The following is a 72,089-nucleotide window of genomic DNA, read 5'->3' on the forward strand; positions in this document are numbered from 1 at the left end:
TGCAAGCTAAAGCTAGAGTCTCTAGGATACCAAAGTCCTAGACTAGGAGTGTATTTAAGGTATCTAAAGATTCTCTTAACGGCTAGTAAATGTGATTCCTTAGGACATGATTGAAATCTAGCACATAAGCAAACACTAAACATAATATCCGGTCTACTTGCAGTTAGATAAAGTAGAGATCCAATCATTGACCTATATAATTTGACATCTACACATTTACCTCCTTCATCTAAGTCAAGCTTTGTTGAAGAGCTCATTGGAGTGTCATGAGATTTCCCATTTTCCAGTCCAAACTTCTTGAGCATATATTTGACGTACTTAGCTTGATTGATGAAGATGCCATCTTTTCTTTGCTTGATTTGGAGTCCCAAGAAAAATGAGAGCTCCCCCATCATGCTCATCTCAAACTCACTTTGCATTAGCTTAGAAAATTCTTGGCAAAGAACATCATTAGTAGAACCAAATATTATATCATCAAGATAAATTTGAACTACTAATAAATCTTTACCTTTATGCTTCAAAAACAATGTAGTGTCAACCTTCCCTTTTGAAAAACCTTTTTCGATTAAAAAAATTGACAATATTTCATACCAAGCTCTAGGAGCTTGCTTTAAACCATAAAGAGCTTTTGTCAATTTTAAAACATGATCCGGAAAATTTGAATCTTCAAAACCTGGAGGTTGTTCCACATACACTTCTTCTTTTATAAAACCATTTAAAAATGCACTTTTAACATCCATTTGATATAATTTAAATTCATTGAAACATGCAAATGCTAATAACATTCTAATTGCTTCCATCCTAGCTATGGGATCGTATGTTTCATTATAGTCTATGCCCTCTTCTTGAGTATACCCTTGAGCAATAAGTCTAGCCTTGTTTCTCACTATATTACCACTCTCATCAAGCTTATTCCTAAATACCCATCTAGTACCTATAGTAGATTTATTACTAGGCCTTTCAACTAATGTTCATACTTTACTTCTCTCAAATGGATTTAACTCTTCTTGCATAGCCATAATCCAATGTTCATCATTTAATGCTTCTTTAATATTCTTAGGCTCTATGCATGAGATAAATGCAACATAATTACAAATATTTCTAAGAGAAGATCGAGTTGTTACCCCTTTTGATGGATCACCTATAATTTCACCATCCTTGACATAGTTGTACTCTCTTGGATAAGATACTTCCCTTTCTTCAATGGTTGGATTCTCAAGAGGATCATGAGTTTCCTCGTTTTTCGTTTCTTCCTTTGATGATGGTTCTCCAACGTCATGTCTAACGTCATTTGTATTTATAACACCTACATCATCATTTACACAAGAATCCTTCCTCGGAAGGGGATTATCATCGAAAACAACATGTATAGACTCTTCTACAACTAAAGTAATTTTATTAAATACACGATAGGCTTTAGAATTTAAGGAATAACCCAGAAAAATTCCTTCATCACTTTTAGCATCAAATTTGCCAAGGTTTTCTTTACCGTTGTTTAAAACAAAACATTTACATCAAAAAGGATGAAAATAACTAATGTTAGGCTTTTTATTTTTGAAAATTTCATATGGAGTTTTCTTTAAAATTGGCCTAATCATTACTCGATTTACAACATAACACGCGGTATTTGTGGCTTCTGTCCAAAAATATTTCGGCAAATTATTTTCACAAAGCATGGTTCTAGCCATTTCTTCTAAAGTTCAATTTTTCCTCTCAACAATTCCATTTTGTTGAGGGGTTCTAGGTGCTGAAAAATTATGGCTAATACTGTTAGAGTTACAAAATTCAGTAAATCCAAGATTTTCAAATTCTGTTCCATGATCACTCCTAACACTAGTTATAGAGTAACATTTTTCATTTTGGATTACTTTTGAAAACGTGATGAATTGTTCTAATGCTTCATCTTTAGTACTTAAAAATAGAACCCAAGTATATCTAGAATAGTCATCTACCAAGACAAATGCATATTGTTTTCCACCCAAGCTAGTAGTTCTAGTTGGCCCAAAAAGATCTAAATGGATCAATTGTAAAACTCTACTAGTTGATACATCATTAATGGATTTAAAAGAAACTCGCTTTTGTTTTCCTTTAGCACAAGCATCACAGATTTTATCATTATCAAATTTAAGCTTAGACAACCCTCTTACTAGGTCTCCTTGAATTAACCGTTGCAAAACACTCATACTAGAATGTCCTAGTCTCCTATGCCATAACCAACTATCATGTTCATCCTTAGCAACTAGGCATAAATTAGTCATATCAAAAGAATCTAAATGAACCATGTATATGTTTCCTATTCTATGACCAACAAACATAATCTGATTAGATGCAATGTCAATGACTTTACAACCATTAATTTCAAATAAGACATTGAATCCTTTATCGCATAATTGACTAATACTCAATAGATTATTCTTTAATCCATTCACATATAAAACATTTTTAATTTGTATGGAAAAGGTATTACCTATTGTACCAATACCTTCAATATGACCTTTTGAATTATCTCCAAAAGTCACTTCTCCTCCATTTTTGGCGTTAAGCTCAATGAACCGGCTTTTGTCTCCGGTCATGTGTCTTGAGCATCAACTATCAAGGTACCATGAATTTGAATTTTTTTCCCGTGCCTTGTAGCAATGCTCCTTTCCCTACAAACATAGATTAATTTTTGATTTTTGGTACCCAAATTCTTTTGGGTCCATATTCATTAGTTTCCAAAATCCTAGTCCTCTTAGGTATCCATTTGTGTAGGATATTTTTATCTTTAGTAGTAATGAGTTCTTTAGGAACCTACATACTTCTAACTATTTTTCCATTAGAGGTTCTTTGGGGACCTCTATGATTGTAGTTTCTAAAACTTTTTCTAACAAAGTTGGATTTTGAATTTCCACCTTTTTCAAAATGTTTTGTTCTAACTTTATCAAAATAAGTTTTAAGATCATCAATTTTCTTTTGATAATCATCATTGATCTTTGAAAGTAAATTTTGAAAATCTAAATTTTTTTTTCAAACTCTTCTAGTTTGATTTGCAAATCTTTGATTTTACTTTCAAGATCGTTGTTGGTTTTGGATATGAGTTTGTTTTCATTTTTCAATTTTAAAACATCATTTTTATATTTTAAAAATAATTTCTCATAATCCGAAGCCAACCCATTATATTTCTCTAATAACTCATCATAGGATAAATCATCAAAATCGGATGAGTTAGAGGTTACCTTAGAATCTTCCCCAAATGCCATCAAGCACAAGTTAGCTACTTCTTGTTCCTCTTCATCAGAACTTTCTTCATCGCTCCATGTAGCCACATGAGCCCTGTGCTTATTATATTTGACATGCCCTGGCCTTTTGCATTCGTAGCAAATGATTGGGTCATTCTCTTTCGGTTCATTTTTGAGGCCTTCATTTCGTTTGAATTTTCTTCCTCGATAAGGTCTCATCATTTTTCTGAATCGTTTGGCAAACAATGCCATTTCCTCATCACCGTCATCGTCATTCGAATCACTCTCATCTTTTGTGGATTTGAGAGTAACTCCAATGTTTTTCTTCTTCTCCTTCTCCTTTGGTGTCTCATCAATCTTGTCGAGGTCCACCTCATCTTCGAGCATCATTTCATGAGTGAGGAGTGACCCAATTAGCTCTTCAAGAGTTAAGGACGTTAAGTCCTTAGACTAGATGATTGCCGTCTTCTTTGATTGCCACGATTTTGGGAGGGAGTAGACTAACTTCCTCATAAGCTTTTCATTTGAAATGATCTCTCCATATGTTTTGAGACCATTGACAATCGTTTAAAATCTATCCATCATAGCTTTGATATCTTCATTTGGTTTCATCCTGAAATTTTCATAGTTATGCGTTAGAATACTAATTTTAGATTTCTTTACCTCATCGATACCTTCATGAGTGACTTTAAGTTTGTCCCATATTTCTTTGGCGTTTGTACACGATGAAACTCTCCCGTATTCATCTGGTCCAAGAGCACAAAAAATGATATGGATGGCTTTGGAGTTGAGCTGAAACATTCTTGTCTCTCATTCACTCCACAACCTTGGATGAGTGAGAGGTTTGATGTATCCTTCTTCTACATCATTCCATGCTCCCATGTCACTTGCTTGAATGAAGTACATCATTCTATTCTTCCAATAGGCATAGTTAGCTCCATTGAAGAAAGGAGGCTTGTTGACAGGCATCGAATCGAGACTGGAGTCGAAGTTTGAAGCGGAGGCCATTGATGACTTTGATTATCGATATAACTCTTCCCAAATCGACTCAAGAGGCGATTAAACCTTCAAATGAGTTAGGATTTGATACCAATTGTTGAGTTAATCGATTGACTGAATCGGCCAAGAGGGGGGTGAATTGGCAATAAAAATTTTGGTGGAAGCTTTTGCAGAAAATTGAAAGAAATTGCACAGCGATTTAGAGTGGTTCAACTTTATCAACCAAAGTCTACGTCCACTACCTTAGCTATCCACACTAAGGATTTTCCAACAAATTCACTAATTTGTTCTTTCTTTTGAGGCCAAAGAGATAACCTTACAACTCCCTCAAGAATATACCCCAATTCTTGAGAACACTTTTTTTCTCAAAGATAAATACAAATTTGCAAACTTACAAGAAAAACCTCAAAAGGCAAATATGTTTGCACAATTCTAGAACAAAGAAAGAACACTCAAGAATAAATACAATTGAGCACAATAAGTGTTCTTGAAAGCAAAATGAATATTGAATGAAAACTAGGCTTGAAATGCTCAAACTTGAGGTTTGATGCTTTCTCTTTGATTCTCTCTTGATTCTAATTGCTTGATGTTTCTTGTTATTGATCAATGGCTTCTAAGCTTGCTTAAATACACCTTGAATCACTGAACGTTGGGGATGATTAGAGAAAATAATATAGCCGTTTTAGTGTGAAAACAATTAATAAAACAGTTTAGAGCGTAGGGGGAATCGATACCCCCTATGGGGAATCGGTTCCCTAAGTGTAAAATTTAAATATTTCGACCGTTATACAAGGGGGTGGGGATCGATACCCCCTGGGGGGGGAATCGATTCCCTCCGAGCATTCTGGATTTCTCGGAGCCAAACTATTCAGGGGGGAATCGGTACCCCCTTGGGGGGGAATCAGTTCCCTCTAAGCAATCTAGAATTTTTGGCTTTGAAATAGTTTGAAATACTTTGTAAAATTATTTTGAAATTGTTTTAGTTTAAAACTTAATTTTACACTTTGAGTAAGGATTAAAAATGATCTTTGAAAGATTTGGAGTAATGTTTTGATATTCGAATAATTCTATCGAATATACTTAGAAAAATTATTTGGAAAATCTTAAAATTCATTTAACTTAATTTGTTATATCGAAATATCAAAATGTTTTCAACAATAAATAATGTGAAATGACAAAAATTGGTCATAATGCAACTAATATGTAAATGATGCAAAAATAAACATTAAGCTCAAAATGAAAGTTAAAAACAAACCAAATATATAAGCATGTAAGTTCAAATATCCAATTATCCATCAAATTCAAACATCCAAAATAAAACAATCCATGAACATCAAAATGTTTCACAATTCAAAGTTTTGAGTTCGGGATGATAAATCCATTGGCCCGTTTCCTTATCCTTTTTCCATCTTGCTTTCTTCAAGAAAGTAAGATTGATTTGGTTTTGAAGAGGGATAGGAATATCAGAAGAGACCCTGAGACTGAGTTTGATAAAAAATTTACTAAGGAGACAACCATAAACCAAGGTTTCTATATTCTTGGAAGGAATAATGTTTATAGAAACTCACTAAAGATGATTTGTGGTAGATTAATCTTCTTTTTATGTTGGATACAGTATATCCACCATATATCTATGTTCCTAAGGGAAGAGTACCTACCTCCAGATGGTCTAAACCACCAAGAGATCATATAATGAAGGAATATATCACGATAAGTTCTTATGGTACTCTCACTATCCTTAGACTTATAGGGTGAATCCACAGTCTCTTTTTCATTAAACCTGAGTTATCTAGTCCAAAATGGGTAGCGATTTGGAATAGAAAAATGTGGATTAATTGATGATAAACCAAAGGTTTGAGTTTAAAGAGTTTATCAAACTTCTAGGATTTAAGAGTAGGAAGATATTGGAAGTCCATATCTTCTATAGCTTGAATCGAAGGGATATGTTCTTCCCGGATTTTGTATGACTCAAAACAAGTATGGTACCTATGATATAGATTTTGTCTACGACCAGGTACTTGAAACAAGAGTTCAGAATTGTCATATTTGGGTTATTTGGATTGGGTGGAGGAATAAGAGGTCGGTTTTGACTTGAGCGACTAGACAATGTCTTAGGTCGTTTAGGATTTGACATGGTTTAAGAATCGGAATAGAATATGTAACCTGCAAATTTAAACACATGTATGCAATATAATCAAACCCAAAACTCAAATGAGTCCTCAATATTTCAAGGTTCTCTAAACCGAATCCTAAAGGGCAATATTTTGAAAAACTATTTGGAAAATAATGTTTGAAAATCATAATACACATAGTTTTTATGAAAACAACATTTATAAAAACAACATAATTAAATCAAAAACATCAATTAAAACAACAATTCTCGATTTTTTTTATTTTGAAATTAAAAGAAAAATTGAGTGTTTTTTTACAAAATTGGTTGTAAAATCATCATATAACCAATGCCCGATGTAATGTTCATCTTAGAACTAATCAAAACTAGTCCTAAGTTCAAAAATCAATGAAATAGAGGATTTTGAAATATTACCTTGAAAATTTGGATTTTATGAGAATGTGATGTTGTTTGCAAGGATTAGAAGTTGAAGAAAGATCTAATTCCGACTTGTATTTGAAGCTTTTGGCAAAAATGGAGATTTAGAGAGAAAGAGAGGATGAACGATGTTTAAGAAAGAATAGAGGTTTTGAGAGAATATGTTTTCTGGTCGTGATATATCCAGAACCCGTGGGGGGAATCAGTTCCCCTTCAATAGGGGAATCAGTTCCCTCATGAGGGTATCGATTCCCTATGCACCAAAATGCTAAAATCCGATTTTAGACACACAAAATGCTAATTAACTTTCTCTATTGGTATTGGCAACTCATATATTAAAAATTAATCATGTTCAAACAATCAAATTAATCTTTAAACTATATTTGAACATAAAGTTAATTTTCATCAAGAATCATAAACTCCCTCTAAGCATTTTTCGTCTTAAAAGTGCTAAAATTATTTTAAACACTAAGTGAAGATAGGTTGGTCAAACCTAATTCTCTCCTAAGTGTCCAAAATCTTTCCTTGTCTAAAGGTTTTGTAAAGATATCCGCTAATTGGTGCAAAGTATCAAAAATTCTAGAACAACATCTTCCTTAGTGACATGGTCTCTAATGAAGTGATGTCTTATTTCAATGTGCTTAGTTATAGAGTGCTGGATTGGAGTTTTAGTGAGACAAATAGCACTAGTGTTGTCACACTTGATAGGAATGGTACCTACTTCAATTCCATAATCAAAAAGTTGTTGTTTCATCCATAAAACTTGTGAACAACAACTACCAGCTGAAATGTATTCGGCTTCAGTGGTAGATAATGCAACAAAATTTTGTTTCTTTGAAAACCAAGAAATCAACATATTTCCAAGGAATTGGCAAGTACCGGAGGTGCTTTTCTTATCTAATTTGCATCCTCCATAATCCGCATCAGAAAAGGCATGCAAGCTAAAGCTAGAGTCTCTAGGATACCAAAGTCCTAAACTATGAGTGTCCTTAAGGTATCTAAAGATTCTCTTAACAGCTAGTAAATGTGATTCCTTAGGGCATGATTGAAATCTAGCACATAAGCAAACACTAAACATAATGTCAGGTCTACTTGCAGTTAGATAAAGTAAAGATCCAATCATTGACCTATATAATTTAACATCCACACATTTACCTTCTTCATCCATGTCAAGCTTTGTAGAATAGCTCATTGAAGTGTCATGAGGTTTCCCATTTTCCAGTCTAAACTTCTTGAGCATATCTTTGACATACTTAGCTTGATTGATGAAGATGCCATCTTTTCTTTGCTTGATTTGGAGTCCCAAGAAAAATAAGAGCTCCCCTATCATGCTCATTTCGAATTCGCTTTGCATTAGCTTAGAAAATTCTTGGCAAAGAACATCATTAGTAGAACCAAATATTATATCATCAACATAAATTTGAACTACTAATAAATCTTTACCTTTATGCTTTAAAAACAATCTAGTGTCAACCTTCCCTTTTGAAAAACCTTTTCTATTAAAAAATTTGTCAGTCTTTCATACCAAGCTCTAGGAGCTTGTTTTAAACCATAAAGTGCTTTTGTCAATTTAAGAACATGATCCGGAAATTTTGAATCTTCAAAACCTGGAGGTTGTTCCACATACACTTCTTCTTTTATAAAACCATTTAAAAATGCACTTTTAACATCCATTTGATATAGTTTAAATTCATGAAAACATGCAAATGCTAATAACATTCTAATTGCTTCCATCCTAGCTACGGGAGCATATGTTTCATTATAGTCTATGCCCTCTTCTTGAGTATACCCTTGAGCAACAAGTCTAGCCTTGTTTCTCACTATATTACCACTCTCATCAAGCTTATTCCTAAATACCCATCTAGTACCTACAGTAGATTTATTACTAGGCCTTTCAACTAATTCCATACTTTACTTCTCTCAAATTGATTTAATTCTTCTTGCATAGCCATAATCCAATGTTCATCTTTTAATGCTTCTTTAATATTCTTAGGTTCTATGCATGAAATAAATGCAACATAATTACAAATATTTCTAAGAGAAGATCGAGTTGTTACCCCTTTGGATGGATCACCTATAATCTCACCATCTTTGACATAGTTGTACTCTCTTGGATAAGATCTTCCCTTTCTTCAATGGTTGGATTCTCAAGAGGATCATGAGTTACCTAATCTTTTGTTTCTTCCTTTGATGATGGTTCTTCAACGTCATGTCTAACTTTATTTGTATTTATAATACCTACATCATCATTCACACAAGAATCCTTCCTCGGAAGGAGATTATCATCGAAAAATACATGTATAGACTCTTCTACAACTAAAGTTCTTTTATTAAATACTCGATAAGCTTTAGAATTTAAGGAATAACCCAAAAAACATCCTTAATCACTTTTAGCATCAAATTTGCCAAGGTTTTCTTTACCGTTGTTCAAAACAAAACATTTACATCCAAAAGGATGAAAATAGCTAATGTTAGGCTTTTTATTTTTGAAAATTTCATATAGAGTTTTCTTTAAAATTGGACTAATCATTACTCGATTTACAACATAACAAGCGGTATTTGTGGCTTCCGCCCAAAAATATTTTGGCAAATTATTTTCACAAAGCATGGTTCTAGCCATTTCTTCTAAAGTTCGATTTTTCCTCTCAACAACTCCATTTTGTTGAGGGGTTCTAGGTGCTGAAAAATTATGACTAATACCATTAGAATTACAAAACTCAATAAATCCAAGATTTTCAAATTCAGTGCCATGATCACTCCTAACACTAGTTATAGAGTAACCTTTTTTATTTTGGATTATTTTTGAAAATGTGATGAAATGTTCTAATGCTTCATCTTTAGTGCTTAAAAATAGAACCCAAGTATATCTAGAATAGTCATCTACCAAGACAAATGCATATTGTTTTCCACCCAAGCTAGTAGTCCTAGTTGGCCCAAAAAGATCTATATGGATCAATTGTAATACTCTACTAGTTGATACACCATTAATGGATTTAAAAGAAACTCGCTTTTGTTTTCCTTTAGCACAAGCATCACAGATTTTATCATTATCAAATTTAAGCTTAGGCAACCCTCGAACTAAATCACCTTGAATTAGCCGTTGCAAAACACTCATACTAGCATGTCCTCGTCTCCTATGCCATAACAAATCATCATGCTCATCCCTAGCAACTAGGCACAAAATAGTCATATTAATAAAATCTAAATGCATCATGTATATATATATCCCTATTTTATGACCAACAAGCATAATCGAAAATAGATGCAATGTCAATCAATTTTGCAATCATTTAAAATAAAACATTGTATCTTTTATCACATTTATTTTTCAAAAGATTATGCTTTTAACCCATTCACATATAAAACATTATGCAATGTTGATTATAGAGATTAAGAGCACATGCACAAAGTTTTTGAAAATGTTATGCATTAAAACTTTATAATATTTAAACAAAAATCTATGCATAAACATTAAGAAAAATTTCAGGTCAAAATTTTGCAAAACCAAAGTTCTTGAAAAATCAATATCAATTGTTAAAGAGATATCAATTACTTTTTAAAAACAATTTTGACAAAAAATTAATATGATGAACTAGAGTTTATAAAACATTACCAAAAATTACCATGTTCATCATACAATATTTTTCAACATACATGAGATAAAACACAATTCAACATTTTAAAACCTCATGCATGCATAAACTAAATGAGCAACCAAATAATAAAAAAATTAAGTTTAGAGGTTACCCATTCCCTTTTTATGTGTGTCTAGAGCATCTTGAATATCATCTTCTTTATCACCATTGCTCTCACACACCTACAAGAGACATTTAAGTAGATTTTGGTATCCAAATTGCTTTGGATCCTTGAACGTTAGTTTCAATGCCTCTTGTTCCTTTTGGAACCCATACTTGTGTAATTTTAAATCGTTTTCCTTTCTTTAAAGGACAAGTATGGTCCTTATGACCATGATAATGACAATGTGAACATATTGTCATTATTGAACTAGATGAATTATTTAGAATGATCTCTTTTTCTCTTGTTAAACATTCAAGCTTATCTTTCAAATTGAAATTTTCTTTTTCAATACTTTCAAATTTCATTTTTGAGAGTTCTAAATCCTTCTTCAATATTTCATTTTGATTTTCAAAATCCATTTTCATTTCTAGAAGAAGTTTGTTTAATTTGAATTTTTGAGAGTTCTAAATCCTTCTTCAAGATTTCATTTTGATTTTCAAAATCCATTTTCATTTCTAGAAGAAGTTTGTTTAATTTGAAAATTTCTTTTTCAAAGTTTTCAGATTTTATTTTTGAAAGCTCTAATTCTTTTCTCAACATTTCATTTTGATTTTCTAAGTCTGTTTTAGCTTTCAAAAGAATATCATTTTTAGCAATAAATTTAGAAATCAATTTATTGTATTTGGAGTTCATGGTCTCAAACTCCGAAAATAATTTATCATAAGCATCTTGTAACTCATTAAAAGATTTTGAATTTGATATATTTGAGTTAGAAGATACCTTTGGCTCTGTGAGAGCTAATAGAGACATCACTCTTATTGGTTCTTCTTCTTCCTTGTCTCTATAGATCTCCTCAAGCTTATCCCATATTTCCTTGGCACTTGAACAAGAAGAAACTCCTTTATATACATTAGGATCAATTGCACAACACAACATGTGCATAGCCTTTGAGTTTTGTTGAGCTTCCTTCCGTTCTTAAACACTCCACTTCTTTGCCTTCTTAGTAGGAGAGGAATATCATTTCTTGATTATCATCCAAGCTTCCATATCAAATGCTTTGATGAATATCATCATAAAACTCTTCCAATGACGATAATTTGTTCCATTAAAGTGTGGAGGCATGTCAATAGGTCTGGATTCTTCCATGGAGAATGAACCGGAAGTAAACGCCATCTTTATCGATTTAACTCTTCCCGGATCGACTCAAGAGGCGATTAAACCTTCAAATGAGTGAGGCTCTGATACCAATTGTTGAGTTAATCGATTGACTGAATCGGCCAAGAGGGGGGGTGAATTGACAATAAAAATTTTGGTGGAAGCTTTTGCAGGAAATTGAAAGAAATTGCACAGCGATTTAGAGTGGTTCGACTTTATCACCCAAAGTCTACGTCCACTACCTTAGCTATCCACACTAAGGATTTTCCAACAAATTCACTAATTTGTTCTTTCTTTTGAGGCCAAAGAGATAACCTTACAACTCCCTCAAGAATATACCCCAATTCTTGAGAACACTCTTTTCTCAAAGAGAAATACAAATTTGCAAACTTACAAGAAAAATCTCACAAGGCAAATATGTTTGCACAATTCTAGAACAAAGAAAGAACACTCAAGAATAAATACAATTGAGCACAATAAGTGTTATTGAAAGAAAAATGAATATTGAATGAAAAATAGGCTTGAAATGCTCAAACTTGAGGTTTGATGCTTTCTCTTTGATTCTCTCTTGATTCTAGTTGCTTGATGTTTCTTGTTATTGATCAATGACTTCTAAGCTTGCTTAAATACACTTTGAATCACTTCTGAACGTTGGGGATCATTAATGAAGTTTTTGGAGCTGTTTAAGTGTGAAAACAATTAATATTTCTGCTTGGAGCGTGGGGGGAATCGGTACCCCTAATGGGGAATCGGTTCCCTAAGTGTAAAATTCAAATATTTTGACTGTTGAACAGTGGGGGGAATCGGTACCCTCTGGGGGGAATCAATTCCCTTCGAGCATACTGGAATTCTCGGAGCCAAACCATTCAGGGGGGAATCGGTACCCCCTTAGGGGGGAATCGGTTCCGGGGAATCGATTCCCTCTGGAAAAACTGTAATTTTTGGCTTTGAAACGGTTCGAAATACTTTGTAAAATTGTTTTGAAATTATTTTAAGATTAAAACTTAATTTTACACTTGAGTAAGGATTAAAAATGACTTTTAAAAGATTTGGAGTAATATTTTGATATTCGAATAATTATATCGAATATACTTAGAAAACCTTATTGGAAAATCTTAAAATTCATTTATCTTAATTTGTTATAACGAAATATCAAAATGTTTTCAACAGATACTACTATGATCTGATGGTCGATATTTTAGAAAATATCAATACTTTTAGAGTAAGTATGAATACATTATTATTATGAATACATTATTATTAACTTTTAGAGTATTCGTACTTTTAGAGTAAGTATTCATACTTTCAAATTTTTTTAAAAAATTATTTCAAACGGTTAAGTTGTATATATTTTACCGTTTACATTACTGTCGAAATAGTATCCATACTTTTAGAGTAAGTATAGATACATTATTATTAACCTTTACAGTGTCCATACTTTTATAGTAAGTATTCATACTTTCGAATTTTAAAAAAATATTTCAAACAATTAAGTTGTATATATTTTACCATTTACATTATTATTAACCTTTAAACAAACAAGTAGCTAGTTTAACGTAATAGGTAACACTTATTTAACGTAATAGGTAGTGCTTATTTAACATAATAGGTAGCGCCTATTTTATTTTACCGATTACATTATTAATAACCTTTAAACAAACCGGTAGATATTTTAACGTAATAGATAGCGCCTTTTTATTTTGCCGTTTACATTATTAATAACCTTCAAACAAATCGGTAGATAGTTTGATATAATAGGTAACACTTATTTAACGTAATAGGTAGCACCTATTTAACATAATAGGCAACGTTTATTTTATTTTATTGTTTACATTATTAGTAACCTTTAAACAAACCAGTAGGTATTTGAATATAATAAGTAGCACCTATTTTATTTTACTGTTTACATTATTAGTAACCTTCAAACAAACCAGTATGTAATTTAACATAATAGGTAGCGTTTATTTAACGTAATATGTAATACCTATTTAACATAATAGGTAGCGCCTATTTTATTTTACCGTTTACATTATTAGTAACCTTTAAACAAACCGGTAGGTATTTTAACGTAATGGGTAGCACCTATTTTATTTTACCGTTTACATTATTAGTATCCTTCAAACAAACCGGTAGGTAGTTTAACATAATAGGTGGCGTTTATTTAACGTAATAGGTAGCGTCTATTTAACATAATAGGTAACACCTATTTTATTTTACCGTTTACATTATTAGTAACCTTTAAACAAACTGGTATGTATTTTAACGTAATAGGTAGCACCTCTTTTATTTTACCATTTACATTATTAGTAACCTTCAAACAAAATAGTAGATAGTTTAACATAATAGGTAGCGCCTATTTTATTTTAACCGATTAGGTTTTAAATAAAAGTATCAATACATACAATATATGCATGAATACTTTTTCAGGACAATAGTTGAACATAGCTTACAGTCGAAACAATATTCATATTTTTAGAGTAAGTATGAATACAGAAGCTATGCAATTTATGTTTCAAAATTTTTAATAGTTCTTCATGTTTTTCACATACAATATTAATTTAATAATTTCAGTTACACAAAAAAATGATTTGATTATTTAGATTTTTATAAAATATTATTTATAATTTAAATTTAACATTTTTAACTAAATATAATAATAAATATGTAATATATATGTTTATTATTTTTAATTTAATAATAATATATACCGTAACATAAAAATAATTCATTAGATGCTTATAATTATTAAATTAATTCTTAAAACTCACTCAAAAGGTAACCCTAAATTAATGTTTTCCACATTAAAGTAAGTATATTTACTTATATATGTATTAATACCTAGCGATAACCAAAGTTTATTAGTTCCAAATTTTTTTAATAGTTCTTCATGTTTTCCACCTACAACATTATAAGTCTGTCAACATTTCCGGTAGCATTTTACCAAATTTATTAATTATCTTATTAAATTTTCGATCACGGCGTTTATTAACCATATATTAATCTACCTCTCACGTGACAAATCCCATTTGCACTGCCAGTTAGATATTTTAAAAAGTCCAGCTAGATAGATGGACCCCCCATCCTCTTCCTCCCTCGCCGGAACCATCATTTCTTAAATTCATCGAATTCAGTTGCCTTTTGTCAATTTTTGTATCCAATCTAACCGATTCAATTTATAATATAATTATTAGTATCTAATTTATTAATTATAAATTAAATATTATAAAAATTTAATATTATATAAACTCATTTAATAAGATTTAAATTTGTGATCTTATTTTTAAAATATATAATATCTCATCTAAGTAAACCAATTAATTATTGATATAATTATATTTTTACCATCTAAAATTTTATAAATTCACTTCTCTAATATTAATTTTTACATCCATTCTTATTTCTATATATATATATATAATATATCAAATCACCATAATTTCTCAAGAAATTTTACTATTGAATTCATAAATTTTATGTTATAATAATTTCAATACTAAAAAAACTAAGTTTGGCACGATACAGATGAGCTTAAGATTTGGCTTTTCAGCAAAACAAAAGTTTATATGACATCAAGTATTATCAACCTTTTTCTTCCTAAAAAGGGGTGAATGAGGCCAAGGACCCTCCAAATGCAGTTAATAAGTCAGCTGCAAAGGCATGTCTACCAAGTTATCTTGTTCCAATGCTTAACTTTTCTTCAAAAGTAAACCGTATATGACCCCAAGGACCCTCCAAATACAGGGGAAAACTTATTAAAAAGTTGAATATATCAGCGTCCAACATACGCCCATATCCGACACTTGCATCTGAAACTTAATAACATAGCCAACAAGCACTGAAACCATCACAACATGCAGAGAGACAAAAAGCCCCTAAACAAGGTTTCTTCTACTACTTCGCAACCAACCGGAGCATAGAAACATTTAATATAATGAAGCACATCACATTCACATCACATAGAATATGAACATACCCAGTCATCATAGAAGAAACCAACAATTTTGAGAGAGGTTCCCATAGTGCCTCGATGAAGACTTGAAACCTATCAGAAGGAAACCTAACATGCCCGATATAGTCCTTTTCATGGCATCCACGGTTGTAGGGGATACATCTTCTTGGATAAGGCTAACATCCAATGGTTCTATCTCATGTATCAGATTGGTACGGACAGATTTCTGAAAGAAAAATTGCTAAAGCTCAATTACTCAAATTTTAAATCATAAGCCTAAAATGATCAAACTCGATCCAAATCCCGCAATCCATAAAAAACAGTAACTCACCAGAATTGAAACTTGTTTTAGGAAAGGCTTACCTTAGGAGTGGGATTGGAACCCAGCCCATCGTGGAAAGGAGAGGGATCGGGATTAGAGGGAGAGAAAGCGAGGAGAGGAGTTATGCGGGATTTTGTAAGGTTGGTATGGGAGAAAGAGCGGAAAGGAGAGATGGAAAGAGAGGGAGGGAAGAGGTTGGGGTTTGGAACAATGGGACGTGTTTGGGAAGAAAAGAAAGGGGGAAGGGAAAAAGAGGAAAGAGGGGCGGCCACATAGATTAAGATTTCGCCACCGCGGCTCTTCCTATCTTTCGCTCTTTCTCCGCCAATTGGGATACTTTTCTTTGTTCCTTTCCATCCGGCAGCCACCAGTTATTTAGAAACGGAAAATAGGTGGGGATCAAGGTAACGTAACACCGTGTCAAGCTTACTTTAGACATGACGTGGCTTATTTCTCACGTTTCTCTTTTTCCCCTTTAACATAATAAAAAAATATTTTCCTCTTACAATTTGTGGGATTCATTCAATTTTTTTTATTAATAAAATTCGTTGTCATGTTAAAGTTTTTTTAAATTCAAATATACCTAAAATAATTATGAAAAAACTTATCGATATAATACTCCTTCACAATTGATTTTTAGTATAATTTTCATTCAACAAAAAAAAATTTAAAAAAAATTAATGTATATATGAAGATTTGACGAGAAGAAAACAAGAACTATATAACACATTAAATTATAAAACACTTCTTCAACATATAAACACATGAATCACAATTGAATGGCTACATAGAACAATTCATTACTTAAAATTCTAAAATACATTATATCAATTTAAATTTGACATATTAACAAGAATTATGAACCAGATTAACAATTTAGACTAACTAGTAAGATTGTAAAAGTAAATGAAGTAGACTATATAAATGTCAAATTTGAGCAAGCTGTAAATTGAATAAATATTCTAGTGAAACCTGTAAGAAAAATCTTTAATAGCAAGTCGCAGTCGCAGTCGAAGATCGACACAAGTGACAACAATATTTCCGGTGAAATCTTCCTTCGATAGTTACTGCTTCCATTGATTTCTATCAGCACGATCTCATTGCTTCAAAGCACTTCACCACAATCATTAGGTTAATCATAGCTTTGTTGATGACAATTGTTACCATGTATAGAATAAGAAAGAAGAGATTTGAGGAACTATGAGAAGAAATGAATTGATTCCATGCTAAAGGTAGCTGAATTATTCTAGTGTTACTACCATTTCAAAACTGACTTGAAATTGGTATTGCGTCGTAAAGAGAAACTAACAAAATTCAACATAAACATGGGTATTTGCTTCACTTTAGCCCCTGTATTCATTTCCCCTTCTGATGACCGAGAATCTCACAACTTTGATTTATCCAGATAAAACTTTTACAGTAATTTGCCTATTACTTATACATCAAAAAGAAATCAAGCAGTGGATTCATCGCCCACCGTCCCACCCAGAGAAGAATCAACTAGAAAAATTGAAACCAATAATAGAGAATTCCTACCCAATGTAATGACCAATTACAGTGCAGAGATGAAACCTAAAACAGGTGATCCCCTCAAGGCTTAGCATTGAGCCAAACATCAAAAAAAAAAAAAAGGATTCTGAATTCTTCTGTCTAATCATCATCCTCGGAGTCTGCATTTCAATAAAAAAACACATCAAAATAAATAAAAACAACTCTATGTTAATTAGAGAGGAAGTGTTTTAATGGCTAATTCGGAACAAATGCCTCAAGAGTTGGCAAATTAGACAAGCAGAATTTGGAAACTTTTAATTTTGTAATTCAAAGAGATTTATTTCGGTTACTTACTTTAAAAGCCTAAACATTTCAAGTCAAGCTGGCAACATGGGTTACAAAGTCAAGCAGCAGGTCTTCTTCCTATTAAGTCAAGTCAAACTATTGTAATTTATCATCTTTTTAGTGGAACTTAGATGATGTCACCAGACGCAATTCGAATGCTGCTCTTTTATATTGTAACAAATAATTAGTATTTATCTAAGGTGCTTTAATACCATCTTGCTATCAAGAATTTTCAAAATTCCAATGCTTTCATGTTTCTGACCTCTTTTCTTCTACGACTTATTTTTCAGGGAGATAGAGAAGTTTTAACAGTTCCTTGTAACAAATAACAACAGAAAAGAGAAGTTTTACAATTTCCAAAGAACAAAATGATAAAGGTTCAGACAATCTCCAAACACCCAAATATCACAGAGCGAGAGACAAAATGATTCCCCCCCCCCCTCCATTAGTGTTATTTGGTGGTGGGGGATAGAAAAAGACTTACCAGATCTAATGTCTTCTCCAACTTTTCCTCTATTTTTCAATTGTCTCGTGATCATTGAGCAAATGAGAAACCACCAGTAGACATGGAACACAAGTAGCATCAGCAACATGGTATTGAAAACATAGTACAGGGATGTGGGATATGACTTTGAAAGATCTAAAAACTCCCGAACATCATAGCTGAGAGAGATAAACCACAGGAGTGGATACATGATCAACCAATGTGCAGTAATGTAGCAAAATCAAATTATTAACTATAAAGACCAAACCTTGAGCTTTTAATGACCCAAAATGGAAATAGTATCAAACGTAGCAGGAGCCAAGAAATGGCAAATAATCCAAAGCACACACTTGCTCCAAGCTCCCACTCGGAATACTTGAAAACTTTAGCCCCTTCCAAAAACACATCACTTGCATCATGTAGGGCAAGGATAATTGAACCAATGCGGAAAAAGCTGCAAAAAAGGTAAACTATAATCATCTTCCAACTTGGATATCCACAAGTAAATATAATTGATAAAATTAACTCGTACCAGGAAAACTTTAAAATACTCGATGGCTATGTTCTCCCTCGAAGAACTCTGTTATACTCCTATATTCTGATGTCAACATCTATTCCTAAAGAACTTGCTAGCAATACCTCTCTTTGAATTCAGTCAACAATTAGATAATGACAACTTCCTAACTAGCAACAGTAAACAATTCTGATGTCAGCATCTATTTCTAAACAACTGACTAGAAATACCTCTCTTTGACTTCAGTCAACAATTAGATGATGACAACTTCATAACTAACACCAGTAAATAAAATGCAGAGAGGAGAGGATATGACATCATCAAAGCAATGAAGAACACAAACTGCAGAATGAAAAACAGTTGCATTTTCACCAGAGTTGATGAAAAAGTTGAAATGTTGCACAATATTTAAAAAATTGGCATAAACTTTCTTCTTATATGAAATAGCAAAGCTTCCAGGTTGTCTTTTGTAAAAACTACTAATTATCCAAAAGATGGCAATGCGCCAAAATATTTTATACCATACCAGTCAACAGTGGCATGTAACAATTTGACCATGTGCTACATGAGCTACTGTATGCACCGTATATGCATACATAAAGAGAACATACTTTAGAGTATATGTATCATGCAATTTGGGGATAAAATGAATATTTTCCCTGTTCGTATGTGGTAATGACGGTGCACATCCACAGAAATGGGCAAATTACCTTCCAATGTATGAGTATCCTATCAGCATTACAGTAATTACATGATGAGATATCATCACAGAAAAATCCTTCCTTCGAGTCTCCCAAGCAAGTAGTGCAGCAATGCTATAGATGTAGAACCCACATTGGCACATGTAGAAAAGGCTTAGGGAAAGCCTGAACAAAAAGAAAAAAAAAAGTTAGCTTTCAAAAAGGTTGCCAGAAGGTATAACAAAGCCCAACCCTTCCACGATTCAAGACCCAGCAATTAAAGAAGGAAATTTAAAGAGAAAGAACATGTGTCGGGGCATGTATAAAGAAAGCCACATTTTTCAACTAAAATACTGATAAAGCAGATATTTTCCTTGAAAGTGGAATAACATTCCATGAGAGATTGTTTTCTCTTAAGATGGTGACTAGCATGATACTCCAAAGTCAAGATTGATACATGCAGTTGAAAGAGAAAATGGGATCATTTAGACCCGACACCAATGAGAACTAAATGATCAAGTAGAAGTACAATAAAACAAGTCAAAAGACTTGTCTGCATATAATAAGAACAAGTTTAGTATAGTTTACTTTCTAATAGTGAAGAAAAAAGGTACAAATGAGCTGAACTTTAGACAAGAGTGACCACAACAACAAGAACTCAACAATAACAATCAGATATTGGATGCAAATCTGTTTTCAACTACATCAATACAAGAATTACTAAGCATTCACTGTAGCTTGACAAAGTGGTACACATGAATGAGTATCATCTTTTCTTTACAAACATGTCTGTAATTAATTTCAAAGTAAAGAAAAGGTAAACTTTTGAGAAGTAAAATGCAGACTATAAATGTCTATAAAAATAACTAATGGTTTCAGTTAAGCAAAAGGAAAATAGGACGAAATTTTTTTCCTTTTCCTTTCAGTATACAGAAGTCTTTCCAACCACTAAATACAAGAACAAGAGATGACTTGTCCCATCTCTTAAGGAATAATCAGACAGGAAAAGAGATTTTATATAATGTAATTTTAGAGATCAGATACACAGATCCTTGACATCCAAGATGAACATTAACTTTCTGTCAGTTAATAAAAAAAGACAATTCACCTCATAAAGAGTGCATGTAACTGCATACTTGCCAAATATGAGATTGAAACAATTCGGTATAAGTCTACAAACAAGGTTACTCACTTCAACTCTTGATCTGGCCAGCCCCTGAAATACTCTTTTGTATCTGTGAACCATGGCTCCTTATAGGTTATTTTCAGAACAAATGTTTCAACAGTAGCATAGTATGCCAGCTTCCACAAAGATTCTGAGCATTTCACAACTTTTGCTCTTGTGGCATCATTCATCTTCAAAGGAGCAGATCCATTACACAACATCCAGGTGGCCAACCTCTAAATGCACACAAAGAAAAATTAAAATGTATTAACAAAAGATGAAGTGTTTCATGTACCCACTTTTAAGTGCTTGCACTAGCATGTAATATAGATATGAAATTGGAACAATTAAAGGGAGGATTTGATCGACAGTGTGTTACCACCAATGCCATAAATATGGCAACAGGTTTTCTTAAACTTTAGATAAGTAACATAAGGCATCAACACTCGGCCCCACACATTTCTCGTGATGATGCCTTATGTTACTTCTCTAAAGTTTAAGAAAACCTGTTGCCATTGAGGACAAAAAACAAATTCTCTAAAGTTTTTCATAATCCAATGCATCAAAAACAAACTTAACATCACTTCAATTAACTAACAAGCATATGCTTCTTCCACGATCTTCAACAAACTTTCAAGAGTTGAGGACAAATTCTCTAAATCAAACAATTTAATGAAAAAGTTAATTCTTCCATGTGGACAGCTCCTTGAAGTTCATCTTAGATGTAACCATATTATCCTGTAAACATTCAATTTCCGAGCCTAATTGGTTACTATTAATCATCTCTTATCTTTCTTCACTTTCTTTATTCTTACAATTCTTTCGTTCTTATATATTGTTGCTCTTTCAGATGTGACATCAACTTCTTTAACATATTTAGACGCAGACTCAAGTCAACCCACTATTAATTAAGCTAAACCACTAAAGTTAACTCACTTTCCTGCTATATCAATAAAAAACTTGCTAATCAACCAAAACTGGAAAAGCTTTGTAAGGACACAATGAATCTCAATCGAATTCGATAATTTCGTATAGCTTATAAAAACAAAACGAAATATTATAAAAACTTAAAAAAAAACAATGGAGAACTAAAGAAAAAAAATCAGGAATCCATATCAACTGCCAAAAAGACAAAAAAAAAAAAAAGCAAGACAAATCTTACACGAAAAATGAATTTGTCAAGGAAGAACCTGGCGACAACAAAACCGGGAGCGAAGTGAACCGCCGCAAGGAAGTGAAGCACATCTGGCTTGGCATTGCTTCTCCAAATAGATGACTCCATAGGACACCAGTTTCGAAGAAAAAATAATCAATCAAAAAGGCTCCAAAATCCGTCCAAAAATCAGATTCTCAGTGCAACACTGCATTTCATTGAGCTTCCATTGAATGCTTGGGAGAGATCTGGTTTCTAGCCCTAATTTGTTTTTCTTTCTTCGGCTTTTTTCAGCTAAAGACGTATGAAGAAGGAAAGGGGAAATATCCCCAATACGATTGAGAGAGATCTGGCAAAGATCTCGTGTTCTTTATTTAGCAAACAACAGAATGTTTTTCTTGTGAGGTGCTATTCGCTAACTGGAATTTGATACATTTCGTGTATTCTTTCCGTTTTATGTCAAATTATGATATTAATCCTTTTACTATTCTCTTAGTGTTCAACTTTTATAATACCATGAATTGACATATTTTGAATATAATATTATTACCTTAATTAAAATATTTAATGAAACCAATTATTTGCATTGATGATAATATTATAAAATTGATTTTTAAATTATACTGCTATTTTTAAACCTAAACTATACTACTAAGTTAAAAGAAAAAAAACTATATTTTATAATTAAAAATAAGAGAAGGACCAAAATCAAAATTTGACATTTTTTCACTTCTGCCAATTTCTTTTGTATATTTGGTAGCGCCGCACCCCAGCAGCTGCCAACCAGTTTTCCCACAATGAGATTCCTCCATTTCACTTGGCGTGACACGTGGCATATCAAAGGTTTTGTATAGATTTTATCCGGAAGAAGTTACTAATTATGTTTGATTTTAGTTTTCAACATTTAGTCAATTTTTTAATATTTGACTGGACACTAATTAAAGTGAATTTATTTCTTTAATTAAATTGAAAAATATTATTGCATGACTAGAAAAGTTTTTTCAGGTTCGGTATATATTTTAATATTTAAATTTGATATTAAGGTGAAATTTAATGATTAATTTTTTTAATTTAATTATATATTTAAACTGAAATTTTAATATGGTATTATTTTATTTTTTAAATCTAATTGGTACTTATAACAAATAATTTGTTTGAATTAATTTGAATCAAGAAGTTAAATTTAAGTAATAATTTGAATCCAAAATCAAATTCAAACATAAATTAAATAAAAATAATTTAAATTTATGTATCTAATTGAATAAAAAAAATATCAAATTACACCTTAAAATTAAATTTAGACACCAAAATACTTTATTTTTTATTTTTTTTATTCTATGTTTTGTCCTTACTAATTCGTATCAACCATCATCACACGTTTAATTTTAATGGGTGAATCTCCCGGTAGAGATTTTTTACATACACAAAGACTCGAATTCAAGACTTATTTAGCGATATCAAGCTGTTTACCATTTATACCAACCCAATAGTAGAGTTTGTTTAAATTTTTTAGAGGAAAGTGATTTTTTAATTGATAGAAAATTTATAATAAATTAAAATGATAACTTTGTATGAGTTAAATATTTTTTATTATGTGTCCTTTTATTTTTCTTATTTTAATTTATAAAAGGTTTAATAATAAAACATTTTTTTCATTTTCTTTACTCCAATTTTCTATTATTTTTCTATTTCCTACCAAGAAAAGCAATGGAAATAAAATATAATCTTATTTTTTTTCATATTTATATTTAAATATATATTTTTGAAAGTTTAAATATATATTATTTTGTTTGCCTGGGGAGTTTTTGGTCGGTAGAATAAATATTGAAGTATTGTAAAGTAAGAAAAGTAATTTTGAGTTTGTTTAGTGTCGAAGAAAAGTTAGTGAAAAGGCATAAAGATAACTATTTTTCACCAACTTTATTGAAAGGCTTACTGTGAGAAAAGGTGTCGAAATTTTCATTTAGATGATTAATTTTTTTTGGGTTAATTTAGGATTTTAATGTTTAATTAAAATTTATAATTATGAGTACATATTTATAATGTATATTATTATCATAACATATGACATAAATTAAGTGGTCAATTATGTTATAAAGTCATAAGGTATTAGAAGTGTCATATAAATAAAATTGTAGATATTATTAAAGTTGTATTTATAATTCGATGATAGACAGAATTATAAGTACACACAATAATTTATTCTTAAATCAGCTATATAAAGGGGTTATGATCCCTAAGAAATAGAAAATAACGTATTTAATCTTATACCCGTCAAAGAGTTTATACTTAAGAGAACTATATCTTCTTGGAATATTACAACCAAATAAAGATTCAAGGATTTCAACCTACAATTAATTCAGGTACGCTTTCACATCTAATATTTATTTTATTATTGATGGTTTGACATAATTAGATCCTGGTTAATTTCATATTTATTATGATTTAGTTCTAACAAGTGTTATCATCACCTGTCATGTTCAATAATTGAGAATTGAAATTTTCTTTTATTCTTTTTAGATTTGATGTGTTTCTAAAGTTTGAAGGATTTGATATTTTAAGGTATATTATTTTTAGGGTTTATAAATTTTACGATTAAAAGAAAATTTAGTATAATTATGATAAAATATGGTATTTATAAAGTTGTATATTTTGGATTGCCATTATCAATATATTTAAAACTTTTGTTTATGCATGATTGACGAGCGATAAATTTTTTTTAATTGCTTGGTGCTTATGTGCATTAATTTTAATGCATAATTCAATTAGGTTTGAATTCTTTGTATGTTTTCCTTTTAAAACTGTTTTAATTTCAGTTTCTTTTAATTTCATATGATTTATTTTTATTATTATAGAAATATTATGTTTAAAGAAAAACTATAAAGTTTTCAACCGTTTTGGTTAGTAAGGAAATCCAAAATTTGATAAAATATATTCTCTGTTTATTTTATGATTTGGTCGTAACTTAGTATATGGATTTGAATTATTCATACTACAACAGTTACATCTTTTAGTCACAATCAATTTATATTTTTTATTATTTTCATGAATTTCAAAACCAAAAGTTAGGTTATTATGTTTTGTATTATTATGAATTTAATTTATGGTCTTTGTTTCATATGGTTTTATTTTGTTTCTTCCAATAATATTTTGATGATATGTAATATATTACATCTTTTTTTTTTGTTCTCTTCATCATTTATTTGTGGATTTAAAATCGTCAAATATGGACACCGGAGGAATCAACAATTGGATGTCAAAAGAGGAAAGGTAAACACTCAAAGTTGAGGCAAACATTGTTTTGGTCTAGTAAGATAAATTCATTATTAAAAAATTCTTGTGAAATAGTCAAATATTAAGTTTTTTTTTTAATTTCTAATAACATCATTTAAACAACCTTATTTACTTCGAAAACCATGATGTGATTAGAAATTCCAATATTGATTTTGTACTATTATGGATCATAGAATATATATATATATATATATATATATATATATATATATCACATTGATATATTTAAATTCGATTTGATTAAAGATTTAATTCATTAATATGTATTTTGATTTTGACTAAACGTTTTTTTGTGTCTTTATTAATTTATGAATTTATAATTAAATGCATGTTTAAGGAATTCTTCAGAAACAATCAAAGACTTAAGTTTTTTTAATTTCTTATAGCACTTTTTATGTAACCTTATTATGGGTTGTTTCTGTAACACCCCCAACTCGTATCCGGCCCGGATGCGAGTTGGAGGTGTCACATTGACTTTTCGAAACGTTTACTTTTACAAAATCTTATAAAATTTAAAACTTTTACATGAACCAACAATGTAATAATTTACATAAACTCCATCAAAACGTTTGCAAAATCGATCAGAGCATATATGATTTAAGTTATAATTACATGCCAACATAATTATTACAACAAAAGGACATACTGCTTTAAATCACTTATGATCTGATCACTTTAAAGGAGATGATGTCTTTTTAGACCTTAACTCTGGTCTTCCTGCTTCTTGGTACCTACGTGTAAACCGCTTACACGCTAAGACACAGACTTAGTGAGGCATAAAAGGACATGTAACAATGAATTCATGAAACATGCACTACTATCATTGTATCATAACATTCCAATTTGCATGTATTTACTAAACTATAACATATATAATCATAACATGCACAAATGAAACTTAACTTCTTATAAGAGTTTCAATTCAATTTACCTTTGGATGCCCATGTACATTATTGAGAACAGGAGGTACGTGAGTACACTGAGGTTGTGCACAAATGCTGTCACCATAGCTCGAATAAATTCCCACTAGGGGCACTTAAAATTTGTCCCGAAGGACCACTTTATCCCGAATGACCACTATATCCCGAAGGACCACTATAACCCTCAACTCTTGGCATGCCAATTATACCTACAACTCTCATATTATATAACACGGGCTTAAATATGGATACATTTCACATTTTCATATATCTTTTATCACTTCTCATATAAACACATCATTCACTTCATATGTACACATATGATCACTTTTCTTATTACACATACTTGGATTTTTTTCTCTTATGATTGCATACATTACATATTATATCATATTAAAGTACTTAAGAGTTATGCAAGTACTCATTATAATCATAACATATGCATGTATATGAAAAAGGAAATCATGAAATCAAATATAAGAAATAGATTTATCACAAGTCTTATTTCCACTGAACTATATCTATAGTATGCACTCACCTTAGCCTCACTTGATTCGAATCGATTCTAGAACTTTATCTATTTCTCAATTGTTTATAATTCTTCGATTGTTCCGGAATGGGTTTACGTTCAATATCTACATAATCATACATTTATACATATCAGTATTCCAAATATCATATTCTGATTTTTCATTTCTTAAACTAAAGGAAAGGCAAAATTTCATTTTCTATTTGAAGTAGTATTAGTACCCCTATAGGGTATCGATACTTCCCTAAATGTGGTATCGGTACCATGCCTAGGTATCGATACCCATATTGTATTATGTAATTCTTGTTTCAAAGATGGTATCGATACCGTCCTTATGGTATCGGTACCCTTGGTATCGATACTGTTCTTCAGGTATCGATACCTCATGAATGTCTTCCCTATTTTACTCTTGAAGTATCAGTACCTGATGAAGCAGTACCGATACCCATAACCCATAAATCATTTTTTAAGCCCGAAAATTCTTCCACATCAGCTGAAATTCTTCATGTTTCATTCCCTTTCATACTCTTAACTCACATACACATACTTAAACCCATTTGTACTCATTTATCACATCTTTATCTTAAAAATTCTATCCTCTATATAGAAATCAAGAATCATACTAAATTTCAATATTGTTGAAAACATTTTGATATTTCGATATAAAAAATTAAGTTAAATGAATTTTAAGATTTTCCAAAAGATTTTCTAAGTATATTCGATTTAATTATTCGGATATCAAAATATTACTCCAAATCTTTCAAATGTCATTTTTAATCCTTAATCAAGTTTAAAATTAAGTTTTAATCTTAAAATGATTTCAAAACAATTTTTACAAAGTATTTCGAACCGTTTCAAAGCCAAAAATTCCATATTGTCCAGAGGGAACCGATTCCCCCCTAAGGGGGTACCGATTCCCCATGAATGGTTTGGCTCCGAGAAAAACAGAATGCTCGAAGGGAACCAATTCCCCCCTAAGGGGGTATCGATTCCCCCTGATCAATGGTCGAAATATTTGAATTTTACACTTAGGGAACCGATTCCCTATGAGGGGGTATCGATTCCCCCCACGCTCCAAGCTGTTTTATTAATTGATTTCACACTAAAACGGCTCCATTGACTCCACTAATCATCTCCAACGTTCAGAATCAATTGAAGGAGTATTTAAACAAGCTTAGAAGCCATTGATAAAAAATAAGAAACAACAATCAACAAGAATCAAGAGAGAATCAAAGAGAAAGCATCAAACCTCAAGTTTGAGCATTTTCAAGCCTATTTCATTCAATATTCATTTTTGCTTTCAAGAACACTTATTGTGCTCAATTGTATTATTCTTGAGTGTTCTTTCTTTATTCTAGAATTGTGCAAACATCTTGCCTTGTGAGGATTTTCTTGTAAGTTTGCAAAATTTGTATTGTTCTCTTTGGGAGAGAGTGTTCTCAAGAATTTGAGGTATAATTCTTGAGGGATTTGTAAGGTTACTCTTTGTCCTCAAAAGAAAGACAAATGAGTGAATTTATGGAAAATTCTTAGTGTTGATAGCTAAGGTAGTGGACGTAGACTTTGGTTGAGAAAGTTGAATTACTCTAAATCACTGCGTAATTACTTTCAATTTTCTGCAAAGCTTCCACTGAAATTTTTATTTGCCAATTCACCCCCTCTTGGCCAATTTCATTGATCGATTAACTCAACAATTGGTATCAGAGCCTCACTCATTTGAAGGTTTAATCGCCTCTTGAGTCGATTCGGGAAGAGTTACATCGATTTTCAATTCATCAATGGTCGGTGCTTCAAACTCCGACTTCGGTCTTGATTCATTGCCCGTTAACAAGCCTCATTTCTTCAATAGAGCTAATTATGCTTATTGGAAGAATAAGATGATTTATTTCATTCAAGCAAGTGACATGAGAGAATGGAATATCATAAAAGATAGATACATCAAACTTTCCACTCATCCAAGATTGTGGAGTGAAGGAGAGACAAGAATGTTCCAGCTCAATTCCAAAGCTATCCATATTATATTTTGTGCTCTTGGACCGGATGAATATGGGAGAGTTTCATCTTGCACAATCGCCAAGGAGATATGGGACACACTACAAGTCACTCATGAAGGCACAAATGAGGTAAAAGAATCTAAAATTAGTCTTTTAACTCATAGCTATGAAAATTTCAGGATGAAACTAGATGAAGATGTCAAAGCTATGATAGATAGATTCTCCACGATTATCAATAATCTCAAATCATATGGAGAAATCATTCCAAATGAAAAGCTTGTAAGGAAATTAGTTTACTCTCTTCCAAAAGCTTGGCAATCAAAGAAGACGACGATCATCGATGCTAAGAACTTAAAATCCTTGACCCTCGATGAACTTATTGGCTCTCTCCTCATGCATGAAATGATACTTAAAGAAGAAGAAGACCTTGAGAAAAGAGACGAGCCAAAGAAGGAGACGGAGAAGAAGAAGAATGTGGGAGTTTCTCTCAAATCAACAAAAGATGAGAGTAATTCGGATGAAGATGACGATGAAGAGGAAATGTCATTGTTTGCCAAACGGTTCAGAAAAATAATGAGGCCTAATCGATGAAGAAAATTTAAACGAAATGAAGGCTTCAAAAATGAACCAAAAGAGAAGGACTCGATCATTTGCTATGAATGTAAAAAATCGGGGCATGTCAAATATGATTGCCCACAATTGAAGAAGAAGGGCCAATCAAAGAGTAAGCACAAGGCTCACGTGGCTACATGGAGCGATGAAGAAAGTTCCGATGAAGAGGAACAAGAAGTAGCAAACTTGTGGTTGATGGCATTCAGGGAAGATTCTAAGGTAGCCTCTAACTCATTTGATTTAGATGATTTATCTTATGATGAGTTATTAGAGGAATATAATGGGTTAGCTTCATATTATGAGAAATTGTTTTTAAAATATAAAAATGATATTTCTAAAATGAAAATAAACTCATATCCAAAACCAACAATGATCTTGAAAGTAAAATCAAAGATTTGCAAATCAAACTAGAAGAGTTTGAAAAGAAAAATTCGGATTTGCAAAATTTACTTTCAAAGGTCAATGATGATCATCAAAAGAAAATTGATGATCTTAAAGCTTCTTTTGATAAAGTTGGAACAAAACATTTTAAAATGGAAAAAATTCAAAATCCAACTTTGTTAGAAAAAGTTTTAAAAACTACAATCATAGAGGTCCCCAAAGAACCTCTAATGAAAAAATCGTTAGAAGTATATGGGTTCCTAAAGGACTCGTTACTACTAAAGATTATCCTACACAAATTGATACCTAAGGGGATTAAGATTTTGGAAACTAATGAATATGAACCCAAAAGAATTTGGGTACCAAAAATTAGAAATTAATCTATGTTTGTAGGAAAAGGAGCATTGCTACAAGGCACGGGAAACCAATTCAAACTCATGGTACCTTGATAGTGGATGTTCAAGACACATGACCGGAGACAAAATCCGTTTCATAGAGCTTAACGCCAAAAAAGGAGGAGAAGTGACTTTTGGTGATAATTCAAAAGGTTACATCGAAGGTATAGGTACAATAGGTAATACCTCTTCCATACAAATTAGAAATGTTTTATATGTGAATGGATTAAAGCATAATCTTTTGAGCATTAGTCAATTTTGTGATAAAGGATTCAATGTCATGTTTGAAACTAATGGTTGTAAAGTTATTGACATTGCATCTAATCGGATTATGCTTATTGGTAATAGAGTAGGAAACATATACATGGTGCATTTAGACTCTATAGATATGACTAATTTATGCCTAGTTGCTAAGGATGAGCACGATAGTTGGTTATGACATATGAGACTAGGACATGCTAGTATGAGTGTTTTGCAACGGTTAGTTCAAGGAGATTTGGTTTGAGGGCTGCCTAAACTAAAATTTGATAATGATAAAATTTGTGATGCTTGTGCTAAAGGAAAACAAAAGTGAATTTCTTTTAAATCCATTAATGACGTATCCACTAGTAGAGTATTACAATTGATTCATTTAGATCTTTTTGGGCCATCTAGAACTACTAGCTTGGGTGGAAAACAATATGCAATTGTATTGGTAGATGATTATTCTAGATTTACTTGGGTTCTATTCTTAAGTACTAAAGATGAAGCATTAGAAAAATTCATCACGTTTTCAAAAGTAATCCAAAACGAAAAAGGTTACTCTATAACTAGTGTTAGGATTGATCATGGAACTGAATTTGAAAATCTTGGATTTACTGAATTTTTTAATTCTAATGGTATTAGCCATAATTTTTCAGCACCTAGAACCCCTCAATAAAATGGAGTTGTTGAGAGGAAAAATCGAACTTTAGAAGAAATGACTAGAACCATGCTTTGTGAAAACAATTTCCCAAAATATTTTTGGGCGGAAACCACAATACCGCTTGTTATGTTATTAATCGAGTAATGATTAGGCCTATTTTGAAGAAAACTCCATATGAACTTTTTTTTTAAAAAAAAGCCTAACATTAGCTATTTTCATTCTTTTGGATGTAAATGTTTTGTTTTAAACAACGGTAAAGACAATCTTGGCAAATTTGATGCTAAAAGTGATGAAGGAATTTTTCTGGGTTATTCCTTATATTCTAAAGCTTATCGAGTATTTAATAAAAGAACTTTAGATGTAGAAGAGTCTATACATGTTGTTTTCGATGATAATCTCCTTTCGAGGAAGGATTCTTGTGTGAATGATGATGTAGGCATTATAAATACAAATGACGTTAGACATGACGTTGGAGAACCATCATCAAAGGAAGAAACGAAAGATGAGGAAACTCATGATCCTCTCGAGAATTCAACCATTGAAGAAAGGGAAATATCTTATCCAAGAGAGTACAACTATGTCAAGGATGGTGAGATTATAGGTGATCCATCCAAAGGGGTAACAACTCGATCTTCTCTTAGAAATATTTGTAATTATGTTGCATTTCTCTCATGCATAGAGCCTAGAATATTAAAGAAGCATTAAATGATGAACATTGGATTATGACTATGCAAGAAGAGTTAAATCAATTTGAGAGAAGTAAAGTATGGACATTAGTTGAAAGGCCTAGTAATAAATCTACTGTAGGTACTAGATGGGTATTTAGGAATAAGATTGATGAAAGTGGTAATATAGTGAGAAACAAGGCTAGACTTGTTGCTCAAGGCTATACTCAAGAATAAGGCATAAACTATTATGAAACATACGCTCCCATAGCTATGATGGAAGCAATTAGAATGTTATTAGCATTTTCATGTTTTCATGAATTTAAATTATATCAAATGGAAGTTAAAATGCATTTTTAAATGGTTTTATATTAAAGAAGAAGTGTATGTGGAACAACCTCCAGGTTTTGAAGATTCAAAATTTTCGGATCATGTTCTTAAATTGATAAAAGCACTTTATGGTTTAAAACAAGCTCCTAGAGCTTGGTATGAAAGATTGTCAAACTTTTTTAATTGAAAAAGGTTTTTCTAAAGGGAAGGTTGACACTACATTGTTTTTAAAACATAAAGGTAAAGATTTATTAGTAGTTCAAATTTATGTTGATGATATAATATTTGGTTCTACTAATGATGTTCTTTGCCAAGAATTTTCTAAGCTAATGCAAAGTGAATTCGAGATGAGCATGATGGGGGAGCTCTCATTTTTCTTGGGACTCCAAATCAAGCAAAGAAAAGATGGCATCTTCATCAATCAAGCTAAATACGTCAAAGATATGCTCAAGAAGTTTGGACTGGAAAATGGGAAACCTCATGACACTCCAATGAGCTCTTCTACAAAGCTTGACTTGGATGAAGGAGGTAAATGTGTGGATGTTAAATTATATAGGTCAATGATTGGCTCTTTGCTCTATCTAACTACAAGTAGACCGAACATTATGTTTAGTGTTTGCTTATGTGCTAGATTTTAATCATGCCCTAAGGAATCACATTTACTAGCTGTTAAGAGAATCTTTAGATACCTTAAGGACACTCCTAGTTTAGGACTTTGGTATCCTAGAGACTCTAGCTTTTAGCTTGCATGCCTTCTTTGATGCGGATTATGGAGGATGCAAATTAGATAGGAAAATCACCTCCGATACTTGCCAATTCCTTGGAAATATGCTGATTTCTTGGTTTTCAAAGAAACAAAATTGTGTTACATTATCTACCACTGAAGCAGAATACATTTCAGCTGGTAGTTGTTGAGCACAAGTTTTATGGATGAAACAACTTTTTGATTATGGAATTGAAGTAGGTACCATTCCTATCAAGTGTGACAATACTAGTGCTATTTGTCTCACTAAAAATCCCATCCAACACTCTAGAACTAAGCACATTGAAATAAGACATCACTTTATTAGAGACCATGTCGCTAAGGAAGATATAGTTCTAGAATTTGTTGATATTTTGCATCAATTAGCGGATATCTTTACAAAGCCTTTAGACAAGGAAAGATTTTGGACACTTAGGAGAGAATTAGGTTTAACTGACCTATCTTCACTTAGTGTTTAAAATAATTTTAGCACTTTTAAGAATAAATGAAAAATGCTTATAATTAATTTTAATTGCATTCTTTACTATTAGTTAGGGAGAGTTTATGATTTCTTTGTGAAAAATTGATTATATGTTCAAATAATTTTTAAATGATAGATTTGATTGATTGAACATAGTTAATTTTTCATAATATGAGTTGCCAATACTACTAGAGCAAATTAATTTAGTATTTTGAGTGTTTAAAATCAAATTTTAGCAATTTTAGTGTAGAGGGAATCGATACCCCCTTAAAGGGTAACCGATTCCCCCTTTGAAGGGGAACCTGTAACACCCCCAACCCGTACCCGACCTGAATACGAGTCTGAGGTGTCACATTGACTACTCAAAACATTTACTTTTACAAAATACCCAAGATTCAATTTGATATTTCTAATAAAACCATTTATTTTCTATGATATAAAACATATGTTTTTACAAAACTGATCAGAGTGTATCTAATACAAATCTTTTAATTACATGCCAACTAAATTCTATATATATAAAAAAATACATGTTATTCATTTAGGTTCTGATCTGACCTTCGGTAAGGAGAAACTAACCTGTCTTGCTCCTCTTAGCTTCTCTTCCTGCTTTCCTGAACCTACGTGTGAAACACTCACACGCTAAGTCATAGACTTAGTGAGACATATAAATACATATGTAAATTATCAAATGCATGAACATATCATGTAATACAACGTCATACTGGTATACATACTTTTTCATGTAACAATTACATACACACATGCATGTCACCATTTATATTTTCTCATACTCTTATATGATTATCCTTTCTATCTCTTATCTCTTGTTCATATGATCTCTTATTTTCATATTCTATATCTTATAACATGTTCTTACATCATCATATGAGTCATTGATGTTCATTCATATATATACCTTAACATATATTCATGTACATCCCATAACAAATGCCATAACCCATAATACATATTCTTTCCTGTAACATATACACACATTCATATATATATCATCATATAAAACATATAACACATTTCTCATTGCAACTCACATTTTATCGTTATCTTTTTGGTTAGCCCATGCACACTACTGAGAACTTAAGGTATGTGAGTACATAGAGGTTGTGCACTATGCTGTCACCACAACTCGTATAATTCCCACTAGGGGCACGTAGAATTTGTCCCGAAGGACCACGTAGATGTCCCGAAGGACCACGTAGATGTCCCGAAGGACCACTTATAACACATATGTCCCAAAGGACCACGTAGACCCTCGACTCTTGGCATGACAACTATACCTATAGCTCTCATAACACATGACATGGGCATTATCTTTTACCTCATTACACATTCACATATTCATATCACATAGTCACGTAGTTTACTTTCACGTAGCATTTTTCCATGAAATTCACATTCACATATCACATAACATTCTGCTTGTACTTGTATTCTTTTTTTCACATAGCTCATAATGATGATTCTTATCTCATAACATATATTCACATCACTCATATAACATACATAGCATATCGTGTAACGTTCTCATAGAAACACATATGAGTCATATCACTTTCACATATATTTTATCATATATCTTATCTCTTATGATCATATAACCTATTATCACGCATATATGCATTCACAAGGTTCACATATAAAGATACATTCGGCAATAAAACCTATGCATTTACTCATATATTTCTAGCACCATATTATTACAGGATCATGCTCAGGTACTCTTAACATCATATCATACTATACTTATATTATTATACTCATGTCATCTATTGTCAGAATTAGACTCATCGCAAGTCTTAATTCCATAAACATCATGTACACTTAATATCATGTACTCACCTGGTCTCACTAGTCAATACCGATCTGTTATCTTTTCCTTGATAGATCTTATTTGCCAAGTCCTGGAACTTGTTTAGGCTCTGAATCTACATAGTAATTCATTGATACTAATCAATATATTAATTAATATATTCTAAACTATCATTTCATGGGCTAAAAGAAGAGCCATTTTTATCTTTTAATGAAGGTATGCATCGATGCACCATACCCTGCATCGATGCATAAATCCTATTCGATGTTTACATTTAAGGGGGTGCATCGATGCACTGATGGCATTCGATGTTCGTATTTTAGAAGAGTGCATCGATGCACTTCAGATGCATCGATACACCTTGAACAATTTCTGGGATTTACCCTTGATGCATCGGTGCACATTGAATGTGCATCGATGCACATAGCCCATAATTCCAATTTATACCTGAAAATCCACTCTTTTCAGCTTAATTACTTCATATATCATCCCCTTTCTTATTCTTAACTTACATATACATGTTTAAACTCATTTATATTCATTTATCTCATCTTTAACCTTAATATCCTCCCCTCTTCATTCACTTCAAGAATTATACCAGATTTTCAACATGTTTTAAAACTCATTCTATCACTTCACATCTCTTAATTTAACCCTTGAAAAGTCAAATTCAACTTCAAAATCTATTAACTCCTTCTATTTCAAAAATTCACTTAAAAACTCATTTTCTTTAATCTCTTATATATCTTTCATCTTGTTGTTTTAGAACAAATTAAGCTCTCCTTAAGCTTAATTATCCTCTAATGATCATAACCCAACCTTAAATTCAATAATTAATCCACAAGCAAAGAAACTCACCTTTGAGCTTGGAGATACGGGATGAAGAAGAAGAAGACTGAAGAATGCTTTGGAGAAATTATCTCATTCCCATGTGCTTATTACCCTTTATAAAGGGAAATAAAAATATTTCCTAAAAAATGACCATAATACCCTTGTTACTTCAAACTTTGTTATTTAAATCCAACATCAATACTTTTCATTTAAATCCCTAAACTTTCAATCTCTTCTGAGATTGGTCACTAAATTACCAAAAATTCTATTTTGGTCATTGTCCCGACTTTTGGGATGTTACAGAACCGATTCCCCCTGTAGGGGAATCGATACCCCCTGTAGGGGAATCGATACCCCCTGAGGGTTCTGGTTATATCACGCCCAGAAAACCCTCTCTCTCAAAACCTCTCTTCTTTCTCTTTGTCGTCGTTCTCCTCTCTACTCTCTCCCTATCTCCATATTTCATCAAAAACACCGTTTTTAATCAGAATTACTTCAATTATCAACTCCTAAACCTGTTGGAATCATCAAAATCATGCAAACTTCATTCAATCTCACTCAAATCTGAAATTCTTCAAGCTATTTTTCTAAAACTTATATTTTATCAATTTTTGAACATAAAACTAGTTTTAATTAGTTCTAGACTGAAATAGTGATCAGGGATTGATTGTTTATTGTTTAGAAACTAGATTTTACAACTATTTTCATCAAAATCTCATATTTTTTCAATTAATTCTTGAATTTTCGAAATTAAAAAAAATTAATTAATTTCAAACTGTTGTGTTTTGATTTAATTATGTTGTTAGTATGAAAACTATACGTATATTGATTTTCAAAACTTTATTTTTCAATAGTTTTCAAAAACTTTGCCCATTAGGATTGGTTTAGAGAACCTTGAGATATTGAGGACTCAATTGAGTTTTGGGATTGATTATATTGCATACATGTGTTTTAAAATTGCAGGTTATTCTTTCCATTCTGATTACCTTAAATCATGTCTCACAAACGTTCTAGACCTTCCTCTAGTCGTTCTAGTTAACCTCAAAACTCACCTCCAAATCCTCCACCTATCAAACAAATTCCTAATCCTAATCCCGATGATCCAAACATGACCATTCGCAATTCTTGCTTCAATGAACCCGGTCGTAGACAAAATCTCTACTTTATGTTTTGTCAATACTTTGAGTCCTACAAAATCTGGGAAGAACGAATCCCATCTCTTCAAACCATGTTAGACATCAATTTTTGACATCTTCCTACTCTTCAAGAGTGGAAATTTGATAAACTCTTCGAGCTTGAACCTATAGTTTACCACCAACTCGTTTGTATCTTCTACTCTAATGCCGTTTGCATTTAAAACCAAGATAAAACCTTAACCATAGAAATCCAATCCTATCTTCTAGGACGATTCTTTCATCTTGACTCGGAATAGATTGCCACCACATTAGGATTAGATAATGACGGGTTAGATAATGAAAAACTAACGGTAGAATCTCATTATAAACGAAGGGATAGTGCGAGTGTTTTAGATCTTCACGACCGTTTCCTTCACCTTATGATCTCTTGGTGGTTTCGACCATCCGGAGGTCGTTACTCTACTCTTCGAGCCTTGGATTTATTTTGGCTACATTGTGTCCAAAATAATCTCAAAATCAACCTTCCACAAATTATCTTTTCTAAACTTTTCGAAACCGTAAATCTTGTTCCCAATAAGAAATTATGTTCTTCTTTAGTTTACGGTTGTATTCTTAGTAATCTGTTTAAGAATGTTGGGCTTAGAGTTGGTCTTGATGCGTCCTTTCCCCTCAAAAACCGAATCAACCTCTTCTCTTTAACCAAATCGGGATGAAAGTTTAATGAAGAGATTTGTCTTTGGGTTCGTACTAATGAACAACCTCCGGAAGCCGATGACTCCAACAATGAGCAAGAACATCACGCGGAACAAGCACCAGCAGAGGAACAAGCACGAACAGAGGATCAAATGCCTCCATACTTTCAATCCTTTATGGAGACATTCGATTTTCGATATGCATCCATGGATTCTCGCTTCACTTCCATAGAGTCTCATTTATCCACAATGGGATCTCAACAATTGGAAATTCTCCGAGAGATGCGCGCGAACAACGCTTCTATGAATGAACGCATTAATGCACTTTCACTTGAGATGGCCACTATATGAGCTCATTTTCCTCCTCCCGATCCTCCTGCGGATGCTTGATTCTTTTTCTTGCTTTAGTACTTTGTAATATAACATGGAGTTTATTGTTTCAACATTTTGAATGACTTTGGTTGTTGGATATTTGAACTTATTTGATGGATTATGGATGTTTGAACTTATGTTTCTTAGATATTTGGTTTGGTTTTATCTTTTATTTTGAGCTTAATGTTTATTTTTGCATCATATTAGTTGTATTATGACCAATTATGCTATTTCACATTTGATTATGAATATTTGATTATGAAACTAATGACTAACCTTTCTCTCGATTATGATCTTAGCAGCTTAAGCTATATTTAATTGTTTTTCAAAAAATTGTTTAAAATCTTTTAAAGGTCTTTTTGATTTAACAAAAAGGGGGAGAAATGCTAAAGTGTTTTAAAAGGGAGAAATGTTAGAGTAAGGGGGAGTAATTTCAAACTTGATTTAAAAATCTTAAAATTACTAAAATGTTTTGTTATATCAAAAAGGGGGAGATTATTGAAAACATTTTGATATTTCGATATAACAAATTAAGTTAAATGAATTTTAAGATTTTCCAAAAGATTTTCTAAGTATATTCGATATAATTATTCGAATATCAAAATATTACTCCGAATCTTTCAAATGTCAGTTTTAATCCTTACTCAAGTGTAAAATTAAGTTTTAATCTTAAAATAATTTCAAACAATTTTACAAAGTATTTTGAACCGTTTCAAAGCCAAAAATTCCAGATTGTCCAGAGGGAACCGATTCCCCCCCAAGGGAGTACCGATTCCCCCTGAATGGTTTGGCTCCGAGAAAATCAGAATGCTCAGAGGGACCGATTCCCCCTGATCAATGGTCGAAATATTTGAATTTTACACTTAGGGAACCAATTCCCTATGAGGGGGTACCGATTCCCCCACGCTCCAAGCTGTTTTATTAATTGATTTCACACTAAAACGGCTCCATTGACTCCACTAATCATCCCTAACGTTCTGAATCAATTGAAGGAGTATTTAAACATGCTTAGAAGCCATTGATAAAAAATAAGAAACAACAATCAACAAGAATCAAGAGAAAATCAAAGAGAAAGCATCAAACCTTAAGTTTGAGCATTTTTAAGCCTATTTCATTCAATATTCATTTTTGCTTTCAAGAACACTTATTGTGCTCAATTGTATCATTCTTGAGTGTTCTTTTTTTTTCTAGAATTGTGCAAACATCTTGCCTTGTGAGGATTTTCTTGTAAGTTTACAAAATTTGTATTGTTCTCTTTGGGAGAGAGTGTTCTCAAGAATTTGGGGTATAATTCTTGAGGGATTTGTAAGGTTACTCTTTGTCCTCAAAAGAAAGGCAAATTAGTGAATTTGTGGAAAATCCTTAGTGTGGATAGCTAAGTTAGTGGACGTAGACTTTGGTTGAGAAAGTCGAACCATTCTAAATCGCTGCGCAATTACTTTCAATTTTCTGCAAAGCTTCCACCGAAATTTTTATTTGCCAATTCACCCCCCTCTTGGCCAATTTCGTTGATCGATTAACTCAACAAATATGTTATACTTTTAATTCTAAAACTTCCTACTTCTTAATTAGGTTGATGACAAGTCAATTCCAGTTTTAAACTTTATTTACTAACTCTTTTCCAAGATTTCACTTATTCCCCTCTTATCTTTAATCCCTCATAATTCCTTATCTTTTGATTTTAAGATGACTTAAGCTTTCCTTAAGCTTAAGTAACATCTAATGATCAAAACTCATACTTAACTTTAACTAATACTCAGCTAACAAGAAAACTCACCTTTGCTTTGGCTTCCACGTATAAGAAGGAAGAAGAAGAAGAGAACTCAAAAAACTTGATTTTTGTCTCCTCTCCATCCACGTGGGTTTAATATAACCATAACAAAATTTAATTATTTCCTTTACTAAATGATGACCATTTTGTCATTATATTCCTCATTCTTTGTAATTCAATCCTACACAATATTTCCCATATAAGTCCTTGAACTATTCAAATTTTCTACTTTTAATAACTAAATTCTGAAGTTTTATAATTTAGTCACTAACCCGGTATTGAGGATGTTATAAATCTCCCCTTAAGAAAATTCATCCTTAAATTTTCATTGCACAAAGAGATGGGGGTACTGATTCCTTATGTATTATTCACGTTCCCACGTTGCTTCCTCTACCTTGTGATTCCTCCACAATACTTTGACCAATGGAATATTCTTATTTCTTAACTATTTCACTTCATGAGCTAATATTTGGACCGGTTCTTCCTCATAAGTCAGATCAGACTGAACCTCTATCTCTCCTGGTGTCACGAATATGGGAGGGATCAAATCTCTATCTCCGAAGCATTGAAACGTGGAAAACATCATTAATCTTCTCAATTTCAAGTGCCAAAGCTAGTTGGTATGTCACTGGTCCCACTCTCTTAATATCTCATAAGGTCCAATAAACCGAGGACTTAGCTTTCTTTTTCGTCAAAATCTCAAAACATTCTTCCAATGAGATACTTTTAAAAGCACTTTATCTCTAATTTGAAATTCTATCTCTTTTTTCTTCAGATCCGCATATGATTTTTGTCTATCAGCTGTCGTTTTGAGATTACTTTGAATTACTTGAACTTTTATTCCACTTATTGAATCAACTCTAGACCAATAACTATTGTTGTAAGCAAACTCGGCAAGTGGCAAGTATTTTTCCCATGATCCCTTGAATTCTATTACACAAGCTCTTAACATATCCTCTAGAATTTGGATAGTCTACTCAGACTGTCCATCCGTCTAAGGATGAAATGTTGTGCTAAAGTTCAATCGAGTCCCTAACGTTTCATGCAAAGTCTTTCAAAACCACGATGTGAATCTAGGATCTCGATCGTAAACAATGAAAATAGGTACACCATGTAATCGTATAATCTCCCTGATATACAATTCAACATATTTATCCAAATAAAAATCAGCTCGTACCAGAATGAAATGGGCTGACTTAGTCAATCTATCTACGATCACCCAGATTGAATCTCTTTTGTTCAGAGTTAAAGGCAACCCTGTCACAAAATCCATCGTTACATTTCCCCATTTTAACTGAGGAATATACATTGGTTGCAATAATCCTGATGGAACTTGATGCTCTGCTTTGACTTGCTGGAAAGTTAAACACTTGGATACGAATTCCGTAATATTTCTCTTCATTCTAGGCCATCAATATCAGCTCTTGAGGTCCATATACATTTTGTTTCCACCAGGGTGCATAGTAAATAGACTACAGTGAGCTTCTATTAACAATTTCTTCTTTAAATCATCATCATCCGAAATCACTAATCTTCCTCAGTAATACAGATTCCCATCAGACTTGATCTCATAATCTTTTATCTCCTCTTTCTTTACTTGTTGCAACTTCTTCAGACACTTTTCATCTTTTGCTTGCAAATCCTTAATTCGATTTAACCATGATGGCTTGAGAGTCAATTCCGTACATATTGCACCATCTCTATTTAATGATAATCTGACATTTAAAGCTCGTAAGGTTGCAAACTTCTTTCGACTTAAGGAATCCGCTACTACATTGGATTTTCCTGGATGAAGATCAATCACCACATCATAATCCTTTAGGAATTCCACCCATCTCATTTGTCTTAAATTCAACTCTTTCTAAGTCATCAAATACTTCAAACTTTTATGATTGGTATATAAATAGCAACATTCACCATATAGATAATGACGACATATCTTAAGAGCGAACTCTACTACATCCATCTCTAGATCGTGTGTTGGTTAATTCTTCTCATACTGTTTTAATTGTCTCGACACATAAGCCACCACCTTGCCTTTTTGCATCAACACACATCCCAAACCATTATGGGACGCATCACTATATACTACAATGTTCTTGCTAGATTCAGGTTGAACTAAGACTGAAGCTTATGTCAAAATCTTCTTTAACATTTCAAAACTTTCTTGTCATTTCGGAGTCCAAGTAAATTTTACATCTTTCCTCGTCAGCCTAGTTAAGGGTAAAGCTATCATCGAAAAGTTTTTACGAATCGCCGATAATAACCGGCTAACCCCGGAAAACTTCAAACTTCCAATACATTCTTTGGAATTTCCCACTTCAGAATGGCTTTAATCTTATGAGGATCCACTCGAATTCCTTCTGCATAAATTACATGTCCAAGGAAGGTCACTTCGCTCAACCAGAATTTACATTTAGATAGTTTAGTATATAACTTCTTATCTCATAAAATCTGCAAACTATCTTCAAATACGTACTATACTCTTCTTATGACTTCGAATACACCAAAATGTCATCAATAAATACCACTATAAATTGATCAAAATAGGGTTGAAATATTATGTTCATCAGATCCATGAAAGCAGATGGTGCATTCGTAACTCCAAATGACATCACAATAAACTCATAGTGACCATATCTCGTTCTAAATGCCGTCTTTGGAATATATTTCTCTTGAATCTTTAATTGATGATATCCCGACCACAAATCAATCTTGGAGAATACTGAAGCTCACTTTAACTGATCAAACAAATAATCAATTCTAAGGAGGGGATACTTATTCTTGATGGTCACTTTATTGAGCTACCTATAATCAATGTAGAGACGCATTGAACCATCTTTCTTCTTGACAAACAAAACTAGAGCTCCCCAAGATGATACACTTGGTCTAATAAACCCTTTATCCAACAGTTCCTATAATTGAATCTTTAATTCTTGTAACTTTTTTGGGTCATTATGTATGGTGCCATTGCAATGGGCTCTGTTCCCAGCATTATCTCAATCTGAAATTCCACCTCTTTGTCCGGAGGTAAACTTGGCAACTCTACAGGAAATACATCTGGGAACTCTCTAACTATAGGAATTCTTCAATCCCTTTCTCTTTGTTTCTAACATCCATCATTTTAACAATGAACCCTTGGCGTCCCTATAGTAGTAACTTCTTTGCGAAAATCACTGATATTACATTTTCCAATGGATTCTATCATTCATTAAATACAATAACTTCTACACCTTCTAAACTCCTCAACGTTACTCTTTTCAGTCTACAATTGACATTAGCATGGTAACAATATAACCAATCCATTCCTAATATCACATCAAATTTGTCATAAGGTAATTCCATCAGATTAACAGGGAATTCAATTCCCTGAATCCATATAGGACACCCTCGACACACTCTATTTACCCGAGTACTGTGTCCTAACGGATTAGTCACTATCACATCATTGCTAATAGATTCTAACTAAATTTGTAGTTCTCTCACCAATGTACTACTAATATAAGAATATGTAGAGCACGGATCAATCAATACTAAAACACTCTTGTCATACAATTGAAAGATACATGCTATAATCTCTGAGTCTTCTCGATCCTTATTAGTCTTAAGATTATACACTCGAGTAGTGGAGCGTATTTCCTGTTGAGTAGAGGAATTTGGCTGACTTATTCCTCTACCTCTACCCTTTCCTCTCCAAGTCATAGAAGCAGATCTCTTCGACTCTACAGGTTCATCGGCTATTATTGGACAATCCCGGATAAAATGTTCGATGTCCCCACATTTAAAACAAGCTCCAGAAATCATTATATATTCTCGGATGATTCCTTCCACAATGTGGACATTGTATGACTTGGCCCTGGTTAGATCTCCTAGTTCCAGATCCCACAGATTGAGTTTGTCTGCCTCTCATATAATTTGATCCTCTTGCAGAGGATGTCACTGACTCCAATCTAGCCTGGGGTCAAGAACCAGCATTTCTGCCTCTTTTTGTTGGTGCAGAACTCGAAGAAGCACCCATTCTTTTAGATGTCTGAGCTCTTCGATCTCCGAACCTTTCATGCTGAGCTCTTTCCAGAGCTTTAGTACGGTTTACCACCTCTTGAAATGAGGACATGTTCAACACAATCTACATTTCTTTTAATATTGAACACATGCCTTCCATGAACCATTCACAAGCATCATTCTTGCCGGAATAAGTTTGGCAGCAAAGCGGCTCAACTTGTTAAACTCAAACTCATATTCATACACTGTGTGATTTCATTGCTTCAGATTCATAAACTTTTGCTTCATCTATTGAATGAATTGATCTCCTATATACTTATGCTTGAATTCCTCTAAAAACAAGGACCAAGTTATCTGATCACTAGTCATCCTCAGTGTAACATTGGTCCACCAAATTCTCGCTTGCCCTCGGAGCAAGGAGACCACTTCATCCAGCTTCTCCGAATTAGGACAATGAAGTCCCTCAAGCATGACTTTTACATCATTGAGCCAAAGGTTCGTAGAAACATGACCTTCTTTGGCTTCACCTATAAATTCTAGAGCTTCTAAACCATTCAACTCATTCGCAACATTCATTCTCTGAGTTGAAGAAACAGGAGGTTGGAAACACACCAAAACAGTGTCCAACGTCCTGAAGAAAATATCTTGATCACCCACAGGCACTCTAGAAGGTGCATGTTCTTCACATTTCCTGGGCAGGGCAGGTGAATTACTACTCTTAGAGGGTCTATCGTCTCCCGCTGCACTTCGAGAACTATCATGTCCGGAAAACTAATAAGACATAACCATATCATTTTATTAGCAACATAACGTACTCACTATTATATCAGATCAGAAGTTCTCACTTTGAGAACCGGCTAAACCATAGCTCTTATACCATTAAATATAACACCCCTAACCCGTATCTGACCCGGATGTGAGTCTGATGTGTCATATTGACTTTTAAAAACTTTTACTTTTACAAAATCTCATAAAATTTATAACTTTTACATGAACCAATAGTGTAATAATTTACATAAACACCATCAAAACGTTTGCAAAATCGATCAGAGCATATATGATTTAAGTTGTAATTACATGCCAACATAATTATTACAACAAAAGGACATACTGCTTTAAATCATTTCTGATTTGATCGCTTTAAAATAGATGATGTCTTTCTAGACCTTAACTCTGGTCTTCCTACTTCTTGGTACATACGTGTAAACCACTTACACGCTAAGTCACAGACTTAGTAAGGCATAAAAGAACATGTAATAATGAATTCATGAAACATGCACTACTATCATTCTATCTTAACTTTCCAATCTGCATGTATTTACTAAACTATAACATATATGATCATAACATGCACAAATGAAACTTAACTTCTTATAAGAGTTTCAATTAAATTTATCTTTGGATGCCCACGAACATTATTGAGAACAGGAGGTACGTGAGTACAATGAGGTTGTGCACAAAAGCTATCACCACAGCTCGAATAAATTCCCATTAGGTGCACTTAAAATTTGTCCCAAAGGACCACTTTTCCTGAAGAACCACTATGTCCCGAAAGACCACTATAACCCTCGAATCTTGGTATGCCAATTATACCTAAAGCTCTCATATTATATAACATGGGCTTAAATATTGATACATTTCACATTTCATATCTCTTTTATCACTTCTCATATAAACTCATGATTCACTTCACATGTACACATATGATCACTTTTCTTATTACACATACTTGGATTTGTTCTCTTATGATTGCAGACATTACATATTGTATCATATTAAAGTACTTAAGTGTTATGCAAGTACTCATTATAATCATAACATATGCATGTATATGAAAAAGGAAATCATGAAATCAAATATAAGAAATAGATTTATCACAAGTCTTATTTCCACTGAACTATATATATAGTATGCACTCACCTTAGCCTCGCTTGATTCGAATCGATTCTAGAATTTATCTCTTTCTCAACCGTTTCTAATTCTTCGATTGTTCCAGAATGAGTTTACGTTCAATATCTACATAATCATACATTTATACATACAAGTATTCCAAATAGCATATTCTGATTTTTCATTTCTTAAACTAAAGGAAAGGCAAAATTTCATTTTCTATTTGAAGTAGTATCGGTACCCCTTATAGGGTATCGATACTTCCCTAACTGTGGTATCGGTACCATGCCTAGGTATCGATACCCATATTGTATTCTCTAATTCTTATTTCAAAGATGGTATCGATACCATCTTTATAGTATCGATACTGTTCTTCAGGTATCAATACCTCATGAATGCCTTCCATATAAGCCCTTGAACTATTCAAATATTCTACTTTAATCACTAAATTCTGAAGTTTTACAATTTAGTCACTAACCAAGTATTGAGGATGTTACAGTTTAAGATATTCTAATGTAATTAGAAATTTCAAATTTGACCTTTGAGTGTTATAGAAATATTAAATTTGAATATTGATATTGCTTTTGAGACGACTTACTTAAAGCAATAAGTCATTAAAGTGGCTTTAGTTATGGAAAATATTTTATACATGTTATGTACATGTAATTGAAGACATGTTAGTATAAATTAGCCCAAAGGAAGATTAATAGTTGACATAATTGCATTTTCAACTTTGGTACTAAACATGTGATAATTATTCGGTTTGATGTGTAAGTAATAAATCAACCCAAATGAAGATTTTTGCTTAACATCTTCTTATTGTCAATGTTTGATTACCGCATCAGATATCACTTAAGGTGAATATTTTGTCTAAAGATAAAATATTAATGGAGTACTTGATATCTTAAGATAAGGTTTAAGTTTATTAAAATTTATTATTATTTTGGTTATCTTTTAATTTAATTGAAAGATAAATTAAGAGAAATTGATTGGTTGACAATATTTCAATGATTTTATTTATATCAATGTTTTTAAAACCGGACCGGACATTGAACCGGTGAAGGTACTGGTTCACTGGTTCAACCAGGTTCAACTGCGGTTGAACCTGATTTTATATAAAATAATTTTTTTTTTAATTTTACATAATATTCAAAGCAATATTAATATATATGTAACACTTTTTTTAAGTTTACAATATTAAAAGGTATAAAAATATCACAAGTCATAACATATATAAATTAAAAACCATAAAATCAAGTGAAACAAAATGATTCAAATCAACTACAACATAATATTTAAGGTAAAACATATTATATAATAAATATAATTATATAACTATAATCAAAAAAATAAAATTGAGGCTTAAAAAATCATAACAAATGATGTCATTTGGTTTAATAATTAAAAAAAAACAATCCCATATGGCTAAGAAAAATAGAAGAGCATCCCAAAAGTTTAAAGAGTAAAAATATGAGAACAAAACAATCCCACGTGGCTAAGAAACATAGAAGAGCATCCCAACTTACTTCTATAAATAATAGAGGTAATTTGACATTCAAAATCATGGAGCCTTTTGGTGAGCACATAGCGAACTATTCTTTCGCTTCAATTGAGCTCAAATTTTAGGCTTCAATCGAACTTCTAATTTTTTTTGAGTTCGAGCCTTTTCGAGTTCAAGTTTTAATATTATATTTCGAGTTCGAGTTGAACTTGATAATTTTTAGCTCGTGAGTTTTTTAGTCGAGTTGAGCTTACTTTTAAAGTTTTCGAGTTCGAGTCGAGCTCAGTAATACTCGAATTTGACTTGGCTCGTTGAACAAACGACGTCGTTTGGATTAATTTTTTTTAAAAGAAAAAAAGTGAATCGGCGGTTCAAACCGATTTTTATGGTTTTCAGCCGGTTCACCCAGGTTTTATCGGTTTTCAGTCGGTTCTATCGGTTTTCGGCCGGTTCATTGCCAGACCAGTTTTGTGAGGTAACCGGACCGGACAGGCCACCGGTTCACGGTTCAACCAGTTGAACCGGCCGATCTGGTCCAGTTTTGATAACCATGATTTATATTGTTAATGCAATATATGTATATATTCAATTCATCTTTTTTTTCAGTTTTGATTGTTGGTTAATAGAATATATATATTTTGAAACAAATTAATTCATATTATGATTATTTATGATAGTTTGATATATTAGTTGAAATAAAATACCGCCAAAGTGACCTCTTTTGTGTAGACTAATTTATTTGGAATATCAAGATGATCATGTGTTTCTTGTGATTCATGCGTTTATTAATTAACCCAAATAAAAGTTAATATTTGGTCGGATTTCAAGAAACACTTGTGGTAATAACATGTGACAATTATAAGGTATTTATTTTATGTGAGCATTACATTAGTCCAAAGATTAGTATTTTGTTCAACATAGCTTATTGTCCATGTTTGATTACTACAACAAGAGTATCATTTACTGTTAATATTACTGTCCAAAGACTTGATATTGATGTAGTGTTTGGTATCTTGTGATGGAAATTAGCCATAATTTTGAATTTATTTGTTTGCTTAAGATGTAAGCTTTAGTTTTATTTATATTTTGTTCTATATTCAAATTATTATTTTTATTTATTGATACCATAGTATCTTCTCTATGGAAAAATGCACTTAGGAAAGTGAATATGAAGGAATGAAAAAAATGCACTTACGTCAGGTTTTGACTGATTAAACATAGACTTTGCATTAAGGAAAGAATAATTTCCACCTCTCATGGGGGATAACATTGTTAATTGGTATAAGAGATTTTGAGAGGTGTTTTTTTAAATTGCATAAGTTTAATGGTCATGAAGCACAACATTTTAGAAGCCTTTAGGGGCACATAATCTGAAAAGATTACTAAGGCTAATGGTTTCCTTGACAAAATTGAGAAATACTTTTCCAATAACAATAAGGTTTAAATGACATCACTTTTGGCTTCTTTGATGTCTATAAAGTATAAAGGTCAAAGAAATGTGAGGGAGTACATTATGGATATGTTTCATATTGGTTCAAGACTTAAGACACTTAAGATTAAGTTTTTTTTTTCTAAAAAATTACTTGCTCTTGTGATTTTAGTATCACTTCCTAAAAAAAACTTAAAGAGTCAACTCTTCCAGTCCTACCTCTAACCTTACTACACTCAAAGGGAGAAATGAACTCTAAATGAACTCGTTTTTATTGTGTGTAAGAGGAAGAAATGTTGAAGCATAATAAGTCTAAAAGTACTCACTTGAAAAGTACATATAAAGATAAGGGTAAAAAATCAGAATGTAGTTGTTAAGGGTCCAACTTAAAAGATACAATAATATGTTACAAAGGGTTTTTCTTTTTTAAGTTAATTTGGGACATATGAGGAGAAATTAAATTCTAAAACAATAAACAACTACTTTGGTTATTTTGAGTGGTCCAGGGGTTATAAGTTTTATGATCTCATAATTAAAAATACTTTTATCGTGGGATCTCTAACACTATCTTTTAAGATATTGAGTTTGGAGGGAGAAATAAGGTTTAAGGATTTAATTTTGAGGAGGAATTGGATTATAACTCAATTTCTATTATCTCTTTTGATGATATCCATGTGATCATACATGTCGTTAATCAAGAAGTGAGTCTAGAATCTCAATAAGATTATTTTGAATAATTCTCCAATTAAGAAAAGAAATTGTTATGGAAGATCAAACTCAACAATCTCTGATGAGTGTTTTTAATGGTCACTTTTTACTTGCTAATTCTCATATTTTATGTCTTTATCACTGTTGATTTGGATTGTATTTCATTTATTTTCTGTGCAGTGACATGTTTACTGGAATTGACAGAAAAAGGGCACAATCTGCATTTTTTTATTTCCTGTTCGTGGCTGGAGACATGGCCACGATGCTGGGCAAGACGTAGGTTTAACGTGACAGTTTCTAGAAGGAGAAGATTCTGGAAGTAGTCTAGTCAGCATGATATGGAGAGATATTTTAGGGATTTAGTTTTAAGTTCGAATTTGAAAACATTTGAATTATCTTTCATTTTTTAGGATTATTTTTTTATTTTGAATTCCTTGTTATCTTTAGGATTTAGAAGCCTATAAATACCCTCCATGGGGTAAGTCTTAACATAATAACTTTTATCTTGAATTTAGTTTATTTTCTTTGTTTCAATCAAAGTTCTTTTTCTTTTCATTTACTCTTTCTTTACTTTACATTTTTTTACCTTGTTTATATAAATTATGCTAAGTATGGTATCCACCATGCTTAGCAATTTTCTTTATTAGCCGAGAGCTAGTGATGACTCAATTCCATATGTGAAAATTAAAAATCACTAAATACCTTCGGGATACATTTTTAATTTTATGTTTTATTGGTTTGGCAATCGGCCTTACCTACTATATTAAAATGTTTTCGAATAAAAAAGAGCTCGTTGGTCTGGATATTGTTTTTATTTATAGTTGGTAGGAAGGATCGGCCCGTGGCAAATTCGACTTCATGTTAACACACTTATCGATGGTTTGCTAAGAAAAATCGAGATCGGATTCGATTCTCAATGAGACAACGTAATTTAAGTTGGTCTTTTCTAGTACTTAATTCTTTTTGTTCTAACGAAAATAGTTATGGTTAGCCCATTCAAGAATCGGCTTTCAAAGAGTGACTTGGGAAGATCAGTTACTAGAGAGAAAAAACAAGTTACAATGGATTGGGCCTTGTAGACTATAACCAATATGAATCATTGAGAAAAATTCCATTTCGATGATTAAACAGACTTGAAACAAAGCCAGCTTGAGGCGATTTCATCATTATTATTTTCAACTTTATTTACGTTTCAATTTCTTTTACTTTGGTTTTATTCTTTACTTTCTTTACCTTTTTTCTAACAATCTCAAAACTCCCCCATTTTTATCTTACCATTATGTTTTAGCTGCTTTGAATAAGATCAACACAACACTACATCAGGAATTTATAAGTCGTTGTCAATCGACCCTCTTTCACTATATTATACTTAATTTCATTTATTTTATTTAAGAAAATGATTTATTTTATTTTGGTGAGTAAAACAACACTAGTCAAAATTGGTGTCATTATCGAGGACTTCAGTAAATTACCTATCTATATTTTTATTTTTATTTTATGACTAGGGGCCAAGAGATTTAGTAGAACTTGACCCGGAGATCGAAGTAAGAGCTTGTAGAACCCATGGCCAAACGCTTTAACGAAAGAAACAACAAAGAGAACAAAGTAAGCAACATTCAAATCTGGAATCCACTTTCAAAATGCCATCCTACAAAGAATTAGTGTCTGAAGGCACTCCAATTGCACAAGTCGCAAACTCACACCTAAACCAGAACTGATGGCACATTGAACGATTAAAGAGCTAGTCACAGCTCTCGTTGTACAACAGACACTTTGTATCACTTTTCCTAATGGAGAGACCCCTTATCAACTCAAGATCGGATTAATCCATCTCCTTCATACCTTCAATGGTCTTTCCAATGAGAGTCCGCATAAACATCTCGTGGAATTTCACATGGTATGCTCCAGTATAAAGCCCTAGGGAGTTTTCGAGGATCAAATCAAACTAAGAACGTTTTCTTTTTCCTTAACTGGATCGGCTAAGGAATGATTATTTTATTTACCACCCAATTCTATTACTACCTGGGATGATTTATCACGTGTTTTTCTTGACATATATTTCTCAGCGGTGAAAGCAAGCAAGCTGAGGAGAAACATTTTGGGAATTTGACAAGACAAAGGAGAGACCCTCTACGATTATTGGGAGAGATTCAAAAAGTTGTGTGCCAATTTTTTGCATCATGGTTTATCCGAACAGACACTCCTTCAATATATTTATGAAGGAATACTTCCGGTGGAAAAGAAAATTATAGATGTCGCTAATGGCATCACTTTCGTCAATATGACACCAGATGCATCAAGAAATTAAATCAAAACGATGGCAGTTAATTCACAACAATTCAAATCAACGAGTGAACCCAACCAACAGGTTCACGAAGTAAGTGCTATTTCGATTGAAAGTAGATTGAATAAATTAACTGACATAGTTAATTGGCTTGTTTCAGGAAAAATTAGAGTCGCAAAAGTTTGTACAATGTCGGATCATCCGACAGATTACTAACCAATGTTACAAGATGAATCCAGTGCACAAGTCAACACCGTAGGCAACTTTTCGGGACCTTCTCAAAGGCCTTATAACCTATAGGATAACACCTCAAGTCTGGGATTGAGAGATCATCCGAACTTTAGTTACAGAAACAATAGAAGAATCAACATGATTTATCAACCAATACCTCCTTCTCTTCCTATCCAAACGCCAAAAAAATCCTCCCTCGAAACTATTGTAAAAAAATTAGCCTTGTTTGTTCCAAGAGAAATTCCAAACTCAAACACAAACCCAAACCCACGTGATTTCTTTAGCCCTTTAAACCCTTTTTCATCACATTTCTTTTATTTAATGCAACAGTCACTCGACAGTTTCCCTTTTTCTTCATTTTATTTTATTTCTATAAACTCATCCATCTTAAAGCAAATTAACAGCCACTCGCCCTTAACACCGATGGCCTTTTGTCCCACGCTCCACCTACTGACACCACTTCTCCGTTTCGATCCCTTATTCATTTTGTTCCTACCATCGCGTCGTAAATTCTCATTTTTCCTTCATATTCTCTCTTCTTCACTTATAAAGTTACGATTCAAACATAAAAAGTTCAACAATTACCTTTTTTCGATTAATCGTGGACGAAACATCGTCCACAACCGAATTAGAAAATTTGAGGTAAATAAATGGGTTTGTTTTTGTTACCCATTACTAATGGTATTTCCCTTTGGTTTTGTAGGAAACTTTGGTTGATCCACACCCTGACAACTTTTCTTTGAGCAGTCGAACCCAACCGAACAACCCTTTTTTGCCATCATCGCCAATGACCATGAGGAGTATTCTTTACCCTTTCTCTTGCACTTTCAATTTTATTTTTGTATTGGGGCAATACGATTTGAATGAGGGGGTAAAGATTTCATTGAATTTCATCTTACTTGTCTTGTGAAATTGTTTGATTGTATGCTTGATTGAATTGGTTGAATACTTGGTTGAAATTTTTTATTTTCGTCGATTATCTTTAGCATGTTATGATCGTTTAAGTTCATGTAAATATTTTGAATATGGACACTCTTGATAGTTGAATTGCCTGATTAAGAATTTAATTTGACTTCATTGTAACATCTTTTGATTTTGTTGATTGAATTTCGCCTAACTTAATTGATGAACACATTTTGGTGAGATTTTGAGCCTTGAGCACGTTACTTAATTTTTATTCTCTTTTTCTTGTTTGAGTGTGTCGAACTAAATCTTGAAACTCTAGAACTTGTGGCATGATACATTTTGAGACTACACAAGAAATTTTGTGCTTTAATATTATTTGGGCATTAGGATTCACATCATTTTCCCCCGAAAAAAGAGCCTACCATTTTCTTCTCCATCAGTGAACCATTTTGGGCATTTTTTCACTTCTTTGTTTCCACCTAAATCTTAAACCTAATCCTTTTTGTTTTTACTCTCTTTTCACCCTTGTAGAGACAAAGAATTGAAATTTTTGAGTAACCCTATTCCATAAAGAAAGAAAGAAAAATGCCAAAAAAAGGAAAAAAATGGCAACATTAGAAATAAATAGAAAAAAAATTAAAAATTAAAAAATTAAAAGTCAAAAAAGAAAAGAAAAAAAAGAAAAAAAAAAGAAAAAAAAAGAAAAAAATGGTTGTTTGATGTAAATATTTGAGTGTTTCATTTATCTTTCTTTTGCTTGTAGAATTGGTTAAATCGTTTGTAGAAATTATATTTCTCGATTACAAACCCCAATTCTAGCCTTTTCCCTACCTTTACCTAATCCTCATTACACCCTTTTTTAAAGACCCAATGATCTTTGCACTTTATTTCTATTAAGTGGTGGAGATTTGATTATGTTACAAGCCTATGGAAATTCTTGTTTTGACTTTGAGTGTATTTTGCACACGAAACACATTTGAGTGGATTGAATCCTTGTGAGGAATTAAGTTAGGTTGAATTTTTTATTGATGAATGATTGGAATTTGCAATTTTGTTTAACTTAATTCTATTTGTGTTTATTCATTTGATTGGTGTTTTGATTCAAATGGTTATTGTGAGCTTGACTTTCATAATTTGCTTTGGTATGAAACGAAACAGAGGAAAGTAAATTAAGTACTTAACTAGTTTGATTAAAGCATGCTTGGGACAAGTATGAGACAAGTGAGGGAAATTTGATGAGCGTTTAATTTTCGTTTTTTATTTGCTAATTCTCCAATTTTTTTGACTTTATCACTGTTGATTTGGATTTTATTTCATATGTTTTCTATGTAGTAACATGTTTACTGGAATTGACAAAAAATGATGTAATCTGCATTTTTTTAATTTTCTAATGACGACTAGATACATGGACACGACGTTGGGCATGACGCGTGTCTGACTTTGGGCATGACGCGGGTCTGACATGGCAGTTTCTATAAGGAGGAAGATTATGGAAGCAACCTATTAGCATGATCTAGAGAGATATTTTAGGGATTTAGTTTTGAAGTTTGAATTTGAAAACATATGAATTATCTTTTATTTTCAATTCCTTTTTATATTTAGGATTTATAAGCCTATAAATACCCTTCATGGGGTAAGCTTAACATCATATCTTTTATCTTTAATTTAATTTATTTTCTTTATTTCAATCAGAGTTATTTTTCTTTTCATTTACACTTTCTTTACTTTACGTTTTTTTACCTTTTTTTTATAAACTATGCTAAGTATGGTTTCCACCATTCTTAGCTAATTTCTTTATTAGCCGAGAGCTAGCGATGACTCAATTTCATATGTGAGAATTGAAAAACATTAAAATACCTTCGGATACATTTTTAATTTTTTGTTTTATTGGTTTTTCAATCGACTTTACCTACAAAATTAAAACACTTTCGAATAAAAAAAAGTTCGTTGGTCTAGATGTTGTTTTAATTTATAGTTGGGAGGAAAGATCGGCCTGTGGTAAATTCGACTTCCTGTGAACACACTTAACGGTGGTCCGCTAAGAAAAATCGAGATCAGATCTGATTCTTGACGAGAGAACATATTTTGAGTTTGGCCTTTCTAGTACTTAATTATGTTTATTCTAATGACAATAGTTGTGGTTAGCCCATTCAAGAATCGAATTTCGGAGAGTGACTTGGAAAGATCGGTTACTAGAGAGAAAGGCATGTTAAATTGGGTTGGACCTTGTAGACTATAACCGACATGAATCCCTGAGCAAAATTCCATTTCGATGATCAAACGAAATTGAAACAAAGCTAGCTTGAAGCGATTTCATCATTATTGTTTTCAACTTTATTTGGGTTTCCATTTCTTTTACTTTGATTTTAATCTTTACTTTCTTTACCTTTCTTTTTCTCACAATGGCAAAACTCCCCTCATTTTTATTTTACTGTTTTGTTTTAGCCGCTTGAAATAAGATCAGCACAACACTACATCAGGAATTTCTAAGTCTGTAGATCGACGTGTAATTGTCATTTTGGCGTGATTTTGTCAGAATGGCAGATCTGTTTGGTACCTGTTTGTTGAAAAGATAACGAAGAAAGTTTGATTTTAGGAACTGTATTTACACTTTCTATTTTCTTCGAATTTCATATGATTCCAGGAGTATTTTCATACGAATAAAAATGAACATTGATTTCTTTGATTTGATCTATTGTCTCGAGGCATCTAGAGAACCAACCAGACTTGTAGGACATTATATCATTATTTTTGTACCTCAGATTGACCGGCTCGTTTGATAACAATTTGTTTCTGGGATAATGAAACAAGTTGATTTTAGGAAGCGAATTTCCTCTTTGAATTGAATCTATGTAAAAGACTAAATTTCTGAGACAGAAAACAGAGAGAAAGTACGATTGGCGATATGTAGTGGGATTCCCATTATCATGATTTGGTCTCTTCATAATTGCAGTTTGTGTGCTACAGCTTGTTTATAAGATAGTAAAACTGGTTGATTCTACAGAGTGTATTTACTCTCTCTGATTTCTTTGAATTTCATCTGGTATTCAGTGGATTTGAACTGATGCAGTCAGCTTCCTTCTTTACTCTGAAAGAAGAATCAAGGAGGGCGATCACTTGCATGTTCATTTGTTTCTACAAATGTTTGTGATTCATACTTTCTTTATCAGTAATTCTTTCATTTTCAATTACCGATAGTATTTAATTGATTTAATTTACATTTTGTAATGATTCACACCATACTGGAATTTAATTTATATAATCTTTTTGTAATGAATTATTTGTTGCTCTGTTATGTAGGAATCTGTCGCGTTACCCATGTTTCTTGTAAAGAGTCCAATTTTTGGTACATGTTTTGTGATCCGTAGCTCCTGTCATTTGTCATTTGAATATTTGGCTAATCAACTTTTGATCTTCATTTATCTATTCCAATAATTACAAAAGAATCTGATAAAAATGATAATTATTAGAGAAGGTTACTACTGTGATCTTTTTGTACATGTTTGATTTTCTATACGTTTCTCTAAGTAGCTTTATGTGATCCTAGAAATTTAGGTTTAGATCATTCTCATTCAATCGAAAGCTTTTGATTGTTTCAAAAATTGAAAGCTGAAAAAAAGTGTTAGACAACTGATAACCTGGTATAACTAGGTGTTTCATTAACGTACCAAGTCTGGAAAACCAAATTACTGCAGAGATGTTCAACTGTTGAAAATCATAATTATGGGATTTTCTTAAGGTTTTATATTGTTCTGGAAATAAGATTTCATAAGACAAGATCGGTTATTCCTTTTCTCCCACGTTCTTTACGTAATTAGGGTCCTGATTTGAAGTTTCCTTTTGGGTGGATGCAGGTCATCCTGCCACATATGTAATATGTTATGATTGAGAATAGAAAGAAACAATAGAAATAGTAGAAGAAAGGAATTTAAAATAACTAGCGAGAAGATATGTCGATTTTGTAAAGTAATCGTGATTCAAGATTTATTAATGTGATCCATATTCTGATAAATTTTATGATAGTATTGTATAAATATACGATCCACATTAATGATAAGGGTAGACACCCGCTTTTGTCCGGGTCTACAAAAAATTATTTTATTATTATTATTATTATTATTATTATTATACTTAATTACATTTTGTAGGCCTAAATTCAAGCCCACAAACCAGTGACCCAATTACATCCAAGCCCATATTACAAGCTCACCAAAGCCCAACCCGGACCAACCCAGTTGAAGTCCAGACCCGACCGACCCAGGATCGACCCAACCCCAGACCAACTTGAATACCCGATTAGGGTTTTTTTCTCTTCTGCTACCAGCCACCCAAATCTCAGCCCTTGGATCTGGACCTATTCAACGGTCCAGATCGCCCAAGGGATTAGGGTTTGAAACCTAAGTACTAGCTCAACCGCCACCGCCAGTGATAATCAGCCACCAAGCCAGCATGTGGACTTCACCGTTCATTCCTCCCGATGCGTGAGCCGCCTTTGAGTGTCCCACCGATCGATGTTTTCACTAATAGTGACCGGTTTCTGCCAAACATCTATCAAACAGTGAGCAAGAGCCCATCAAAGTCATAAAATAAGAAAATCTTATCCTAAAAATATAGGATATTATTACCCTACATCGAGGCTATCAAATCCATCCAAGAGAGGACATAGAAGATAAAAAAGAAAGAAGATATATCACCAAAAGGAGGAGAATCGAGAGCAGAGAGAATGGGGATTCGGTGAGAATAGGAGAAATTCGGGGGGAATACAGAGGGAGAACCTACTCAAAAAAAAAACTAAGAAAAAAGGCAAGAAAAAATCATTCGAACCAAAAGAAAGAGGAGAGGATAGAGAGCTTACCGAGGAGGTTGGTTCATCCGAGGCCGTGGAATACCAAGGGTCGCCGTTTTCCAAGTTTGTCGAGAGGTAATCTCTCTAGATCTAGGGCTAATTAGTGGGTTTAGGCTAAACTAGGGTGAGATCTGGGTTAATGGCAAATGGATGTTTCATTTGGGGTGTTCGGCTCTCTTCGGCCACCGTGTGCCGCCGCGGGAATCGTAGGTGAACGGCGGTTTTCCTTTCTCTGTTGAGGGATTTTGAGAGAGTTTAAATACTCTTTCTCTCCTCTCTCGGTTTGAAACCGAACAAATGAGGTGGGTGGCCATTTTTTGGCCTAAGAGATTATATATATATATATATATATATATATATATATATATATATATATAGGCGAAACGACATCGTTTGCCTAGGACCTTCAGTGTGTTTTCATGCTAATGGTAAATAGTACTCTAAGTCCTGATCCTTTGTAATCTTACTTTTTAGTCAGTTAATGAAGTTCTGATTTATTTTATTTCGAGCACTACTGTTTCAATACTTGTATTTTAGTATTTTTTTTACATATTATGTATTTTTTTGTTAATATTTGAATTTGGCCATGACATTTGTATATATTTTATTTAGTCATTGTTGTATTTAGGTTTAATTATTGTTTAGTCCTCCATGTTTCTTGTTTATTTTATTTTAATCTGTAAATATTATTTATGGGTTATTTTTTTTTTGGTCCCTGTATTTATTTTAATTTGATTATTAGGGCTCTAATTTGTTCATATTTGTTTATTAGACCCTTTTATTTTCTGTTAGGACCATTTTAGACCCTTTAAGATTCTATTTTTACTATTTTAGTCCTTTAATTATCTATTTTGCTATTTTAATCCCTTAAATGTATGTTTTTACTATTTTGGACCTTTTAAATTTCTATTTTTGTTTTTGGTCCTTTAAGTTTCTGTATTTGTTATTTTGGTCCTTTAACGTTATGTATTTACTGTTCAACCCTTTTAATTTCTGTTAATTTTATTTTAGTCCTGTAAATATTTATATTTTAATGATTTCATTTTGCTTTGTAATGTTTACTTATTTTTATTTTAGTCATTTATGTATGAATGTATTTTACATATTTTATGGTTATGTGTATTATGTAGATAATGTTTTTAGTTTCATTTAATGTAAACACGTTATTTTGTATTTTTAATTACATTTATTTACATTACATTTTATCCATGGATGAAATATTCGAATCGTTTCAAGAACACGTATGCATAAAATGAGCATGGAAAGCATCACATTGTCGAAGTGGTGCGACCCGACATGTCATTTTACAACATGGGAACTTGAAATAAATATCAGTTATTTTACTAATTAAATCTTGTTTATAATGCAATATATTATTCTTTAAATGACAATTTTCGTTATTTTACGTAACTGTCAATATTCAATTTATATTCGATTCGTATTTTATCAAAGAGATAATATTTTTTATGGATAAGAGATAGTCGAAATAGCTTTCCCGACGGATGATTGCTAATTTCGAGGTTTTTTCAAGTTAAAGAATTTTCTCTAACAATAATTAATTCGAAGCAAATTCATCAATGTTCGATAAATAGATCATATTTTAACTTTATATTCGATTCACAACTTCCACCATTACGACAACATGTAAGCGACACAGTACCAATTTTGGGCGCTGTGGGGGTGCTAATCCTTCCCCACATGTAATCGACTCATGAACCCATTTAAATTGAATCTTTGTGAACGTAGACCAATTTTTTTGTCTTAAAAATGATTTTTTCCTTAAAATTGTTTTAAAAGACGTTTTTAGATATTCGACCTACCTAACCCAAAGGTCGATGATGACTCTTTTCCATTTTATTCAAATCAATTCAAAACCGACCAATTTTCTAAACTAAAGTCATAATCTTTTTAAAATAATATTTAATTATTTTATCAAAAAAATGGTTATGACAGCTTGGCGACTCTGCTGGAGAGTTTTTTTAGAGAGTCAGGTTGTATATCGCTTACTCATTGTCGTTGTGGTGGAAACTATGAGTTCGAGTCTATAGTTAACTTATGATCCATTTATTGAAGTTTTTTTAATTTCTTCATTTCTTTAAATTTTCATACTAATGTTTCGATTTTCAGCTCTGTCAAGGTTGTATCAAGTTTTTTTGTCTTGTTTTGTTTTCCTTTTGAGTCAAAGGTAGGTACGTTCCTCTTCACACACATCACGTGCATTTACATAACATGAGCTCTATACACGAGATTCGATCCAAATTAGCCAGGGTGAATGCTTTACTCTCGTAAGAATTTATTCTTCGTATGAGTTTTAGCAAATAACCCAAGGGATACATACCTTATACCTTCGTAGGGATTTATTCCTCGTATGGGTATAAGACAGTGAATCCCCTCGAATTGAACTCATTTCGTTCGAAACCTGTAATGGGTGAGGATCGAGGATCTAGCAGCCCAAGGGGGCACCGACATCAAGGATAATTTGAGTACCCTTTTCCTGTTAGTGTCGAAACCATGCATATAGTGAACTGTAAAACGGTCACCCTAGGTATAGCCATATCGTACCTTTGTCCGTTAGTAGGTACCCAAAATTAGGTGGACACAAAGGATGAGCGTTTCTAAACTCTTACCTTTTGCTTTAAGTTTGTAGAATATATTTCTTTTCGAATAACAATATATGAACTAGATACCTTGCGGTTAGAATTAATTTCTTGAAAATAAATCATTGTGGGTAGAAAGCATGTCTAGGTAGGATTACTATCTAATAAAAGCATGCTCGGGTAGATATCATGACGGGGTAGGTGTTATATTTATCTTTAAATAACATATTTAATTTTATTGATTATCTTGCTCGTACTAACTAATTTCTTTTCTTTTGTGTGTGTCATTTTCATCCTTCTTTGCATTGCATTTCATCGGTATAACATAATACGAAAGTGTTGATCCGCAAAGGGATATCGAGAGAAAACTTTTCACAATAAGAGATAGAAATTTTCAATCAAGCAGTCGCATACACAGATATGCACCGAGGGCTTAAAGAAGTTCAGAGTACAAGAATGAGACTTGCTCAAAGATCGTGCAATATTCGAGACTGAAATGATTATCCACTGATTCGAGGAGTAATCCAGTAGTGGAATCTTATATACAATAATGTCATCGCTAGTCATCAAGGAATGACGCAATGGCTTCAGCACCGATGAGGCATTAACGGAGTTAGTTTACAGAGCATTGAGGGGCATCAGTTCCAAATACAAAGACCCGAGACAAAGTAGTGAGGTCGAAGATTGTGCAATATTCGAGACTAAAATGACTATCCACTTATCAGAGGAGTAATCCAGCAGTAGAGTCTTATCTAAGATCATTTCATCACCAACTATCAAGGAGTGACACATTGACTTCAGCACCGCCGGGCATTAATGGAGTTAGGTTACAGAACGCTTGAGGAGGATCATTTTTTAGGATGAATATCCAAGATGAATCAGTGATCCACTTCAGACTTAACCATCTAAGCAAAGGCATGTTTGTAAAGTGGACTGTCTTGTAATGTGAAAGCTTTTATTTCTAGTGAAAATTATTCTAAGATATTCATCGTTGGGATCAACATTTTTACATCTGCATTTGCATCTTTGCATTTTGTATATGTATTTTATTTTTAAGCATTTTCACATGCATCATTCATAAAGACATGGAGTTAATCCGTGGCGGATTCGATAAAGTGGTCCTAACCACATTGACAATTAAAAGAGGAAACTGAAATCAGTATGGTGGGAGCTTGTTCAACTGGTTGTATGGTTGAGCCTTTCAGGATGATTTGAGAAAAGAGTCTCTGTATCCTGAGGTCTATAATGTTGATATCACATAGGAAGCTCTAGTCATTTCGCTGAAAACTGTAAGGCACTAAAGTGCAAGATCCAGAATCTGATGGATTCTGGGCATGGACAATCGAAGAAGAATGGGGGCATTGCATCTACCATTTGCATCGAGAGCATTGTTTTGTTTGAACTCGTTTTTCTTCTATCTTTATTATGTGCTTAAATATTTTTAGTCTTAATGATTGAAATTATGCTACATTCTAAAATTGAACAATTGAACGAATTTTAAATCTGTAGTTCTTAGAATATCGAATGAATTACATATTCTTTTAATTCTTCAAGAATTATAGATTTTTAACATATGGCATGATTTTACCTTTCTTATCCTGTCCAAAACCAGAAATAAAAGCCCTCGATTCTTGACCCAAAATAATTCATGATCACTACCAAATGACCAAATTTTGACATTCCCTCTCTTTGAGACCTTGAAACATTCTTTGAGACCTTAAAACATTGGATTTATCCTTTTGATACACAAAAATCCATTCCATTACCTTTCATTGAGCCAATAAAGTCACACCATAGTCATCTTAGACGCAAAACAAACATTTTCTACCAATAAAACCTTAAGACATTGATTACAAGATGTTCACTTAAACATGAACCTTCCTACCAGAATAAACAATGTGGGGCATCTCACATCAATCCAATTCCAATGACATATGAGGAATTCGTAACATCCCAAAAAACGGGCTAGTGACTAAAACGTAAGTTTTTGAAACTTAGTGATCAATTTATGAAAAATTAAAAAGTTCATGGATTTAATAAGAAATTATATGAGTGAGATTGATTAGTAAAGATGGAAAGATAAAGGGTATAGTAGTCAATTGACAAGTAAAAGAATTAAATATTCATTAGGGGTGTTTTTATAAACACGTGGAAGGTAAGAGAAATTATCATAGAAGTCTATAATCCTTTCTCCATCATTACTTTCTCCTCTCTCATGAGTGCTTGGCTAAGGTAAGGAATGCTCAAATTGGTTATTGCTTATAATTTATGATGGGTTTTGATTATTTGGGTATTAATAAAGCTTAAGGAAGCTATAAGAGAAGTAGAAATTAACAGAGTTACAATATATGAGAAATTTTGTATAAAGAGTTCTTAAGTGAAATTATGAGAAAGAGTGAATAAGTGAAGTTGGAGGTTATATTTGACTTGTCAAGGTTCTAATTAAGAAGTTATAAGTAATAGAAGTGTATTAAGAACATGTTGGATAATTGGTGTGATTTTGATATCCCATGGTTCTATGAGTATTTTGGATGTTTAAGTGTGTTTAAGTGATATAATTTAGTTTTAATAAGTATACTTGAGTTTAATGAGTTGAAAGGAGTTAAAAGAGTGGAAGTTAAGTAAGCTTTGAGAAATTTTCAGTAAAACAAGTAAATTCTGGGCAAGGGGTATCGATACTAGATGAACAGTATCAATACTCCAAAGTAAATAAATGTGGTATTTGGGTCTGGGTATCGATATTGTATGAACAATATGGATACCATAAGGTAAAAGTGAATTGAATCTTTAAGTAGTATCGATACTGAATGAGTATTATTGATACTGAAGGAGTAGTATCGATACTAGGGGTATCGATACCATTGAGCAAGTATTGGTACCATTTTGAAGATGAATTCCATAATCGAAATTGGGTATTGATACTGTAGGGTAGAAGTATCGGTATTGTACCTTGGGTACCGATACTACTCACATGGAAATGGGGTATTAATTACTTTGTATAGCTTGTGTTATATGCGATTGATTAATTGTGACTCGAATTAAGACATTCGTCTCGATTATATGTATCGTGTAGATATCGAGTAGAAGCAAGTATCAGATGAGTCAGCGAGATAAGATCGATCAAGAAAGAGATAGGTGTATTGTTTAGACTAGTAAGGCTAAGGTGGGTGCATACTAGTTGGTATATGATGTGTTACGAAAATAAGACTTGCGACGAGTCTATTTCTTATATTAGAATGCATGAATCCATGAATATAAGCATGTGTTTGATATGATTATTATGTGTGCTAGAGTACTTGAATATGAGTGTATGTGTTATGTGTTATTGTATATGTTAAATGATCTATATGATTACATGAGAATATGATATGGATATAAGGGATTATATAAATAGATGATATAAGTCACGTGTCAAGGACATGTGAATATATGTCTATCAGAAGATATAAGAACAAGATATAAGCCATGAGACATGTGAATATGAATCATATGAAAATGTTCTACGTGTAAGTGAACTATGTGACTATATGAATATGAGAAATGATATGAGCTATATGAGTACATGTATATGTGGGGATTGTGTTGACTATGCGATTATATGACGAATATAAATAATAATGCCCATGTTATGTGTTATGAGAGCTAGGGTATAGTTGGCATGCCAAGAGTCGAGGATTCTACGTGGTCTTTCGAGACATATATGTAATAATTTGGAACATATATGCGATTCTTCGAGACACATATTTGGTCCTTTGGAATATATATATGGTTCTTAAGGAGAATTCTATGTGGTCATTCGGGACATATATGTGGTCCTTCGGGACATTTATACGTGTTCCTTTGGGACATTTCTACGTGTTCCTTTGGGACATCTATGTGGTCATTCGAGACATTCTATGTGGTACTTCAGTGAAATTATACGAGCTGTGGTAACAACATTTGTGCACAACCTCAATGCACTCAAATATATTTCGTTCTCAGAAGTGTACATGGGCTAATAAAGAGATAAAAACAAATACATTGTATGTGATGTATATGATTTGTTTTGTGAAATGTATTATAGGATTTATGTGATGTTGTGTATATTGCTTAGTTAAATGTATGATATGATGGTTACAAATGTTAAGTATAAAAACATGTGATAAAAGGAATTAATGAAAGTAATATTGATAATGATAATATATGTGTATGTATGCATTTGTTACATGAATTGTTATACGGTGTTGTATGATATTATTGTATGTATTGTTAAGTAATTAAATTTCCATTATACATTTTATATGCCACACTAAGTCAACGACTTAGCGTGTGAGTGTTTCACACGTAGGTTCTGAGAAGCAAGAGGAGCAAGGTTAACAAGACATGTCAGCTTCTCCTTTTCGAATATCAGATTAGAAAAGCATTTGAATGATTTGTATTTTTTTATTATAAATGTAGTTGGCATGAAATTAGAAATTTGATTCGAAAATGCTCTGATTGGTTTGTAAAAATATATGATTGTATTTAAATTAAACTATTCAGTTTATTTTAATGTGAATTTGAATTTCAGCCATTTTGTAAAAATGAACGATTTAAAATGTCAATGTGACACCTCGGACTTGTATCCGGGTCGGATACGGGTTGGGGCTGTTACATTTAATGGTATTAGAGCTAAGGTTTAACCGATTCTAGGCTTAAATCGAAGTTAAAAGAGTTTTAAAATGTATACATGGCAACACAGTGAAAAATTTCTGATCTGATAGTGTAAGGAGTATGTTGTCTTGCTAATAGAATTAAATTGTTATGTTATATTTAACGTCTAACCATGAGAATTTTCGAAGTGAAGCGAGTGGTAATAGACCTAATGGTGGTAGCAATTCACCTGCCCTGGCCAGGCTGGATGAAGAGTGAACACCTCAGGAAGTGCCTTTATAAGATAAAGGGTTGTTTTCAAGAAGTTTAAATCACGTCAGAATAACATTAGAGGGTCTTTATTTTTCTGAAATAGAGTAGTTTCTTTGTTACGTGGGCAAATTAGAGTATAGTGGATAAACGTTATTATGAGAATGTTAAAAAATCGATTGATGAGTGTCGCAATCGTCTTTCGGTTGGACCCGGAATTGGGTTTCGACTTAGGAAAAAATGATTTGGAGTCTCCATCGATCATTTTAAAACAAGACCTGGGCTAGTCGAACACCATCTTACCTGATCTACGTTTCACCATAAATGTGTCAGGTTCGGGAGTCGATTATGGTCAAAGAAGGATTAACACCCTTGAACCGCCCTTTCGGTACCAATTAATTTTTCGGTTGTCTTTATGGCGAAAATAAAAAAATTAAAATTAAAATTTAAAACATCGATTCGAATAATTACCTTTGATCGATTAAAATTACCACTAAAAATACCACAAAATGTTAGATAATGAAATAAAAACAAATACGAGGAAAAATATTCTAAGATAAAATAGGTAACAGAGATAATTAAAAGTTAGTAAAAAAACAAAAATAATAAATTAAAATAAATTAAGAAAATGAAATGAATAAAATAAAAAAGTAAAAGAGTAAAAGAGTTAGTTAAAAAAATAAAATAAAATTTAAACTAAAACCGTGAAAGAAAAAATAAATAAATAATAAAATTGAATTAACTAAATTAAAATAAAGTAAGATAGAGATTCCAAAATAAAAATAAATGCAATTAGTGACCAAATTGAAAGAAATAAAAACATTATTTCAGCGCTATAAAGGAGGATCTCCTTAATGGCTAGTGTCCTAATTAAACCAAAAAATCTATGAAACTTAAAAAAACCCTTATTTCACGCATGAATTCATTTCTTTCAACTGTGCTCTCTCCTTCTTTTGCTTTCCTCACTGCGGCGCAAAGAGAGAAGTAAGCTATCGTTACCGTAAATCGACGATGAATACAAGTCGACTGAACCTCGATCTCGACTATCTCTCTTCCTCTTCGAAAAAAATGAACGGTTTCTAGTCCGATGAAGTAGCGTCAATGGCCCCGGTTCCAATAGAGAACAAGGTAACTTCTCTTCTTTCTTCTCTCTTGATTTATATTTTCCGAAAGGGTTTGAATTTTGGTATCTCTGTGGCTTCCCAAAGTAGTCCCCTCTTATCGTGTTCTTCCGCCCATTTATATCCCATGATTTTGTTATTTTTAGTTTGAATTTTTGAGTCCCAACCGAACTAAAACTCTTGATTTTTGTTGTTTGTTGTGTCCTCTAACTCCACGGTGTTACTTGGTGCCGAGAAAAATGAAGTTGATTGCGTTTGGTTGAGAAGTATACGGTGTGCGACTGTAGGAGTCTTCAGTAAAAATTACCGTCTACAAGGAGGTTATTGTTTTTAGAAGAATTCAAGAAAGTGTACATCGATGATCAGTTTATAAGACAAATAAAGTTAGAATTTTTTAGTTTTAACCAAGGAAATTGTAATGTGTATGAGCAAGAGTACGGGTTTGATAAGTTGAGTAAATTACTGTTGAGTTATTCCGATTAAAAAGGATGTATATGATTGGTTAGATAAGGATTCATATATTTGAAGGAAGCTAAAGATGTAGTAGAAAAGTTGAGATGATAAACGGAATATGTGTATTGTAATTTGAATAAGGATTTTGAAAGAATAAGGCTTTGTGCAAGTAGAATTGATTATTAAAGTTATGAAGATGTGATAAAGATTGGTAATCAAAGATAAGAATTAGAGATATGAAGTAAATAGATAAGGAAATTAAAGATAGAGTTTAAAAGATCAAGTATGACAAAGATTATATGGAGGTGTAAACTATAAGTTTGATATAGAAGTAAGGAAAAAAAATTCAATTCTCAGTGGTAATGAGGAATATATGAATATTTATTAGAAGATATGTAAGGTTATATGAAAAGATTGTTCGATTTCGTAAAGTGTATGTCTTGATCATATCTGATGAAGATTTAAGGTTGTGTTCCTTGTCAAGTAGATGTAGTCAGAGAGATAAGGATTTATTTATATGTATTAAGGAAGTGTAAGATACAGTTGAATGATGATATTCTCTTTGATCAAGTTGTTAAGGGTAGGCATGTTATTTTTGAGATGATACTAGAATAAATGTTTGGGTTATTGATAACTCCATAAAAAGACTCAATTTCTAGTCTCTTCACTTAAGATATTGCTCGTCTAAACTAAGTATGAACAACATTTTAGTTGCATTTAGTTGTATTTAGGTTATATTTTCTTGTGGTGGATAAGTTTTTCTTCAGCAAAATTTATTTGGTTTAACTGATGCTGCTGAGGAGAAAGGGTTTGTGTGGATTGTTTATGTGTAGGAAACTTACAGAGGAAGAACATTTCATTCGCGACAACGTAATTTGCAAGGGCCAATGGAACAGAGAAGAATGTGAGGAGAAGATTTATCTCGCCAAGGCAAGGTTTATCTGAAAAGTCTGAAGCGGATATGACGAAAATAGCCTATGTCACATGCCAGCTGGATGACCTCCTTACGTGCAAGCAAGCCTTAAATATTCTGGAAGCCGCCAACCGCCTTTCTTTTTTTAGTCTGGATGAATAATAACGGTTATTTGAGGAATCTCCAATCATGTGAAACCGTAGGAGATTCCTCCCTACAAATATCCAATCGTAGCCACCAAAGAGAGGAGGCAAGGAAAAAGAGAGAAGAGCTTTGCTAAAGGTGTGAGCGAGCAACTACAGTGTTTTCCCACCGTTTACCAACCGACCTTCCTTGGTGTCCTCTATAGCCATACTGTAGCAGAGCAGTGATCGGGTCTCGAGAGAGGTTGATCACCAAGGCAGGCGCGGTGCTGATCAGAATTGTCACGGTAGAGCCCCCGGTTTTGGGTGTCATTCTTCCTTTGTTCTTGAATTCTTTATATGTTTGGGTTGTATTAAACGATGATACTTGGATGACTTTTTGATAGCACCATGACTTTCTTACTTGGTGTTAATCTTTGTTTTACCTAGACAATTATTTTCTATTTTATGAATGATGAATTATGCTTTTTCTCATGACTGTTTTGTTCATTGTTTAAATATTTTACCTTGACACTGTAAGAGCATCGAGAGATCGCCTTTTGTCTAGATAACGATTCTTAGATTCGAGAGAATTAATATAGATCTACGTGAACAATGGAATGGATCCGGGATGGTGATGTTCTAACTTGTCTACCTTAGAGATAAGGAGCGGGTTTCAATTGAATAAAAGGGATAGACGCTAGAGTAGGATAGACAACGACTATAGTTCACACTGAGAGGTATTGCTACAATAACAGTCTGACAAACCAAGGGTTGTAGTTAACGCTGAGTGGTATTGTCATAGCAAATATCTAAGAATACTTAGTAATCCTGTCGGGCAACTTAAGCAAGTCATAATAATTCATTATAGACTTAGAATAATTGTTGTCAATGCAAAAGATTAGCATAAGTGCTCTGTGGTAAGTCTGATTATGTGAGGTTGTTTGCATTATATTTAAATCGACACTTGTCTTTATTTTGTTTATTTCAATAGTCTGCATATTTATTTTTATTGGACCAAACTTTTATGCAATCATACATTATAGTATTTCATTGTTTTATTAATATTAGCTTTTTAGTTTGACAAGATAGTAGGAATTAGCTTGTGACAACTAGTTCTAGTTATGGTCAAGATTAAAATTCTAGACCAATCCCTGAGGAGACGATAACTCACTTACCCTATATTACTTGATTCGATTGTATATACTTGCACATAATTGCTTGCCTTAGCATATACATTTACAATCGATCAAGTTTTTGGCGTCGTTGTCGGGGATTGGCAACTGACGAAATTTTTATTCACCATAACAATTTTTCTTTTCACCTTATATTTATCTAGTCTAACATAGTTTATTATTTTCTTTTGTAGGTTTTTATTGCATGACCCTGAGATCTGCTGGTAAACCATTAGAACCATTCGACCTTGAAGTTAAACAATCGTTCAGACAGAGGCTACGTTACAAAAGAACCAGAGAACATTTAAACCAACTACAATTACAAGGTAACAACATGGGAGATCACGACGATCCAGATGCAACAATTAATCTTCAAGTTGCAAGACCAAGAGTGATACGAGATCATTTGAACCCAATTCTTGATTACCTCAATCCAGGATTAGTGGCACATGAGATATAAGCAACTCATTTTGAGCTTAAACCGGTGATGTTTAATATGCTAAATTATATCAGCCAATTCGGTGGTTCACCCAATGAGGATGCTAGACAACATATTCGTACTTTCCTTGAAGTATGCGACTCGTTTCGACAACAATAAGTGCATGAAGATGTGCTTAAACTAAAACTTTTCATTTATTCCCTACGCGATAGAGTGAGAGCTTGGCTCAGTGGAGTTCCTTCAGGCTCGATGGAGTCATGGGCAGATTTATGCAAGAATTTCCTACTTCGATATAATCCGCCTAATATGAATACACAGCTTCGCAATGATATTGCAAGTTTTCGCCAGGGAGATGATGAATCAATGTACGAATGTTGGGATAGGTATAAAAGTCTACTTCGCAAATGTGTCAACCATGGATTTTATGACTGGACTCAAGTAGTGATGTTTTACAACGGAGTTAATGCACCTACTCGAATGATGTTAGATGCCTTAGTAAATGGCACCTTACTTGACAAATCACCAGAGGAAGCCTTTGATATCCTCGACAAATAGCGAATAATGATTATCAATTCCCAAATATAAGATTAGGAACCAGCAGAAAAACATCTGGAGTATATGAATTAGAGGGTAAGGATTCGATAGCTACTCAGCTTTCTTTCATAACTAATATGTTGAAAAAATTGCAACGTCCTAATGAGGTAAGAGAAGTCAAGGTGACCAACAGAGCATGCATATTTTTTCACGACAACCATCATGAGAGTGAATGTCCCGAAAACCATGAGTCCACTAATTTTTTGGGCAATTATAACTGGAGCAATAATAACCCCTATTCAAACACGTACAATCCTGGTTGGAGACAACATACGAACTTTTCATGGAGTAATCAAGGGAACAATAATAATCAAGCAGCAAGTTACAGTAGGCCACATTAAAGCAACTCAGACCATCGACATTTCCAGAACCATCATCATCAGCTGCCCTAGAAAAACAATAAAGGTACAACTTCTTCATCTAATACTAATTCCAATACTAACTCTTTGGAGTTGTCATTGTAGGAATTTATGGCATCGACAAAAGATTTCATGGCCTCAACAAAGACCTTGATGCACGAGCATTCTATAACAATTAAAAATCAAGGAAATTTGCTACAAACCCAAGCCACACTTTTACAAAGCCATAATTCATCTTTAAGAGCATTGGAGAATCAAGTGGGCCAAATTGCTACGACATTACATTCTCTCCCACAAGGAAATCTCTCGAGTGATACTAAAATCACTAAGCATCATAGAAAGAAGCAATGTAGTGTACTTACACTAAGGAGTGGAACACATGTCAACCAAAATGACAAGTTTGGGGGAGAACACCTGAACAATTCTCGCCATGGCATAATACAACCAGATGAACAAGCTGAAAATGAGGAACGAGATGAATCGCGGTAAGAAAAGGAAAATGATGAAGGCTCAGAAAAGCATCGTCCAGATAATGAGAAATTCATAGCCAAGGCTAGAGATTCCTTAACGATTGAAGAAACATAATGATGACATCCAGTTCAAGAAATTTGTTGACGTTCTGGACCAGATGTATATAAACGTGCCCTTACTTGAAGCCATCAAACAAATGCCTTCCTATGCCAAGTTTTTAAAGACATCATTACAAAAAAGAGAAGGTAGAACATGTTGCCACGGTAACAGAAATATGTTCTGCAGTAAGCAAACTCCCACCAAAACAAAAAGACCCTGCAATTTTATAATACCATGCTCAATTGGTAATGACTTTGTAGGACGAGCTCTTGTTGATTTGGGATCAAGTGTAAACTTGATACCAAAGTCCATATTTATGAAACTAAAAGGGTATCACGCTTGTCCAACCACAATGATCCTACAGCTGGACGATCTGTCTTATGTGCGGCCCGAGGGCAGAATAGAAGACGTCATAGTAATGGTGGACAAATACGTATTTCCAGTTGATTTCCTCATCTTGGACTGCAAAGCCGATGAAAATACACCTATTATTCTGGGATGACCCTTTTTAGCTACTGGAAAATCGTAATAGATTGTGAAAATAGAGAGTTCACAATGCAGAATGAGAGCAAAGTGTCACAATCAATGTCTTTAATTCCATGAAATATGTGGATGACTAGAGGAATGCCAATACATTAGAAAAATAGAAGAGGAGGAAAAGGCAATCCTTGGACACGATGAATCTCTAAAGCTAACGAATACAACACTTTATGCCATGACCCTATAATCGAGATGCATGAACAAGAAAACTTTGACCTAGACAAATTATTTTCAGAAGACAATTCTGAGAATTATGACCCTGGTAACAGAAATCTAAATAAGATACACAATGGGTTCCCTAAAACGACACCAAGGTACAATATGAAGGAAAGACAAAGGAACAATCGAGGCTCCTCTATAATAGACCAGGAACGAAATTTGAACCTTTAGATTTTGATAAAGTTAATTCTCCAGAATCATCTTTACAACATGTACCGAATTTGGAGCTTAAAACCTTTCCATCACATTTGAAGTATGCATACTTAGGAAGTAATAAAACTTTACAGTGATAATCTCTGCCAATCTAACCTCCGAACGGGAGAATAGTTTGTTGAATGTTTTGTCACAGCATAAAAAGGCTCTAGGATGGAAATGGTAGAGTTGAAGGGAATTATCCCTACCATATGCATATATAAGATTAATTTAGAAGATAGCCACAGTACTTCGGTAGAACCCCAAAGAAGGCTCAACCCGATCATAAAGAAGGTAGTCATGAAGGAAATTATAAAATAGTTGGATGTAGGAGTGATTTATCCTATATCCGATAGTTCATGGGTCAGTCCGGTGCAATTTGTGCCAAAAAAGGGTGGTGTGATCGTGGTTAAAAGCGAACATGACGAGCTCCTCACTACTAGAGCAGTCACGGGTTGACATATGTATGGATTACA

General features: G+C 32.7%; 1 protein-coding gene and 1 long non-coding RNA gene across 2 annotated transcripts; both read right to left on the reverse strand.

Annotated features, from left to right (window-relative positions):
* Positions 1–15,318: 15,318 nt before the first annotated feature.
* Positions 15,319–16,304, reverse strand: LOC120211189. The gene is made up of 2 exons (XR_005524580.1): positions 15,971–16,304; positions 15,319–15,833 (listed from the first exon to the last, which is right to left on the reverse strand). It is a non-coding gene; the product is annotated as an uncharacterized LOC120211189 (long non-coding RNA).
* A 1,000-nt stretch (positions 16,305–17,304) lies between these two features.
* LOC120211207 (LAG1 longevity assurance homolog 2-like) lies at positions 17,305–22,070 on the reverse strand. The gene is made up of 6 exons (XM_039209802.1): positions 21,771–22,070; positions 20,636–20,844; positions 19,474–19,629; positions 18,518–18,703; positions 18,250–18,428; positions 17,305–17,599 (listed from the first exon to the last, which is right to left on the reverse strand). The coding sequence occupies exons 1-6, from the start codon at positions 21,888–21,890 to the stop codon at positions 17,580–17,582; spliced, it is 870 nt and encodes a 289-aa protein (XP_039065733.1). The 5' UTR covers positions 21,891–22,070; the 3' UTR covers positions 17,305–17,579.
* Between the last annotated feature and the right edge of the window lie 50,019 nt (positions 22,071–72,089).

This window comes from Hibiscus syriacus, unplaced genomic scaffold (assembly GCF_006381635.1).
Source record: "Hibiscus syriacus cultivar Baekdansim isolate YM2019G1 unplaced genomic scaffold, ASM638163v2 tig00109971_pilon, whole genome shotgun sequence".
Classification (NCBI taxonomy): Eukaryota; Viridiplantae; Streptophyta; class Magnoliopsida; order Malvales; family Malvaceae; genus Hibiscus; species Hibiscus syriacus.

Coding starts and splice junctions, on each gene's coding strand:
- LOC120211207 (XM_039209802.1), bottom strand. CDS start 21,890: ATGGAGTCATCTATTTGGAGAAGCAATGCCAAGCCAGATGTGCTTCAC. Junction 20,845..21,770: donor TTGACAAATTCATTTTTCGT/GTAAGATTTGTC, acceptor GTGTGCATTTAG/AGGTTGGCCACCTGGATGTT. Junction 19,630..20,635: donor TGGCCAGATCAAGAGTTGAA/GTGAGTAACCTT, acceptor CTTTTTGTTCAG/GCTTTCCCTAAGCCTTTTCT.